We start from the raw sequence: 69,737 nt of genomic DNA on the forward strand, positions 1-69,737 counted from the left end.
AACACGCTGGACGAATCAGTCCTAGGCTGAGATCTGAATCTGAAGGGCTTGGCTGGGCATGAAGCAACCACATTCCGTTCTTATTCTGGTGAACAACTGAAATCAGAGCAAAAGAACAGGGGGAGGCAGTGCCCCCAAACCAACTTTGGACAGTTTTTTGCACTCGGGATTTCACAGCATCTCCTACCCAAAGTCAACAAACGTTTTAAAGCATATGAATGAGGAAGTGCCAACGCCACTTGGGTACCTGATATGTGCCCATATCAACAGTCTGGGGGGCTTATGCTAGAAATTCTGCTTTCTCCTGCTTTATTCAAACAGGGCAAGGACGCCCTCTGGTGAGCATGATGCACCTCAGCAGTGCTCTGAGGAGAACCAAGGGACCATTTGGGATGCTCTCGTGGACTTGCCCTACCTTTGCACAACACACAATAGGAATCACACAGAATTGTAGAGTTGTGAGGGACCAGCAGCCCTCCTGCTCCTGCGCACTCCCAAAATCTTCCCTGGGAGGTCTCTCAACCCTGCAGAGCTGATTTGGAGGGTGCAGAGAAGAGGAGGAGAAAGATCCACTCAGACGTGTAGCCTTCCTATATATCAGGTAGGAGACGCAGTGGGAACAGCCTCAGCCCGCGACGTCTTGCTTTACACCCCACGCTCACACCCCTCTGCCGGGTCCGCCCTGCCCACAATGGCGGCCTCCTCGCCGCCTTCAGCCCTTTCCCGGGGAGCCACGTGACTGCGGTTTCAGAGCCGTTGCATCAGCCCTCGCGCCTCGCCAGCGCCGCGCTTCGTGACGTTGACCGGCAGCTGCGTTGAGCAACCGCAGCCCGGCTATTGAGCCTCATTGGCCGACGGGTGGGCGGGATTAAGGGAAGGAAAAAAACCCTGCAGCAGGTTTGGGTGTGCAGTGGAAGAGCGTCGCTCCGGCTCCGCGTGGAAAGGTTGACTGGAGAGCGGCAGGAAAGGTGCGGAGGCATTTGGGCTGGAAGGGGGGCTGAAGAGGGAGAGGGCGCTGGCTGGGGGCTGAGGGGTCTTTTTCATCCTTCTCCACTTTTAGGAAGGCAGCGCTGCCCGCCGCCAGCTGGGGCTGTCTGAGGGCCACAGCCGCGGCGAATTCTGGGAGTCTGGTTCATGGTTCTGGCGTGGGGTGACAGCCCTGAGTTGAGGCACAGCTGTCTGGCTCGTGGGATGGGGTCTCTGAAGCCAGCAGTGACTTCATTCATTCTGTGGTGACAGGGTGGAGGGAGGGTGTGTGTGTGTGTTTATGTATGTATACACACACACACACACACACACACACACACACACGAACAGAGAGAGAAATTATGCATTTCTCTGGTTTTGCTAACTCTGACCCTCCAGATTTCTTTTTTTGGACTACAACTCCCATCAGCCCCAGCACCCGGTTGGCAAAGGCGGTCTTTGTCAAAAAGGCAAAAAGTCACCAGGGCATTGCCTCTGACACACCTACCCTTTGGCAAGCTGTCCCACTTCCCTTCTCCTGCCAACACAGCAATGAGAGTCTAGCTGCACTTGTGCACCTGGGTCAGATGTCTAGGGAAGCGGTGAGACATCAGGATCCACCTTGCTCTTGATGTGCCAATGGAGGCAACTAGGTTGCCGAGTTTTGACGTGGTGGTGCTGCGGTTAGATTTTGATGCGGGGCGCCTGGTCATCTGTATTCACCCGGTAAATTAAGGTTTTTTATTCTGGCATCTGTCTTGTGGTCGGGGCCATTTGTTTGCCTTGCGTAGGCTCTGGTCTCTCTTATTTTCCTTGAAGGATTCCCTGTAAGAATTTGAAGTATGGTAGTAGTTTTCCTCACAGAGATAGGGTAGTGCTAATGTGCTTCTGTAGAAGGATTTTATGGGTGAGTTTTGTTCATACCTGGTTTTAGTATTGGAAGGAATTTTCCAACTCTGTATTTAGCTGATAAGCCTGGCTATGAATTCACCTTCCCCTCCAAGCCCAGACCTTTATGTCAGTTCTGCAGGCACCTTGTGGGTGGTTCTGGGATAGCCTGGAGAGTTGTTTAGCTTTCCTTGTATTTGCCAGATTGTAGCAGAGATCAAGGGTGAGATCTGTTTTCTCTGTCCCTCTTCCAGATAGCTATTCCCTTCCCCATAGCTGCTTCTGGCTGGCCCTCTTGCTACACAGAAGTCAGATGTGTGGTGGCAGCATTATGAATGTGGCAAAAGGGCGCAAGGAGCAGCCAGGGGTGTCTGGGTAGAAGCGACTGCCTAACCAAGGCCTTGCAGCTGCCATAGGCCAATTGCTGTTTTTTGTTCTCTGGGCTGGATAACTGCTCTCCCATAGTGTTTTTTTCAAAGAAAATAGGGAACGGACAGTACTGTACGTTTATGTTTGAACTATATGTTTAAAGTAATGTCTTATCACTTTCAGCAGTCATGGCTTCCCCCCGAACGATCCTGGGAGCTGTAGTTTGTTAAGGGTGTTGAGAGATCTTAGACCACATTCCCCTCACAGAACTACATTTCCCAGAGTTCTCTGGGAAGAGGGGCTGATTGTTAAACTATTCCGGTGATTGTTGTGATGGGAAGATGGATCAAGCTACTCTTAGCAACCTTAACAAACTGCTGTTCCCAGAATTCTTTAGAAGTCATGTGTTGTTAATATGAGACTATTTTAAATGTATACTGCAGATGAGGCTTATGTATATTCATAAGCAGCACTGCCTAAGGCTGGACTAAGCTGTCCTGGTGTGGTGTGAGGGCCTTTAGTTGACCTTAGAGATCAACATGGGGAAAACCTCCCCTCTTCCAGTGTAGCTAGGAGCCAAGCTGTGGTGACTGATGGCCAGACTGCCTTGAATTGTGTCAGGGTTGCACTCTCAAGCCAGAAGCATTGGAGGGTGTCCTTGGCGGCAACTGCTGAGATCTGAATTCTAACTTGAGCTGCTCCAGCTAGTGTTTTATATAGGATTTGCAGCATTGCCTTGAAGTGCTTTCTTTCTCTCCCCGCCCCCTTTTTTTGTTCTCTCCAGTGTGAGTGGTGATCCCAAGATGGAGGTGACGTTAACAGCCAGTGAGATCCGCCAACGGTTCATCAACTTCTTTGTGGAGAACCAGCACACCTATGTGCACTCCTCAGCCACCATCCCCATGGATGATCCGACTCTGCTCTTTGCCAACGCCGGCATGAATCAGGTCAGACATGACAGACGTTTGCAGAATTACGAATGGTTTGGGGAAAGTTTCCTCCCCTGTCTTAGGTAAAGGTAAAAGACCCCTGGACAGTTAAGTCAAACTAGTCCAGTCAAACTAGACTATGGGGTACAGGCTGAGGGAACCAGCGTTTGTCTGCAGGCAGCCTTTCTGGGTCATGTTGCTGGCATGACGTCTGGTGCAATGGGACACTGAAGAGTGCCAGAGCGCACAGTAACGCTGTTTACCTCCCTGCTGCAGCGGTACCTATTTATCTACTCGCACTGATATGCTTTCAAACTGCTAGGTTGGTAGGAGCTGGGACAGAGCAATGGGAGTTCAATTGGTCGTACAGATTTGAACCGCTGACCTTCCAATCGACAAGCTCAAGAGGCTCAGTGGTTTAGACCACAGCGCCATACGTTCCCTTTTACATGCCTAGGACTAGTGGGTCGACCAATGGCACTGATCACCTGTAGGTTTGAAGCAGACAAAAGTGCCATTTGATCTCTTGGGTCCCTGTTGGCACGTTTGCCTGAAGTCCCTCTTCTGCCTAGAGGCTGAGCTGAAGGCAGTCTTCTTCTTCTTCCTTCTCTCCCAGTTCAAGCCCATCTTCCTCAACACAATCGACCCCTCTCACCCCATGGCAAAGCTGACCCGAGCGGCCAACACTCAGAAGTGCATCCGGGCTGGCGGGAAGCACAATGACCTGGACGACGTTGGCAAGGACGTCTACCACCACACTTTCTTTGAGATGCTGGGCTCCTGGTCTTTTGGAGATTATTTCAAGGTGAGGGCATTGCCGGTGGCCTTTCCCTGTACAAACACAGGTAACCAACTGGTAAAATGTTTGGCAAATGTGCATATTTTAAAATTAAAGCCATTCACACTCTGCTGCTGCTGGTGCTGCTGCTGGCAGATCATACATCTAGAGGTTATGCTGGTTGAAATGTTTGTTATGGCAGAATTAGGAATGGTTTGGTAACAGTTGGAGTAGCAGAGGGCAAAGAAAAAAGTGGGGCCTTAATGAGTGGGTGGTGGCCAGTGAGAGGAAGAAGGTAAGAGTTGGGGGTAGACAGGGAACTACAGTGCATAGATGCTGCCCTTCCAGTGGCCTCCTTCCCCTTAGAAATCCTGGGCAGCTCACCCTACCCAGCCTCAGCCTCCTGCACAGCAGCTGCAAGTTCTTCTCTCTGGTATGATCAATATCTGGGCTGTATTACTTCAGGATCTAGGTTTAGGCTTACATACATGGTTGAATACTTCCGCATAAAGGGGGGGAAACAATCCTTGTGCATAGAAAACTAGCACATCAGGAGGAACACTAGGCTAACAACTTGCCCCTTTAATAGAGAATATTTTCAGTGGAGGAATATTGCCATGTGTGTCGCCAACCTACAATCAGAAGTGGTGCCCGAAACCTGCTTGCTGGTTTCCTACAAGCATCTGATTGGCCACTGTAAGAAAACGAGCATCGCTGATTCAGTGTTCTGGCTGGCAGCGGCTGCTGTAGAATTTAAGGCTCATATCTGAAACTCGTCAAAGAAATTAGTATGTCATTCTCCATGTCAAGACCTTCCCATCCCTGTTTTCTTCTTCCACTCAGGAGCTGGCTTGCAAGTTTGCCCTGGACCTGCTCACAAAAGAATTCGGCATCCCCATTGAGAGGCTATATGTCACATACTTTGGTGGGAATGAAGCCGCTGGCCTGCAACCGGACTTGGATTGCAAGCAAATCTGGCTGGATCTAGGGTGAGTTTGGGACATCCAAAGGATACAGCAAGAGCTGCCTTTGTGTGCTTTGAAGACTGGGAATTGCACTCGACACCCACTCCCTGAATGGCAAGAGAAGGGGCCATCAGGATGATCCCAGGATTTCTTTGGTGTCTTCCACAAAAAAACCAAAGGGGGCAAAGAAAATGTATTGGGGCTTAAGCAGAAATCCAGAAATCCTATTTATAAGATGCTTTTTGATGTCTCCAAGCGTTGCCATGACCTGAATTTCAAGGGCAACCAATATGATACAGGGTTTGGAAAATGAGCCTTATGAGGAATGGTTGAGGGAGCTGGGTATGTTTAGCCTGAAGATGAGGAGCTTGAGAAGGGACATGACAGCCATCTTCAAATGTCTGAAGGGCTGTCACTTAGAAGATGGAGCAAGCTAGCTTTCTGTTACTCTAGAAAGGGGGGTGGGGAACCGAGCCAATGGAATCAAATCAAAGGTTAAGAATAACTTTCTGACAGTAAGAGCTGTTCAACAGGTTGGATGGCTATCTGTCAGGGATTCTTTAGCTGAGATACCTGCATTGCAGGGACTTGGACCAGATGACCCTTGGGTCTGCTTCCAACTCGACAGTTCCATGCATCTATGCTTCTCTCTTCTAGTCAATGGCTATGTTTGGACTTCATTCTTAACTTTGTTTGAGCAAGGTTGCGAATGAGCCTAATCTTTCCCCATGTGGCCTGGAGGTGGAGTTTGGAAGCTTTCACCTTCACTTCAGATTAGCTGCAGCTTAGCGTGTTGTCTGGACCTACAACTATGGGTTAATCTTAACTGTGATTAGTTTAAACAAGGCAACGTAATAAACCATGATTTTAAACTACAGTGGTACCTTGGGTTAAGTACTTAATTCGTTCCGGAGGTCCGTACTTGACCTGAAACTGTTCTTAACCTGAAGCACTACTTTAGCCGCGCCACCAGAGCACAATTTCTGTTCTCATCCTGAAGCAAAGTTCTTAACCTGAAGCACTATTTCTGGGTTAGCAGAGTCTGTAACCTGAAGCGTATGTAAGCTGAAGCGTATGTAAGCTGAAGCGTATGTAACCCGAGGTACCACTGTAATAGTTAAGATTAACCATAGTTTTTAAGGTTCAGATACAACAAACTGTGGTCAATCAAAAGTGATTTTTTCCTTTCTTCCTGACTGAGGAGCGGGGGCATGAGTCTTGGAGAAGGCTAGGCTTGTTTGCATCTTGCTAAGCCATAGTTTAGTGTGGCCTCTACATGCAGCCAGAGTTGTAGGTTCATTCACATGATGAAGCTGACAGTGATACTTTTTCAGATGATGTTACCTGGGCAAGTCAAAGAGTTCAAATGGCTCGTATGTTGCCTGTTCAAGGAACCTGTAACTTGTGGAATTCCTTGCATCACTGGCCATTTCCTTCTTTGCAGTTTGGCGGAGAGTAGGATTCTTCCGGGCAGCATGAAGGATAACTTCTGGGAAATGGGAGACACGGGGCCATGTGGACCTTGCAGCGAGATGCACTACGACCGAATCGGAGACAGGGATGCTGCACATCTCGTCAATCAAGATGATCCCAACGTGCTGGAGATCTGGAACCTGGTGTTCATACAGTACAACAGGTGCTTCAAGAATTGTTTTCCTTTCCTATAGCACGGTGGCAGTGCAGTAGCAGAGCAGGTGCTTTTCATACAAAAGGTCCCAGGTTCAATCCTTGGCATTACCAGGTGGGGTTGCAAAAGAAAACCCAGAGAGCCACCACCAGTCCCCAGAAAAAAGATGTTTCCGGGGACTGGCGGTGGACCAGTGGTCTGACTCTGTTCAAGGCAGCTTCCTCTTTCCCTTTTATGCCTTTCACCTGTGGTGTGTTACCTCTCCCCCTGCTTTGCATGGACTCCACATCCAGTGAGGAAACTTTCCTGTCTTCACAGATTTAGGTGTCCTGATTTAGTGGCCTGGATCATGGCTATTTATTCCTCACCCTTCATTCCTAAGAATTTTGTCCTGATCTTTGCAGCAGTACAGCAGATGCTAGGGACAGATTCCAAAATGATATAGAAATAATGTCTGAGAAAACAGCTTCTCCTCAATCAGTACAGTAGGACAACCATATACTGGTTGGTTGTGTGAGGGAGGGTTCTGTGTTGCTTTTTTCTGCAAAGGCTGTGACAGGATGCTTCGAAACCAGAGAAGCTCCCATTTGCGCTCTACTTTTTGTTACTTTAATTGGTTGTGGATCTCTTCATCCAAACCAGGAAAACTATGATGAGCGGCTTTAGAACAAGCCTGGATATGAAGACGTGGTTTGAGCTTGGGTTGATCTCCAGGTTTGTTCCAGCGCTGTTAAGAGTAAATTCCTGGTTTGGGTGAAATGGGAAACTGTCGTCAGGGGAGATGCTTTGATCCATTTCCATGCTTGAGCGAATGGTGTGAGAGTGCAGGCGAAATGCTCATTCACCTCTCTGCATCTGAACCAGCCCTCTGTTTGCATTATTCTGTGTGTATCATGGAGCGTTTTTCTTCCTCTCTCCTGTACCAGAGAGGCTGATGGGACCCTGAAACCTCTTCCCAAGAAGAGCATTGACACGGGCATGGGTCTGGAGAGGTTGGTGTCGGTGCTTCAGAACAAGATGTCCAACTACGACACAGATCTCTTCGTTCCCTACTTTGAAGCTATCCAGAAGGTACCTGCCCAGATGTGCTGCGAGCAAATTTGTCAGTATGTGGATTCTCTCTAGATGGAGTGCATCTCGCTGCCCTGAGGCCTCCCTGGCTCAGGGACAACAACACTCACCTTCCTCCCACTGAATTTCACAACTCGCAGCGTTTTCTTATCTGCCTCCTGGTAGCTTTCCTCTGCTCTCATGTGTGACTGACTGACCTTTGCTGCTGCTGTTTCTGCATCAGGTCTTGGCAGTTAAAGCAGTGAGGACAGGTAGAAGGAACTCCAGCACTAAACCTGCTTCCCTCTAGATGCTGGACTCCCAAGTCCCATCAGCCGTTTCAGGGTCCTTTCAGTGCTTTTTAATACATGCAGATCTTCTAAAATTTATACTAACACCTCAATTTCTCCAGTTCCTGGTGGCATTACATTGTATGCTTTACCTCTGTAACTGAAGTGGGGAGCTGGATCTGGCTGGTGGGCTGGAGCCTTACCTCCCCTGCCCCAAATGGGCCAACTTGACAGCTGGGCAGGGTCAGTCACCTGGCATCACAGTGGCAGCAGGTGACATGAGGCATTCAGCTGATCAGTGGGGCCTGCAAACCCGGCTCTTCGCAGGGATCCATGTCTTTACCTGCCTTCATTTGATGCCAGGTCTCAGGTGGGTGGATGTGGCTTGGCCGAAGCAGCCTCATGGGCCAACTCTAGCCTTGTAGGTTAGAGATCTCCCACTGCTGCTCAGAGAGGATGATTTTGTAGCTCTCTGTTAGATGATTGTGACTGCATTTGTCTTAATCTCTACCCTGATACTGGTGGTTTGGGGTTTTTAAAAAAGAATTTTTATGCTGCTATTTGACATGGGGTTCTGTCGGATGTGTAATTTTAATTTCATTGCCAATTGCCCAGAGAAGCTTGCTTATGAGGCGACTAACAGCAATAAGCAAAGGGTCAGAGAATCTTAGAAGAAAAACCTGTAATGCCTGTAATCTCCAAGACCTGCTCTGATTCCTTAACCATTTCATTTCTCTTTCATCTCTTGGACGTCACCTACATGCCTTCTTCCTTGCAGGGCACTGGCTGCAGGCCCTACACCGGGCAGGTCGGGGAGGATGATGCTGATGGCATAGACATGGCCTATCGTGTCCTGGCTGACCACGCCCGAACCATCACGGTGGCTCTTTCAGACGGTGGAAGGCCTGATAACACTGGCAGGGGGTGAGAGAGTGGGCTGTGTGGAGCTTTGTGGTGAGGGGCTGGGTAAGAAAGGATGTAGCACCTGTGGCTAAGCTGATTAGGGTTGAAAGTCACAGTCAGGACCAGCCCTGCCAATAGGCAGATTGGGGAAACTGCCTTGAGTGGCCAGCTGCCTTCCCTTTCCCCATCTTTAGCCCCCCAGCCATTCCCTTCTGTTGCCACATTGTCTGACCTGGGAACCCTAATCTGGCCTGTTGTCTTGTGGGAATGGGGTTACCCTGATATGAGTTGGTTGTCTGAAGATGACCAAAAAAATGTGTTAGGAGCCCTTGGTCTTGTCAGGAAGGACGGGAACCCAGTTTATGTGTGGATTCACATTGTGTTTCTCAAACTTGGGTCCCCTGGCTGTTGTTAGACTACAACTCCCATCATCCCTAGCTAACAGGGCCAGTGGCCATGGATGATGGGAGTTGTGATCCTACAACAGCTGGGACCCAGGTTTGAGAAACAAGGGTTAGAGGCCCAGAAAGAGTGGGAAGAGTCCTTTGTGCTGCGAAAAGTTGGGGGTCCCTGAGGTGTTTTCCAGAGTGTAGGGGCTCCAATAAGACCAGCCTCTGCCTTCTGCTCCCCTTGCCTAGGTATGTTCTGAGGCGCATCCTCCGACGTGCTGTGCGCTACGCCCATGAGAAACTCAGCGCCCCCAAGGGATTCTTTGCCAGCCTGGTGGACGTGGTGGTGCAGTCCCTGGTAAATCTGTAGTCCTGTCCCCTTTCCTTTGCCTTTGAAGCTTCCAGGTTTTGGGAGGGAGGGAGAGAGGCAGGGAGCTGCTTTCGCTTAGCTAACAGCTCCTGTTCCTCTCAGGGCGATGCCTTCCCTGAGCTGAAGAAAGACCCTGAGATGGTGAAAGACATCATCAACGAAGAGGAGGTGCAGTTCCTGAAGACACTAAACAGAGGGCGCCGCATCCTCGACAGGAAGATTCAGAGCTTGGGAGACTGCAAGACTATTCCTGGTATGGCCCAAGGCCAGCAACCCCTGTGTGGAAATGGCTTTGATGCTAGGAAGTGAGCCAAGCCGCCTGCTGCTTGGGAAATTCAACTCATTGACTGGGTGGGGCTGGAGGAGAATACCCATTTCTCACTGCAAGCATTGTGATGAATTAAGTAGAAGGTGGTGGTTTGAAGGAGGGAGAGAAACAGGTCCCACTTACAGTGCAGAGCTGGGCCAGGCCACAAGAGGACAACCCTCCTTTCCCTTCTGGGGCCCAGTGAGGGCAAGGCTTTGCCTGTTTCCCCCAGCCCTGTGTGTTTGCAATGAGCAGATTAATGGGAGAGAATCATTCCCCTCTTTCTCTCTTGCGCAGAACTTTGGAGGAGAGGAGACAGTGGCTGCTTCTCCCGCTCTTTGTTCCTTTCCTTATCCAAACCTCTTCCCGAGCGAAACAAGTTCCTTGCTCAAGTTGCCCTGGTCTACCTAAAGGCTCAAGGAGTCAGCAGTGAAGAGAAATGGGTGCTTGGCCAGGAAGGCAGGGCGGCTGTGGCTTGCTAGTAATGAGACCTGCAGAAACCCCACAAGAGGGAGCATGAGCTGATCAGAAGCTGTGCTGCAGGTTTAACTCTTCTGCAATCCTCTTCCTCCTCCAGGAGACACTGCGTGGTTGCTCTACGACACCTACGGTTTCCCTGTGGATCTGACCGGCCTCATTGCGGAAGAGAAAGGCTTGAAGGTGGACATGGAGGGTTTTGAGGAGGAGAGGAAGTCTGCCCAGGTAGGGCTTGGTCATCGCCAACTCTGAACACAGTATATGTATTGATGCAGATAAACATCATATGTAGACAGCTAGAGGCACAAGCAGAGCCAGGCAGGCATCCGTCCACTCAGTTGCATCGGGTTTTGGTTGTCCAGTTGGCCCTTTGATTTCCAAGTCGCTCCACACAAGGTACTTCTATTCCTGCTATTACCACATTCTACTGTAGCTTCATTAGTCAGCTTTGCACAGGAAAGGGCGAGTGATAGCAGCATTTGTATCAGGCAATTCATATCCTCAAAAGCCAGGAAGGGTGGCAGGGCATTGCCTGGATAAAAAGGCTGTGAGAGATCTTTGCCTGGGACCTTGAGGAAGGCTGCTGCCTGCCAAGGTAAGCAGCTTTGGGCTCAGCCTTCCCCAACTGTGTGCCCTTCAGTTCTTCAGTCCTGACGGCTGCCTATGCTGGCTGGGGCTGATGGGTTTTGGTGTTGAATAACATCTGGTGGCCCACAGGTTGCCTGTACCTGAGGTGGTTGCTTTTATGCCAAGGGCTTCTTGGCCTGCTTTGCTTACATTGGCCTCGATTTGCTTACATTCCCAGCTCAAGTCTCAGGGCAAGGGAGGTGGCGATGAAGATCTCATCATGCTGGACATCTACGCTATTGAAGAACTCCGGTCCAAGGGCTTGGAGGCCACAGATGACTCTCTAAAATACAACTACACATCAGACCCCAGTGGCAGTTATGGTGGGTTCTAAGTAGCTCCCTCTCGTCCAGCACATTGTTTTTTGATGCGTTAGAACATGTCAGAAGGAACTTGCTTGTCAATATTTTTTATACCTAAAACCCATTAATAATTGGGGAATGTGAACCAAAAAGCTTAATGTTGAAATGATAGGTTTTTTGGTTTTTAATTTTTTTGTGGGTAAGTTGACATTAGGAGATTTCGGTTCAGAATTTTCTTTTCTGTTTAATTTTGTGACTGTTTATAAGGGGAAGGGTCATGGTACAGGCAAGAGGCTCTTGCTTTGCTAACTCCCACTTTTCTTTTCTTATGTGCAGAGTTCAGTAGTGCGGTGGCCACTGTCAAAGCCCTCCGCCGGGATAAGGCCTTTGTGGAGGAGGTGTCCACGGGCCAAGAGTGCGGGGTTGTCTTGGACCACACCTGCTTCTACGCTGAGCAGGGCGGGCAGACGTACGACGAGGGCTACCTTGTCAAGGAGGATGAAGGCAGTGAGGATGTACGTTGGGCTTGCTGGCCTGCTTGGGATTCTTGGGGCTTGGAGTCTGGTGGCGGGAAGGGCTTTGGGGGCTTTTGAAATTGGTGGCATGTTGCCTTATTTTGCCCCAGAATAGTGGTGGAGGATTGCAGTGCGATCCGGAATATAGCATTCCAACTTTCCCTATATTTGTGTCCCTTGTTAAACCTGCCTGGTCTGGAAAGTCTGTGTCAGTTGTTCGAGATGGAGAGGTGGTGACTATTGTGAGATCCATGTATGTGTCGGCACCTCATGTGTTGAATGCACTCCAAGCGTGTGAGGTTGCCAGCACAGTCATCCTCTAGATGCTGAGGCAAGAGCATCTTCACCAGGATTTCTGATGCTTACAAGTGCAGCTTCTTCTCTTTCCCCTTTTGAAAACCATGTCCTGCTCTTTGGTTGATTGTTGCTTTCATTTTTACTTCTCCCTTCTTCTTTTTTTACGCTTTTGTAAGCATAGTAAGTTTTCGCATGATTTTTTAAAAATGTCACTGATGTTTTTTACTTTCGTAAGTCGGTTTGTGGATTTGTGATGGAGAAGCAGCACGAACATAAGCATTTAAAATCCAGTGCATCTCTGCTGGTGGTGCTTGGTGGGAAGAAAGAGCCACCCTGCCCTGGCCTTGGGCTCCCGTTCCTGCCTTTGCCAATCGTCAGCTCTTGTGTGCCTTTGGTTTTTTCAGAAGACAGAGTTCACGGTGAAGAACGTCCAAGTGCGCGGAGGTTATGTGTTGCACGTGGGCACCGTCTATGGGAGCCTGAAGGTGGGAGACACTGTGCGGTTGTACGTTGATGAGGTGAGTGGCTTGTGGATTTGATATTGAAGGCGTTTCAGACTAAAATCCCACCCTTTCTGTGCATTCAGTCATTCATTACATTCTTTTTGCTTCTTACACGCTGAGTTTTATTGCATTCCAAATTGTGGTGCAATAAAATAAAATATAAGAAACAAAAGAATCAAGAAAAATCATCCTGGATATTGAATGCAAATATTGAGTAGGCCACCTCCCATCTTCTTCCACAAATCCACAGCCCTCAACGAAGCTGGTGGGTGGGCCACAACCTGATCCCCGCGGCTTTTAGCCACTAGTGGAGGGGGAACAGCCTCCTCTTTCCTCCTCCCTTCTCTGCTCACCTTCGTCGCTTCCTCCCCCCACAGCCCAGGCGGCGGCCCATCATGAGCAACCACACAGCCACCCACATTCTCAACTTTGCCTTACGTGCTGTGCTGGGGGAGGCCGACCAGCGAGGCTCCTTGGTGGCTCCAGACAGGCTGCGCTTTGATTTCACAGCCAAGGGAGCCATGTCCACCCAGGAAATCAAGAAGGCGGAAGAAATTGCGAATCAGATGATTCAGGAAGCCAAGGTAGGAGGGGAACTTGGTATGGCTGATGCATGCATGCTCGTCTCTCTCATGGGTGGGAAATCTTGGGCCCAGTGACAAAATGCAGCCTTCTCAGCCTCCCTAGCTGGTCTTTGGGACCCTCCCCAGTCCTGCTTTGCCCCCTCTTGCGGTGTCTTCACCTGGCTGAAATGGTTCTCCGTGACCAAGACTCCTGCTTCCCTGGGTGGAGAGGAGCATGTGTAGAAACCAGCCTCCTGCACAGAGGTAAAAATTTGTGTTCACTGCACTGCCCATTCTTTCCTCTGGCCCCACCCATTGCTGCCTTGTGGCCTCTGGAAGATTGCTAGAAGGCAATGCAGCCCCTTGGGTGAAAAAGGTTCCCCACTCTGTTTTGAGGATGCTGAGAATTTCCAGGTCCTGTTCTTGGAGCCTCCAAATCTTTGACAAGAGGCCACAGTGACAGGCATTTCCAAAGAATGCTCCTTCTTTGAGCCAGAAACCCACTGGAAACCCACTTGTGGCATGGGCTTTTCCATTCCCTTTTATGCAACAGAACAAATGCCTGAATAATAAAATACTGCATTTATCTTCTGATTTTCCCATTATATTATCTCATTGATCCTTACAGCAATCCTATCAGGTATAACAGTATTATCCCCACATGCTTCATTTACTCTTCCCCTGCTTTTTACCTGTGCATATGTTTGTTTTAGACCAGCCTGCGGTCTGATCCAGCAAGACTCTACCTGTGATCTTGCTTGTCCTTAACTTCTGTTAACTTCTGTGGTCTGCTCCCCAGGTTGTGTATGCCAAAGACTGTCCCTTGGCAGCTGCCAAAGCCATCCAGGGCCTCCGTGCAGTGTTTGATGAGACGTACCCTGACCCCGTGCGTGTGGTCTCGATCGGCATCCCCATCGAGGATATGCTGGCTGACCCCTCCAGTGGTGCAGGTGCCATGACGTCGGTCGAGTTCTGCGGGGGAACGTAAGTCCAGCAGGAGGGCTTGGGACGAAGGAGGGCTCCAGATCCATAGCAAGAGAGCTGCCCTGCCAAATGGTGGACCCATGAGAATGCCTGTTGCTTGTTCTCCTTGGTGCTCCACACAGCAAAGGGTGGTCGAAGGGGGTCTTCACCTGTACCCAAAGCTCAGGCTGCCTCGCTCCTTCCCAGAACAAAATCATCATATCTATCTCCCTCTCTCTGAAGTCAAGCTCCCTCCGTTGCCAAGTCAGGAGATGCTTGTAAATGTCTGTGGCGTTTCTCAGTCACTGATATTTTCACAGGCACTTACAGAATTCTGCTCACGCTGGTCACTTTGTCATTGTGTCCGAGGAAGCAATTGCCAAGGGCATCCGGCGCATAGTGGCTGTCACCGGAGCAGAAGCACAGAAGGTGAGCAGGGGGTGGGCAGGTGCAGTAGGCAAGGATCAAGCCGTGGGTGAGATGGGGAAATAAAATATGGGGTGGGGACCTGCAGGCCTGGACACTAAGTACGGCTGGGCAGCCTTCTCTGTCTGGCCCCGAGAACACTTCCCAGGCCACACACCGCAGTGACCCTGCTACGCTTGTGGGAGAGTAAAAGTCACTGTTTCTTTCCAACGCCACCTCAAAATCCTGAACCCCCTTTCTCTTCCCAAGGCACTGAGGAAAGTGGACATCCTTAAAAAGCTACTCTCTGACCTGGAAGACAAGGTGAAGGTCCAGACTGCCCCCAACAAAGAAGTCCAGCGCGAGATCGCAGACCTTGGCGAGGTACGAGAGCAGGGGAAGGGGAGAAGTGGGATCAGCCCCTTTCCCCCAAATTCTCAAGTCGGTGGGGTCACTTGAGCACTGCTATCAGGATGCTGGTCTAGATAGGCCACTGGCCCATTCCAGCAGACTCTCCTTTTGTTCTTAAATGTGGAAGGCATCTGGACCCGCACTGAACATGCTGGAAATACAACAAATTATTTGTCGTTTGTGAAACATGGGCTGTGGCTTCAGTGCCGCCTTCTGGTTGCAGGTGCTGGCCACCTCCGTCATTCCCCAGTGGCAGAAAGATGAACTCCGAGAGGCCCTCAAAGCCCTGAAGAAGGTGATGGACGACCTCGACCGTGCCTGCAAAGCAGACATCCAGAAACGAGTGAGTTCTCCCATCCCACTGTCATAGGCAAAGGGAGTGGAAATGGGTAGAAATGGCAGGGTTCCCTTTTTGAAAGCACATGCAAGCAGTGATCAGGAAAGCGGGGCCCCTTCGCTCAGACCGTTTTAAAAGGGAAATGAGGCTGCTCCTATCTGTTGTGTGACTTCAGCCTCCAGCCACTGCTTAAGCCCAGCTCCAGCTTCTCCTCCCTCTCTCTGGAGGGAAGAGCCTGGACCACCAGAGCGAACTGTGAGCTCCACCCACCCACCCAACTTTCATACACCTGCTGCGTAGTCCAAACACAGCAGACCTTTTTGCCAGATTACAGTTGCTTCCAGCCACTCTTTGAGTGTTTGCCTTGGCCAAAGAGCAACGTGTGCATTTCCACACACCTGCATCCTTATGCCTGACATGCTGCTTGTGTTTTTATGTTCTCTGCACAAAAGAAGCATCTCTTTGCATTTGAGAGGAGCTTTCCCTTTCTTTCCCCACTCCCATCACCAGCGTTCCTGAGCCTGACCTCTCTTTGTTCCTTCAGGTTCTGGAGAAGACGAAGCAGCTCATCGAGGCTCACCCCAACCAGCCACTGGTCATTCTGGAAATGGAGAGCGGTGCTTCTGCAAAGGTATCCCCCAAATCTCTTCTCGTTGCTCTTTGCACAGGGGGCGGAGGTGCACCAGGCAAGGAGGGAACCTGTGCAACTTGCTGTGGCTGCAAGCAAGTTGCTCCTGTCAAACCACTGGGAATTACTGATCTACTGCAAATTGCCCAAAGATCTCAGAATTGGACGTGACTGTGCATAGCACGTGCTCTCTGTAACCACACCTGTGTCTTTCTGCAGGCACTTAATGAATCTCTGAAGCTGTTGAAGACTCATTCACCTCAGACAGCAGCCATGCTGTTCACCGTGGATAATGAAGCCGGAAAGATCACCTGCTTATGCCAAGTCCCTCAGGTAGGCCCAGGATGGGAGTGGGGATTTAGCACTCTTGGGGCACCAACTAACCAGGCAGAAGGTGGTATTTATCTAAGCTTTACTCAGAGTAGCCCCACTGAAATTAATTGGCTAAACTTGGTCATGTTCATTAATTTCAGCAGATGTAATTTGGGTAACTGGAGGAATAGGCTCTGCTTCAACTGTGAGGAGCCTCCAATCCCAGCCACTTCCCCCTGATGCCTTTAGAGGAGAAATAGAAAGGTTCCTCACATCTGGTCTCAACATTCTTTGTCCTTGGAGGGTGTTAAAGACAGAAGCTTTCCTACTCCTATAGAATCTGGCCTCTCGTCTGGAAGCTTTGTAGTAAGGAGTGTGCACCAACAGAAAATTCAGTTTGGACTCCCAAGTTGGCACTTCAGAAGACAGCTCACCTCGATCCAAAGTGCTTTGGAAGTTAGCAGATTTGGTACCAGTGTGAGGCAGATTGCATTTGGGGTGTGGGGAATCCCACTCACTATTTGGGAAGTCAAGGGAGGCCGTAACTTGGCAGAATTGAATAATAGTAATAATAATAAATTTTATTTATATCCCGCCCTCCCCAGCCGAAGCCGGGCTCAGGGCGGCTAACAACAATCAAATAATCAAACAATCAAATAGTCACACAATCTAAAAATATTTCATTATAAAAATTAATTAAATCAAATTGATGGCAACCAATTAAGCAAAATTCTGTGCAGGTTGCCAGAGGAGGGAGTCAGGCTGCGCCCTGACCAAAGGCCTGGCGGAACAACTCTGTCTTGCAGGCCCTGCGGAAAGATGTCAGGTCCCGCAGGGATGATATTTGCAGGCATACATGCCCCTTCTGAGAGAAGTTTATTGGGGGCTGGTGGGGGCAGTTGAAAGCAAGTCCCTTTCCTTCCTCAAAGCCTTGGCGTTGGAGAGTCCCCAACTGTTCTACTGTTCCCTTATAAGACTTGGTTTCTAGATCCCTCATTATCCTGGTTCACCCTTCTCTGGACACTCTGTTTAGTTGTTCAGTTCTGGGGGGCACATGACAACACCCTCCTCCATGCACAGCCTGAGCATCACAGGATCTTGTATATTCTTGGCAACTCTCAGAACTAAGGTGCAGAACTCTAACGCAGGCTGTCTCTATTCTTTCCCAGGAAGTCGTTGGCAAAGGGCTCAAGGCCAGCGAATGGGTGCAACAGGTATCTGGGCTGATGGACGGCAGGGGGGGCGGGAAAGACCTCTCTGCCCAGGCCACAGGCAAGAACACTGACTGCCTTGAAGAAGCCCTGAAGCTGGCAACAGACTTTGCCAAGCTCAAGCTGGGTGAGCTGAAGAACTGATCCCCAGCCTGTGGCGCAAACTCAGAAAGGGAACTGTCTGCTTGGCCAATAGGTTAGGAGTTCTACTTTAGCGTTATGTCTGTGGAGACAAAGACTGCACATTGCTGTCCTTCTAAATTCAGCCTGTCAGGCACTAACCAAACAAGGTGGCCCTGTAAGGCGATGACTTGATCACAGGACACCAGAGCCCATGACTGCACAAGTTCTGATCTCTTGTCGCGGTGATAACTGAGCTGCCTCAAGGGGCCTGCTGCCAACTGAGTGTCCTCCATTTTTTTTGCACACAGCCATTGGGACACATACACGCTTCCTAACATTCTAAAGTTTAATTCTGCAGTGTTGCTCCTATTGCACCGTTTGAAGGGGGCTCTGCACAGCCGCCTCCATCCATGCTCAAGCACTTGAAGCATTTGCTGTAACGTGAGCATGTGCAGGGGGTGAGCAATCAAGGCTGCTATAATGTCTTTCGTTGTAACGGGGAAACCCTTTCTTCGGTTCGTAGTGTTAACCTCTGTTGTAGCAAAGCCTTACCTGGGCAGACTTGCCTGGCATGAGGACTTCTGATCAGAATAGGTTCAGTGCTGAATAAATGAACAGACGTGTGTTTAAGTGCATTTGTTGCTGTGGAACCAAAGAACGGTTATGCTAAACCGGGCATAGGCAAACTCGGCCGTCCGGATGTTTTGGGAATTCTAGTCTCACAACACCTGGAGGGCAGAGTTTGCCTATGCCTGTGCTAAACCATGGTCTAGTGTGAAGTGCGTAAGCAGGAACATGCCTTAGCCAGCCTCACGCTCAGGTGCTCACCCCATCGCTTCCTCCCACATCGTTGCTGCTTGTTTCAGAAGCTGGCTTGGGGAAATCAAGCCCAGTTACTGCCAATTGCACTTGCTGGTTTGGATGACATGGGAGGCTATGGTTAACTAAAAGGGGTAGTGGAGACCTGCAGATTCCTTCCTTGTTCTGCCAGGGGGATATTTGAGCCAGTAGCTCAGAACAGGGGGCTTGGCCCATCCTGCCCCTCATCTCCTGGCTTATATCTTGCTTTCAGAGAACCTCAGCTCACCATTATGTGCAAAATGCAGGTTGTGGGTTACAGCAAACGATGGTTTGTTGCTAAAGAAGCCAACTTGCAAGCTTAACTATTGCTCGTCATAATTTACAATTCCCCCTTCATATATAATGCTAAGCCCAAGATCATTTCTGAAAGCAAACTTTAATGGAGCAGAGATCACCTGACCATGGGAGGAGGATGGGGTTCTGAGCGCCAGGCTTCATTTGGCCTCGTGGAAGCCAGATGAATGAATGCCATCCTGGCATTAATCATTTCCAGCCTTGTTGACATGACAAGAACAAATCCTCAGTGGCACAGCATATTACAGAGATATAATAAATTTTGGAAATAGTTGATGCATCCATACACACAGGAGCAGCAGGCTCACAGTGTAAAATTACTGTTTGCTAACTGGAACAAAGGCTAAATGTTCCATGGTAGCAGCTGGGATGTAGGGACAGCTTGGACGTTCCATAGCGAGACAGAGCTCCAAAATAAGATTGCCATTCACCTGTGCATTTACTAACAGAATGTGACAGAAGGCATGACTTCATAAAATAGCGCATAGCGCTAATCTAGTTTGATGTGGGCCAGAAGAGGGGAGCAGTGTGGCTGCCGGAGCAGTGGGCGACTCAGCCCAAACAGTTTGGGGACTTTGACCAGGACAGTGAGGTCAGCTGTGCCCACTTGCTCATGGGCTTCTGCGATGCCAATACCTTTCTCTGTCCTGGTTAAAGTTGCACAGAGCGGTGCTCTGGTACTTGCAATGTCATGTACATCTTGGAGGCTGAGCTGCAGGTTTGTGGCTTCTGCTAGTCCAGAACGTGAGGGCTCAGCCCAGATTGGAGGCTCCCCACCCACTACCTTCCTCTTCCCTGAAGAAAGGCAGAAAAAACATAGCTGCGCCTTGTTTTAAGCCTATATGCATCAAGCTCTGATATTTCCCTAATAGTGAGCGAGGCTGCTGAGTGCCAACAAATGAAGGCCAAAGCAGCCCCCTTTGAAAGAACCTAGGAAGCTTAAAAAGACAAGCTGTTAAAAGACTTAAAACAGATTTATTACTTGTGTAATTTTACAGTCCCACTTCTAAGATGTGCCTTTTTAAGCAGTGATACACAGTGAGGAGAGCTGTATGCAGCTGGTTGCTTTAAAAACTGTCTGTTGCCAGTTGGAGAGGGAGGGCACCGTGTGGGTGACACCCCAAAACCAAGACACAGGCTGCTTCCAACCCATCAGAAACTGCAGGAGCCCTGCATCTGCTCATTTCTTTGCCAAACAAAAAATGGATATAAAACGGCTCTTTAATCATGGATAGTATTGGGGCACAACTCCCTCCACCCTGGCCACCGGCTCTTCTGGCTGGAGCAGTGGCGTAGTGTGGGTTGTTAGCACCCAGGGCAAGGCAAGTAATTTGCGCCCCTAACCCGTGGATTTGCGCCCCCTAACCCTAACCCCCAGATGTTGCGGCCGGCCCCCCCTGCACCCCCCACGCTACGCCACTGGGCTGGAGCCAAGATGAGCTGGAATCCACCAGCGAGCCCGGAGGCTTCCTTCTCAGTGCAGGATCCGCAGCTGCTGGGATGCGGGAATCGAGGCGCTCTCCGTGCCTCGACGGGTGTCTGCGAGGCGGGGGCTGCAGGTCCCCTCTCCGCCACGGCGCTCTTTCGGCGCTAAACCGCCCGTGCGCCTCGGAAACGAAGCCGCTGCTCCCTCCCTCGAGCAGCTTCCTCTTCCCCTTCCGGAGCGCGGCGCGCCAGCAGCCGAAGAAGCCATGCCGCTGGACCACCGCCGGGTGCCGGGGCCGGAGGAGTCCCAGACGCCGCTGCTCTTCGCGCCCGTCGAGGCGCCGGAGGTTCCGCCCCGCGACCCGTCGGCGCTGCAGCCGCTCTTCGCCCGCGCGGGGCTGCTGAGCCAGGCCAAGGGCTCGGCCTACGTGGAGCTCCACGGCGGCACCAAAGTGCTGTGCTCCGTGGCCGGGCCTCGCGAAGCCGGCGGCGGGGCGGGCGCTGCGGCTCCGGGCGAGCCTCGCGGGCGGTTGGTGTGCGAGTTCCGGCGGGCGCCGTTCTCGGGGCGCGGGGCGCGCATCCGCCCCAGCGAGCGGGAGCCCGAGCTGGCGCTGGCGCTGCAGGAGGCACTGGAGCCGGCCGTGCGCCTGGCGCGCTATCCGCGGGCGCAGCTGGAGGTGAGCGCGCTGCTGCTGCAGGACGGCGGCTCGGCGCTGGCGGCCGCGCTGTGCGCCGCGGGGCTGGCCCTGGCCGACGCCGGCGTGGAGCTCTACGACCTGGTGGCGGCGTGCGCGCTGTGCCGGGCGCCGGGCGGAGAGTGGAGCCTGCAGCCCAGCGAGCCCGAGGAGCGCGCCGCCGACGCCCGCCTCACCGTGGCGCTCCTGCCCTCGCTCAACCAGGTGGCTGGGCTGCTGGGCAGCGGCGAGGGAGGGCCCCCCGACAGCTGGGCGCAAGCCGTGCGCCTCGGCCTCGACGGATGCCAGCGCCTCTACCCGCTGCTCCGACAGAGCCTCCTGCGCGCTGCCAAGCGCCGACCCGCGCCGGGCACCCAAACGCCGACCGACACAGACACAGTCCAGCCTCCCGCCGCCACCGCCTGAACTCCGGGAACTTCTCGGGCTGCGCCTCGCCGGACTCCTCTTCCGATGTCTCTTTGGGTTTCGGCTGCATCGTGGTTTTGGATACGGGATCTGAGCGTGGTTTACCCGACGTAGGTGAAGTTGCCTGGCTTCCTCCTTGGCGAGGAACCGCAACCACGGTGGGCCCCGTCGCGATCCAGGGAAGGCGAGCCGACCCCCTTATTCCTGGAGGGCAGGCCGCATCCACACGAGACAATCTCTGCAGCTCCGCACTCTTTGCGAATGATACTTCGACGGAGAGACACTTCCGAAAGTCTATCTACCGCACCACCTTTAGGCGCAGAAAGCTAGTTTATTAAACGTGCAGGGAATTATTGCTCTGTGTAGTTTTCACCCAGTTCCTGGGATTTGGGAGGGAAAAAATCTGCTTTAAATGTTGTAAATATATGTGTGTGTCCATGTGCGCACAGTCTGAGTCTCAAGCAAAACAAAAAAGGGTTATTTGCTGCTGGTTGAATCCAAAGTTCTACCATGGTCTGAGTTTTCAAATTGCTATGATTATCAGTTTGGGATAGGAATCTGCATTTGTTCATTAGTCCAGTTGTTGGTGGCTATGTTTGCTTTCAAAATTCCAAAGTTTAAAAATATTACACTTTGAAAATGTCAAGGAACAAAATGGGTTAATCCACACATCCTGCTTATTAACCTGCTTTCTTGGAAAGTTAGTCTCATTTCAAAGGAGTTTCCATCCAAATCAGTGTGCTTTGCATTGAGGCAATTGTCAATAAGGTGACATCATTCTCTGCACTTCTCCCCACTTCCCTGAAACTCCTTGCTTTAAAACAAAAAGAAAAAATTAAAAATCAGCATTTTCTCTCAGGAAATATGGCAAGTTTCTTTTTTTGTATTGGCTAAATGTTTGCTGCTGAAATTACTCTGGTGTTTTTCAACTTTGGGTCCTCAGATATTATTGGGACTACAAGTCCCATCATCTCATCTGTTAATCTGGATAGGGATGATGGGAAGTTTAGCTCAACATATGGGGGACTAAAGAAAGAACACTGTATCGGACTACTTCATTATGTGAACTCTCCTTTTGCAGACCCGTGGTGTAATAAATTGTGTGTGACCTCCCTTGTTAAAAGCTCAACCTCAAATGGGCATCCTAAAGACTGAAATGGTTTCTTTCTGCAGAGGTGATGGAAGTGAGCCAGTAACTGGTAATGGGGTCAAGGTGGATGTAGAGCGATTAGCTAATCTGGCAGCTAGTTGCAGGTTGACTATTCAGTGGCCACTTCCAGCACAATCTGCTTCTGTCATGGACTCATTACTACTTGGTCTGATTTACTAGGACCTACCGGTATCTTGTGATATGCAAGGCTTGAGAACTTGTTCTTCATGGAGAAAAGTTTATTAGATACTTGTAATAAAGTCTCTTTTTATAATTAAAATACACTATTTTGCATAACTTAAGGCTTTTTGATTTTCATGTCTTCTCCATCTTACTAGCACTGTGGAGTTGATGCAGTCATCGTCAACAGTTTCAAATTCGGGAACCACTTTCAAGCCAAACCAATATTTGGGAGCCCATGTCTTATTTTCTTGCCATGTATTTGCGCGGTGGGAATGCTGCTGTTGTGATCAGGTTTAGATCAGACCGTAACTCAGCATTGGGTCCCAGGCCACCAGTTGAATTCTACTAGTGTAGTGTGTATTTATGCTTAAGTAGGGAATCATCACGAAGAGTCGGACACGACTAAACGACTAAACAGCAACAACAAAGTGTGTATTTATAGACTCCAGCGTTTACTAGAGTGTCAACGAATGGAGTAAACTGGGAAAAGGAAGATTGAAAATGAGCTACTCTGTAAAATCTAGAATAGCACAAAAGGTGCCCACACAACTAGATTGGGGTTCAGGTTAGCATAGCCAGAAATAAACCCTGGCACTGACATAAGCACCAATATATTTAGGTTTAAAGCAAGGTCACATGCATATCTTTTGCTGGTCCGGAGCAAAAATGCCCTGAAAAAATGGTTACTGGGTTAAGTACCAGTACATTATAAAACCATGCATCTTGTGGATGGGTTTCCTAGACCATTCTAGGGACTTGCCATCTCTTAAGAAGATGGTCTGCACTCACAGGAGCTCCTGTACAAAGCTCACGGGCAACGCACATGCCCAGTGCTATTATAGAAGACTGAGAAGGCCGGCCAGTTGCCAGGTTTCAGACCAGTGGATTTTACAAGTTCAAAAACGGGTCAGCAAACTTTTTCAGCAGGGGGCCGGTCCACTGTCCCTCAGACCTTGTGGGGGGCCGGACTATATTTTTTTGGGGGGGAGAGGAATTCCCATGCCCCACAAATAACCCAAAGATGCATTGTAAATGAAAGGGCACATTCAACTCATGTAAAAACACGCTGATTCACTGGCCGGATTGAGAAGGCGAATGGGCCGCATCCAGCCCCCAGGCCTTAGTTTGCCTATCCATGTTCAAAAATATTTGCAAAATGTACTTGCAGTAATCACTCCTGTCTTTGTTGTCCGGTGGTGCAATAAATAAGCAGCTAGTAATCTACACAAGGGATACTTATGGTTTTGCAGAATATTTGTTCCCCCTCCCCACATCATCATAGTAATAGAAATCAGGGTCAGCTGATGACACTGACAGAAAGTGAAGCACTGCTGGGAGCCACAAACAGACACCTTTAGAAGGGATTAAGTCCTATATGGAGGAAAAGCCTGCCAGTGACGACTAGGCACAATGGCTGCATGCCACCTCCAAGGTCCAAGGCAGAACACAGATGCCTCTAAACATCAGTCCTTGCTGGGAAGCTCCTCAGGAGAAGGCTTTGGTTGTCACCTGGGCTTTCCAGAAGTACCCAACCAGCTTCTGTGGCAAACAGGATGCTGGATTAGACCTGCAATGGGAATTCTTTGGCCCTCCAGATGTTTGGCTGAAGTTCCCCATCATCCCTGATTATTAGGCATGTGGGTCCAGGCTGATGGAAGCTGGGAGAACAACATCTGGGGCGCTACAGATTTCCCATCCCTGGATTGGATGGGCTTTGTGTCTGATCCCACAGGGCTTCTCTTCTGAGTCTAGAGCAGCCTTTCCTAACCTGGTGGCCTCTGGATGTTTCAGACTGCCACTCCTCAGCCCTAAGCCAAATTGAGCAATGGTCGGGGATGATGGGAGTTGCAGTCCAGCAACATCTGGGGGGCTGGGGACTGCTTTGCCCACATACCTGGGAGGAAGCCCCACTGAAGCTCATGGGATGTACTTCTGAGCAGACACGTCAGGCTCAGAAATGATAAAAGGCAGCAATCAATCTGGTCTGGCACATGGTAAATCTGTAGCTAAGACAGGACAGCAAGCAACACATCATTATCAGTAGGAGATGGCAACTGCTTTATTTTTTGTTTAATGCTGAGCTGGGCAAGTGCGAAGTTGGCACTGCCTGCTTTGCCCACTCGTCTCCCACATCGGCATATTTTAATTTTCACAACAAAGAACACCAAGCTGCTTCTCCCTCGAACGCGCCACAGGGGTCTCTCTCTGCCAGGCCAGAAAAAGGTGCGAGGGAGACCGTGGTGGGCCTCTCGGCCTCTGCACCAGCCCTGACGGCAGGGAACTGATGCCGGACGCAGCACCGGCCAGAGGCATCGGAAGGAATACAAAACACAGGAAGGAAACGCCGGGCAAAGGGGTTGGGGGCACTCCAGGTCCTCTTACTGGCTGCCTTCCAGGTCCAACGTGTGATTCCTTGCCTGCAATGAAAGAAGAGGCTTTGTCAGCCTCGTCCCTGAGGCATAACTCTGCGTTTTCTCTGTTGAATCCTCAGCCCCAATCTGCACTGCATATTTAAAGCAGAGTCAAAGCACTTTAGACAGGCACAGCTCCCCCCACCAAATAATCCTGGGAACTGCAGTTTGATAAGGGTGCTGAGAGTCAATAGGAGGCACCACCTATTCATCTCGGGGAGCTACAATTCCCAGAGTTCCCTGAGAAAAGCGGGAATGGTTGCTAAACCCCGCTGAAGAATTTGGGCCCCTGGTGTTTGCTCCCCCTCCCCATGTCCCTCTGGCCTTCTTGCCTCTATGATAAACACAGTCCCTCCTAGTCACATGACAAACAACATTGATCAAACCAAAACCATTCAAATATTCAACATTTGATGATGGCCGTGACCTGACCTTTGTGCAACTTGTGGAGTTAGTGAGCTTTCAATAGCCTGAGAGAGCTCCTTGCAGCTCTCCCGCCCCAGAACTTGCAAGGGGTGTGTGTGTGTGTGTGTCTTGGGGCACATAATGAGATGCAAAGCTAGAGCCCTTGCTTAATGGCGCAGATGCAGGCAAGACAGGAAAGCTTAGGAAATGGTTCAGCCTTGCTTTGCACAAAACGGCAGAGGGGGAAGGCTCAGAGGGCTCTTGCAAGAGACAATCCTGAGAGACCTTGGTAGCTTTTTCTGCATAAGGTAACACCTTGACCATTGACGCTCTGGACAGGTGCAGCTTGCAATGTTGTAGCAATAAAATGCAGTACTGTATCTGCATGGTATCACAAAAAAAACCCGCATTGCCTTCCCAAATTTCCGCTGAAGAGGGAGGGAGAGACCTGCAGCTTCACTGTTGCTCCCCTTCCTGCTACTCCGCCCTCGGCGCTGCCACTCACCGCCTCTTCGGTGTCTGTGCTCTCCTCTGCACTGTCCACCTCCGGCAGAGCAGCCCGGCCATCCTGCACGGGGCTCTCCTTCCTCCGGGTGGTCTCTCCTGCTGAGTAGGAGGCCTCTGTGCTGGCGGCTGCTTTCTTCTTGACCTCCTTGGAGCCTGAGGGATCAGACAAAGCAGGCAAGCAGGCCACATTACACCACCTTACCCATTCATCACACTTTTCCGCACCACCTTTTTCCTGGCGCCAGGTACCGTTTGTGGTGCTCCCAGGCAGTCTCCCACCTAGGCACTGAGCCTAGGTTTACTATGCTCCGAGCACAATTCAAAGTGTTGGTGCTGACCTTGAAAGCCCTAAACGGCCTTGGTCCAGTATACCTGAAGGAGCGTCTCCACCCCCACTGTCCTGCCTGGACACTGAGGTCCAGTGCCGAGGGCCTTCTGGTGGTTCCCTCATTGCGAGAAGCAAAGCTACAGGGAACCAGGCAGAGGGCCTTCTCGGTAGTGGCACCCGCCCTGTGGAACGCCCTCCCACCAGATGTCAAAGAGAACAACAACTACCAGACTTTTAGAAGACATCTGAAGGCAGCCCTCTTTAGGGAAGCTTTTAATGTTTAGTAGGTTATTGTATTTTAATATTCTGTTGGGAACCGCCTAGAGTGGCTGGGGAAACCCAGCCAGATGGGTGGGGTATAAATAATAAAAATTATTATTATTATTAACATTATTATTATTATCATTATTATTATTGATTACGATGCTACAAGGCAGGTGCATCCTGCTCCACTGGGCCAGGTCCTGCACCTCAATGAGTTTACAGACAGGCAGGAATTCTAATGATGCTCCAGTCCACAAACCTGCTGTAGACAAGGAAGCTGGGATTTAGAATTTCTGGTCAGTTTTCTGATCAGAAAACCTGAACTCTGCTTTGTGTGCATGTGCCTAAGACCTGCAACAAAATGCTGCTGTTCATCCTCACGGCTCCTTGACTCTCATGCGCCTCCTCACCTGTGGGCTGCTCCCGTCGCTGGTCCATCCGGTCGAGGCTCTCCAGCAAGCTGTCCACCTGAGCTTTAATCTGACTTAGCTCTCCCTTGATGGAGTGCAGCTCCTCTGCTCGCACTGGAAGGGAAAGACAGCGTGAGCGGCCCAAACCACGTTACTGGCACCCCGCAGGAACCTACGCGGGTAGGGAGGGTTTCACACCAGCTGTTCACTGGTTTTGTCACTGGGAGGGTGTGAGGGGAGGCTACAAGTTGTGTCCAAGTGTGTGGATCAAAACCGCAGTCAGCTGGATGCTCTCTTTAGCTCATGGAAGCTGTGGTGGGCAAGGAGCTCATATTTAGAAATCAAAAGGGCCTTGGCACATGCATGGATACAAAGGTGCATATGAAATGTTGCTGTTTTTTGAACTCAGAGCCCAAACGAAGTATCGTATTGGCCCAAATATAAGCTACACCCACAAATAAACTGCTTCTTTAAAATTCGGGGGGGGGGCGAGAAAAAAAGACAATACCCGAATATAAGCTGTCCTAGGAGCTACACGCTGTAGCGGCGCCCGCCATCTTGCCTCACTTGCCTCGTAAAAGTCTATTTTTGTAAGGTCGCGAATTTAAGCCACACTTTAACTTTTCATGGTCGGAATTTGGAAAATTGGAATTTGGAAAAATTATATTCAGGCCAATATAGTAAAATGTTTCTGCGAGAAACACATCAGGACGAGATAAATGGAAACAAAACAATAGAACCTGTACCCAAAGACTGGCTGCTGAGTGCAAAACAACACATGAAATTCCTTTCGTTCCCCATCTTCCTGACTACTGTTTCCCAGTTGACTGCCTGCTTTACACCCTTCCATGAGACTCCCTGCTCTTCAGCTTTGCTCCCTTTTAGACCCTCTTCCTAGCCCACAGGCCACCCAGGTGCTCGCCAGTGTGGGGTTTTAGTCACATCCAAACAGACTGCTTTTCCGTCCCTCAGAGAGCCTGGACTGCAAACACTCTTTGACAGGCTCGTTCACTGTCGGCGCTAAGTGCTGAAAGAGTGCTCCTGGCACCTGGGACACTAGGCCCTCTCTGCCCCAAAGCGCTTACACTTCGTTCGGCCTGCTGTGGAGCCGCTGCTGCCCCTCAGCCCTGCGTGGGGACCTAAGCTGGCCTTGCCCCCGGCCCCCAAGTGGCTTCTCCTGGCCTTGACCGGGATGTGACTGATGAGCGGGGGAATCTTCTGGTACTCGTAGACCCTGCAGGAAACGAGAGCAAGAGGGTCAGTTGCAGAATCCCCTTGAAACCACAGCTCAAATGTGGGCGGGGGGGGGGTTGCTGAGGTCCAAGGATATGGTGGGGGAAACCCACTCCCACCCATTATGCTGATGGGCCGGCAATGAGGGAGGGAGAGCAAAGCCCCAAAACGCACCTGTAGGGCAAATCCTCTTTATAGAGCTCATAGTCCAGGTCGCAGGTGCTGCTGCAGACAAGGGAAGAAAAGGTAATTCGGCGCCATTTCATGCTTCTCAACATCCTCCGCTGCACCACGAGACAGGCGCATGGAAAACTGCCTTTGTATTTTTCATTGTTAAGTAAATCCCCAAATATTTTGCTTTTTTCACTCTTTGCAATCCGATTGCTTCTTCTAAATCCTTTTTGCTCTGATTATCCATATTTTTAACCATCATTTTTGTTTTTTCTTTATTTAATCTAAATCCTGCCACTTTCCAAATTCTTCCATTTTCTCTAAAAGTTTTTTTGTACTATTAATTGGATTTTCCACCATCACAATCATATCATCTGTAAATGCCCTGATTTTATAAACATTTTCCCCTAGTGTTATGCCTTTTATTTCCTCCACTCCTGGCCCAGAGATGGGAAGCCGGGGGGGGGGGGGGCGGCAATTATCCCTGGGCTCCAGCTCTTATCAGCCCCAGCCAACAAGGCCAATAGCTAAAAATGATGGGAGTTGGGAGTTCCTGTGCTGTCTGAAGGGCCAGACACCTCACCACCACCCCACTCTAACCACTGTATCACGCTGCCCCTCCATCTCTACAATGCCTTTCTGCTGTCAGCAAGGCGCCTTGCGAAAATTTTTGTTGGAAACAAGACTTGTGTCACCACACGCATCTCAAGGAGGCAGCCCTATCGACTCCTCTGATGCTTTGGCTTGAATAAAGGCTGCAAAACGGGAAGTAAATCTGGGTTTTGTAACAGGTCAGCATGACAGGAGTGTATATGCAGTAGCATATTTAGCATGCCAAATCATGCATGGTGCAAGCTCCCCTGTGCAGGTTTTAGGCATTCAAGTGCATATTCATTTCCCAGTTTATACTGGCCCTGGTGCACCTGAGACTAAAGAGGAGAGAGGTTAGTAATGCTTTAGTTGCAGAGGTGCCAGCAACCCCCCTCCCTTGACTTCAGTTATGATTGGGGGGTTGGACTAGATGAGCCTTGGGGGTCCCTTCCAACTCTACAGTCCTACGATTCTGTCCCTTTTGGCTGCTCCCTCAGCTACTGTTCCAGAGGAGTACTGCGGGAGCCATGATTTGGCTAAAACTGGAGGGATTGGGGCGGAAGAGGGGGTTGAGTTTGCAGATTTCTTTAAGCCACTCTGCCTTTTCTCCAATAATTTGAGCACTGGAGGAGGTAGCCAGAAGGGAGGGGGGGCAGGGAAATGAATGCAAAACAACCAGATCCTAAACAGTTATTGCAATATGTCAAATGTTACGTAATTATATTCTATATTAAAACGTATATTTATGCCACTTGAAAGCGAGTGCCTGCCACTTATCCTTTTTTCCCAGAGCATTTGTGGTCGCTGGAAGGTAGGGGCTGGTTTACTCCTTTTATCCCAGTAGAATCCAGCCTGCAGGATTTTCCTTCTGATCCCACAAGTAAAAGAACCAGGGGAGTTTCCTTTTCTTTTTAAAATGGAAGTGGAGAGTTGAAGGTAGGGCAACCTAAAGCACCCAGCACCTTCCTTTTGGCTATGAGCTCTGCTGGCCTATGGGGAGGAAACACTGGAAGGGGCAAGAACATCCTCCAGGACCCCTAACAAGGCGGCCCCAGCTCCCAAACCCCCTGACCGCTGATGGGAGCTGTAGTTTGACAACACCCGGCCTGCCCTTTGGCCAAAGTGTGGGGAGTGAGATTGGGCCAAGGCTTCTTTCAGGGAGAAACGCACTCTATCCGGAGTGGAAGAATCAGCCCGGACCCCCCACCCTCCACCCCCTGCTGATCTTCCATCAGAGATTCTTGATTTTACATTTCACGGATGGTGGTTTCTGTGTGCCAGCTGCCTACCCTTCAGGTCCAAATGGAAAGGGGCGGAGGGGGGGAGGCTGTCAGCAGGAACGCCTCCCTGAAGGAAGGCGCTGATGCGCCTGTAATAAATCTCATGCCACATGAGCAAGCGAAAAAACAGGAATGCTGCGGCGAAGCCCCTATGGGCTGATTTGGCCCACCCCAAAGTGGGGGGCTCTGGGCCCTTTCATCTCGTGCATGACATTTTTTTAACAGGGTGTGTGTGTGGCTTTTCTCTGCACTGCATGGCAAGCTGCACCTGCCAACATTCCCTCTTCCCGACGCGACTATTAAAAGGCACACGAGTCCCGAACGGTGTACGGCTGTGGCTTCGTTTCCCGGGAAACCAGCTAGGCCGTCCCCGTCCCCCCCGGACGGAGCGGGAATCTTCCATTTCCCTGCCATCATCTTGGCCCAGCATTCCTGCCCAGCTTCTCCCACGCAAGAGACTTTGTCCAAGTGGAAAGCCTGCACAAATCCGCTCATTTGATCCAGGAAGAGGGTCCAGAATCAAGGGGGCGGGTGTGGGTGAGAACCCCTTATTTCCAACTCCCTCTGGCATTCAGGGGTGTGTGTGTGTGTGTGTGTGTCAAATTCTATCTACAGAGCCAGAAAGTGATTGCCATCCTACAAGGGAGTGCGTGGGAGCCAAGTTGCCAGACATCGGCGGGAATGTTTTGCAGAATAATTGAAAAAAAAATCAGCTCCGCTTCCTCTCGGAAGCCTCCCCCTCGCTGTGCATCTGCACCGTCAATCGCTGTTGTGGCTGCCTCGATGCCAGGAGATTGTTTTGTGCAGCTTTTCTCTGCCAGACCACTCGGGAAATCTCCCTGCCACAGCAGCAACCATGTCCCAGGGGTGATGGCTTGTCCATCTCCTAAAGGAAGGGCTCTGGCATTGGCCAAACTGGCTCTGGAAGATGGCATGGGTGGGGTGAAGCCCCCCCTCCACCCTTTGGCCCAACCACACAAGGTGAATAGGACAGCCATCATTCCCCCTCACTGCAAGGAGCGAAGTTATAGGGAACCAGGCAGAGGGCCTTCTTGGCAGTGGCGCCCTCCCTGTGGAATGCCCTCCCTTCAGATGTCAAGGAGATAAAGAACTACACAACTTTTAAAAGACATCTGAAGGCAACCCTGTATCGGGAAGCTTTTAATGTGTGATGTTTTGTTATGTTTTTATATGCGCTGGAAACTGCACAGATGGGTGGGGTATAAATAAATAATAATAATAATAATAATAATAATAATTAAAGAATTCTGCAGCTACATGACCGGTGTGGCAAAAGGACTCTTTCTATCCTTTGATTCTGCACATACAGAGGTCTAAAAAAAAATGCCTAGGGGAATGTCAACCGCCAGTTGCGGCCACCATTATTTTCTTCTGGCGCTTCTCACTTGAAGAATGGGGCAGGGAATGGGGAGAAGTTCTCCTGGGTGCCTTGGTGGTCATCTTATTGTATAGCCAGCCCTGCAAGTCTCAAACACTGCTGTCCTCTGGTTGCTGTTACTTGACCCATGTTTTGCAGATTAATTTTTTTTATTGTTTTACAAGGAACCCAAATAAATTCCAGAGCAGAACCAGCAGGACTGCCACCAGTAGAAGGGGAAGTTGGTCATCCCTTCCCCATAACTAGCAGAATCATAAGAACTTGCACAAAATAAACCAGCACATTTGCACACCTAATTTCGCACAGGCCACAGAATGCCCAGAATGGGTGTGTCGTTATCTTTTGGGAGAATACACAGACCCTGGCTTATGGCACGGGGGTTTCTTTCTGCATCACAGCCCTTCTTCCTCTGGCTCCAGCAGACCAGATTTCTTGAAGAGCGTCGAAGAAAGGGCAGGAAAGTGTGTATCATACACAAGAGACACTTCGGATGAGCTCTGGTGGGCAAAAACCTGAGTGATGAAGGATGCCTGGTGAAGGCCTGCGAAGGGTCATGCCATAATAAAACCTATTGCTTTCCTGTGGTTGCTCCTCTCCTCTTTCACAGGCTCTTTGTATGCAATGGGGCAGATCCTGGAACTCAGCCAGCGCCAAACCCAGGCAGGGGCCAAATGGTGGAGGAGGAGAAGGCCTGCGAACCAGGGTGCTCAGCTCCCGGGCCTATTCCTCTGGGCTGCAGGACAAAGGGAGCTATAGGGTTTCAGAAGGACTGAAGAATGGCTCACGCCCGCCGGCAATAGCAACACCCCTCCTTTTAAAGGCACGGTGAGACGGCACATTGGCAGCCACAAGGGGAGCCGAAGCCAGGAATTTGGGGAAAGCTGTTGCGTAGCAGCTATTGTTTGCCCCTCCAAGTTATTTTGGGAGGCTTTGTTCAGTCCTTTTGTTTTCCAAGTTTCCATCTGTGGGTTCAGCAACGCTGGTTCTTACTCCTGTGACCACAGGCCTGCAAGGCCACAATCCTGGGGGGTGGGGGGTGGAATCGCCTCAGTCCCCTCCAGCATTCGCTCTCCTCCAGACCCCACTGATTGCCCCTAGGAACATCTTGAGGACACCTCTTGCCAGAGCAGTCTCACCCAGCACACACCAGGCGGCCACCATTTTAAAATTTCCAACCATGTCCCTAAGCAGCCTTATGACGGATGTTCTGTGGCATTGTGGGAAATTTAAGATGGCCACTTGCAGCCACCCTGTGCAAGGGCTCCAGGACAGGGGTCAGCATCAGTGAGGGGAGCTTGGGCTTACTAGGAAACTGTCCTTTACACCCTCAGTTAAATGACAATTCCCAGGATTTATAGCAGTTACATTTAACTGGAAAACCTCCTCCGTCAAAACAACTGACTGAGAGACAGGGGTGTTATGTATCCTGAATTTCTGAGTCCAAGAGATAGAGAGAAAAGCTGTCCTAGTGGGCTGCTCTCCACTAGAAGGAACAGGTCAATAGCTTGGGGGTTCTCCTGGATTTGGCCTTCTCACTCGAGGCTTGGGTGACTTCAGTGACTAGGATTGTATTTATAAAAATAAATAAATAGGAGTGCCTTTTACCAGCTCCATCCGGTTTGCTGGTTTTGGACAAAGACACCTTGACCACAGTAGTCCATGTTCTGGTAACTTCCTGACTGCCATACTACAAGGTGCTCTACATGGGGCTGCCCTTGAAGACAACTCAGAAGCTTCAAATGATCCAAAATGCAGTGGCAAAATTACTGGCTGGGGTTCCGCTTATAACAGACACAACTCCTGTTATAAATGCCAGTTCATTTCCATGGCCAATTCAAGGAGCTCACACTGGTGTTTAAAACCCTGAACGGATAAGGCCACAAATATATGAAAGCTTGCCTCCTTCCCTACAGATCCTCTCAGGTGTTAAGATCAGGCAGAAGGGTCTCTCTCTCTCTCTTTCTCTTTCAGGGCTAGGCTTCCTCAGCTTTGGCAATGCGTAAGTGGCCACCCAACCATTTCCCAAGTCTGCTTCCAGGCAGGTGTTTTTTGGATGTATTTTTGCAGCATCTGCACAACGGCGTTGGCATCAAAACGCCATCTCTTATCCCCCGCCCATTTACCCTTTCTGCAGGGGAAATCCAATCATCACAACAAATCCTGTTGCTAGCAACTCATCTGAGATATCTCAACAGCCCGCTCGCAATTTTTTTGCGCTAAGATGCACCGAGAGCCTCTCAGGGCTATGAAGCTGGATAACAATTGTTCTAAATTAATAATAAAACCAACCCCATCCCTGTCTGGGAGCACCACTAACCTCCTATTCTGTCTTGCCTTTGCCCTGGAGCACATTCTGTCCTACCTACAAGGTGTTCATGTCACAGCTCCTTCACACAGGGAGATCAGGCAAAGATTATGGCTGGATAACCAGTACCGGATCCCACCAGAATCTAAGAGGACAGGAACAGTGTCTTGCAGACACTGCCTACCCCCCCACCACCACCACCCAACAGCTTCCTCTTCTCAACAGCTACAACCAAACAATTTCCATTACCAGCCATATAAATAAATAAATGCAAAAAAAAAATCAACAAACCACCCTTCTGCCTAATCCCAGGGTTATAATCTGTTTTCTTGGCAGCAGAATACCCTCCACGTGAGGATCTAGATGAAGCAAAGCGGTGATAGAAGAGCACAGTGCTTGTCCCTCTCTCTCCAGCCCTGGAAAATAGGAAACTGAACGCAGCCCATGCATGTGAAAAGAAAGCAGAAAAGCAGCCAGAGCAGGTTAGTGGCTTTGGGTGGGTGGGTTCCACAACCGCAATGCTACCATAGAAAAAACTCTCCCCCTGGAGTCTACCTGAGAGAAAACTGGGAGTTGAAGCAAAGCTACAAGTACGTTTCCCGCATTTAAGTTCCGGCTAACCATTTGATTGTCCCATTCTGGAGCAGCGGACGCTTCCGAATAGCTTGCAAGAGCAGCCCCACTTATCACTTAGTGCAGTAGTCAAGCCTGCACCTATCCCTTGGCCTTCCATGCTCCCCCTTCCTAGCACTGCCTCCAGATTTGCGTGTCATGAGCTAATGAAGAAAAAAAACAATCCATCTGAGGGCAGCTGGAGTCTAGTTGCAAGAGGCACAGAAATATAGCAAGCAGCACATTTCTTGGCCAGAGGATAAGCGGTGGCTGGAAACTTTCAGTTACCAGAGCATGAGTAGCTGTGGCAAAAACCGTCTGCCAGCAACTCTGGGTGCAAAAAGCAGCAGCAACGCCTCCTGATTGGAGGCAAGCAGCCACTCTAGACCAAGCAGAGGCTTTTTTGAAATATCCACAACGTCCCAACATCATGTCTAGACACTGTGGGGAATTTTAAACGGCAGCTTGTCAGCACCCAGCAGAGGAGGCTTGAGAAGGGCATCAGTGCTCAAATCCCCACCCGATCATGACGCTCACCAGGTGACCGCTTCTCCGCTTAATCTACCTCACAGGGTTGTTGTGGGGGGGGGGGGTTAAAGGAGGTTGGGAGAACTATGTACACCATCTTCAACATCTTGGGACGGGGGAAGGTGGAACACGAAGGCAACAAGTGCAAATCAATAAAAATAAATAGTTCACCACCAGCAACCAGGAATTCCATGCCAGGGGGGGCCCTGGAACTCAACCCAGGCAGTGAATGGGTTGGAGAAGGAGATTCTAAGGGCCACTTCCGAGGGGGCGGGCACCAAGTAGGTCATAAGCAGCTGGTACAACTCCCATCACCCTGAGTGATGGCAGGGGCTTGCTGGCAGGGGCTGATGGGAGCTGGAGTCCAACGACTCCTGGAGGGCCACACAGATTGCCCTTCCCTGCCTAGACACAGTAAACGGGACATTGCACAGCCGGATCCAATCCGTGGTGACAAAAGACTCACGGGTACAGGCCTCCGCTGTGTTGCCTCTTCTGGCTTGGCCTGGCGTGGCTCAGTTTAGGCTCCCGGGCCATGTCGAGATCTAGAGAAAGAGGAAGACCATGAGAGAGAAGCCCCAGGGCAAGGAGGAGGCCAGAAGCCCAGGAGGGGGCAGGCTGGGTGGAGGCCACTGTCACTCCAGAAGGCACCCCCCAACAAAGTCCAAGGCTGAGCCCCTCCAGCAGATCCTTAGAACATCTCACAGGGATATAAACCAGCTTAGATTTTTCAGGTTCGTGTACAGACAAGAGTAGTCTCTATACTGTAGATACAAGGAACTGAAATGTGTTGTTATTATTATTATTAGGTGTTATTATTACTTACCCTAAGGGTAGGTTACAGCGATAAAAATTATACAGTATTAAAAACAATTAAAGCAACTTAATGGTGTCAGCAGAGGCAGTGTCCCAGCATGGGGGGGGTGACCAAAGAGATGCCCCCCCAGCCTCCCCATTCATCTACACAATCTGTCTACAAGGCAAATCAGAGCGGCATCTCATTATTGTCCTTTACTTGGCAGGACAGCAGGGAATAAAAAGACTTGCCTGCTGAACTGTATCTTAATACTATAACCAAGTTGAAAAATTAATTAGAACACCATGCTAAGTGTTTACATTTTTTGCCACTGGGCATGAGCCACAGAGGCAGAATTCCTGCCTGCCACTGTACCCTTGCCACACCTCTGAGGCTGGGCATGTGCTCCTTTGGGCCTGGGCCCCTCCATTTCCAGGGCACCATCAAAGGCCCAGCATCAGGGGACTTGAGCCGGAGCCCTTGGGCAACTGGCATGCTGGACCCAGGCATCCTGAGCCCCGTTTCCTGCAAGGCAGAGAGAGAAATGTGGGGAGGGGTCCCGACTTCCTCATCCCAGGGCAAGGATGCTTCCTCTTGGTCTGGCAAGGGAAAGTTTCCCAGAATCTGAAGAGGCCAGAGTCTCAGGATGGACATAGAGGCCAGCGAGGGTCTTCCTGAGCAAGGGCCGGGGAGGGGGCTCCAGTAACTCTTCTCCGTCCCACCCTCAACCAAGTGCATCAGCGCCCGGTCCCATGGCAGGTTCCTGCCTGGGGGTTCCCACCCCGAGACCCCTCCAAGTTGCCCTAGCCACCTCTTGCGCTGCAGGCCTCAAAATAAAAATAAAAATAAAAATGCCAATTTCTCTCTTTCTTTTTTTAAAGAGAGAGCTCTCGTCAATCCTCATCCAACTTTCTTCCCACCCAGAGTTGGGCCCAGTAAAGATGTCTCTGAAGAATTAGGAAGCGACACCCCCCTCCCTTGCTTCGTTCTGCAAGCAAGAGGCGCAAAGCAAATGGAAGGGCGCGCGCGTGCGCCCCTCCTGCGCAGCGAAATCAAAGGAGGCGGCATGGGGCTTTTGATGGGGACCCAGCGGATACACCCTCCTCTCTCCCCCCCCAACGCTTCCCCCTTCCTCTTTCATTGCTTCCGGGCGGTGGAGCCCCCGCTCCTAGTCCCCTTTTTGGGAGGAGGGCGACTCCCCCCCCCCACTCCCAAGTACGCAACCCGGGGGTGAGGCGGGGGTTATGGAAGTGGGACAAACACACACACACACGAGCGGTACTCACAGCGCCAGCCCCCTTCCCGGCTGCCGAAGAGGGTCATGCCACCCCCCAAGGGGGGGAGGGGAGGAAGAGGGGGGGAGCCCCACGCCCGGCCTGCCCAGCAGCGAGGAAGGGACGCCTTTCTCTCTCTCCTACGAGCCCCCAGCAAGGTGGTTGCAGCAGCAGCAGCAGCAGCCGCCTAAGCGCTCTTGGCTAAAGAAAGGAGGGTCTCTATCTGCCTCCCTCCCACCCCAGCCTGAATGTCGGCCGGAGGAACGTACCATCTGCCCTGGTGAAGGGGGGGGAGACGAAGCAGGAGGGAACGAACCATCTCCGCCACCCGGCGGGGGGGCGTTGTGGGAGGGGAGGGGCTGAGCTCCCACATAGACACACGCCTCTGCTTCTTGAGCTACCAGGGGGCTATTGCCTTGCAGAGGGGGCGCCTTGCATGCTCCAGTCCCCTCCCCTCCCCCCGCGCAAGGAAATGGTGGGAGAGGTGGGCGCCCCTGGTTCTTCCGCGGCGCATGCGCGAAGCTGCAAGACCCCCTTCCCACCGAAGAAGAGTAGCTGCCCAAGGTGGTGGTCGTGGGACTGCGTGGAATAACCTATTCGGGCGCCAAGGGAATAAGCAGGAGCCCCCCCCCCTTCTCTAGGCCGTGGGACTGCCCCTCCCCACTCTGCAGAGCAACCTCAGGCCATTCAGCCCAGGGACTGAGACTGCTTCTATTGAAAGCACTTTCTTTGGCCCCCATCTAAGAATCCTGGGAACTGTAGTTTATTAAGGGTGCTGAGAATTTTGGCTGGGGGATGACACAGCATCCTGGGTTCCCGCCCCCCCCCCCGGGAAACCATGTGCATTAAATGTATGGTGCCTGTGCAGCCTAACATGGGGGAGGAACCTTTTGCACTTTGAGGGCTGCATTTTACAGGCAGCCTTTCAGGGGCCACATCCCACTGTATATATATATTTAAGAATGTTCATAAATGTACCAAGGAAACACATATATAAATATAAATATATAAACCACATGTCCAAAACCCACAGGAAAAGTCCCAAAGCCTTTTTCACTCAGTCACCTCAAATATTTCTCTACAAGGTGGAAGGAAATGCAGAAACCTCCCCATTGTCTCTGTCCTCACAAATCCTGCACCATTTAAGGTGTGAATAGGCTCAGGAATTAAGTATTATCATTACAAAATAATGGCCAGGCTCCCCAGGTAATCCAGTCAAGTGACCATTAACAGGTAACCTGGCCGAAAGGGTAAAAACAACGCACTCAGATTTCTGTTGTAGACCGCCTTTTCTGTGATGTAGGTATTATGAATCTGGGGGTTGGTCTTGGGCTACACCCCTTCTGTGATGTATGTATGATGTTTCTGGGGGTGGTCTTGGACTCCGGGGGGGGGGCAGATTAAAAATGTCTATATAAGGGTTTGCACGCATGGCTCGGGGTCCTCCTCTCTCCTGTGTGTGGGGGAGCACCCTGTTGCAGCAGTTAATAAAGATCAGGCTTACTAGCTGCTTTGCGTCTCAATATTCTCTGGTTGGTCTGTTATTTTCTCCTACCGATAGAGAACCTACAAAAGGACTCTATATGGGCTCTTGGGTACCCTATAAGGGAAAAGGAGCAGGTTTTCTTTTACTTATATCATGCCCTAGTCAGGGAAAATAACACCAGAGGAAGGTGGAAAGCAAGGCCAGGGATGAGGTGTGGCTTAAGGAGAGTCACAGGGGCCAGGCCCAGAGACCTGGAGGGCTGCAATTGAGCCCTGGGTTTGAGGTTCCCCATCTCTGGTCTAAAATGTATCTAATTGGTGGAATATAAATGTAATAAATCAGTATTTTTAAATGCATAAATAACAGGTGTAGTTCCATGAGAAGGGGTTGGCGATCACAAAGAATATTTTCCCCCTCTCGCAACATCTTGCCAAACTACAGTTCTCATGATACTGGGGGCGGGGAGAGTTGTGACAATAAACCCTGGTATAGAAGCAGCAGAATCTGGAGGTGCTGGTATTCATGATTTATTTTAGGGGGGGCAGTACTGAGCTATCTGTGACGTGATTGGTCAGTTAAGTATTTTTAATCATTTACGGTACTTGAAATTGAGGGTGGGGGGCAACTGCCTGCCCCGCTACCCTATGACTATGCCTATAGAGCAAGTTTGTGGGTGGCCAAATTTTGCTCAAAATCTGCCACTCCTGGGCCCCTAAACTTCTTGCAGTGCTGGGGAAACAGTTCCAAGATGGTGCTGCTGGGAAGATTTCCTAACTAGGTGCTGACACCATCGAGATTTGTGTTGTTTAATAGTAACTTCATGTGGCCTGTGCAAGTTAATTGGGAACACAGAAAGTTGCAAGCACACCCTAAACTGTGGATGAGCTAAGTGCACTAGGAGAAAGGCAGGGAACAAATGTTGCTAAGTAAGCATGAATAACATTCGTTTTGAGGTTTTCTAATTCCCCCTCCTTCTCCTCCCCAAGCCTCTTCACATCCAGCTGTCTCTCCAGCACCCTCACAGGAGGCAATTTGCAACATGTCACACAGAAAGAGAGAGAGAGCTCCCAACCCCTTTGCAAATGGAGTGTGTGCTGCAGCCATGCTTTGCTTAGGAGGCAGAGGTGTCAAGCGAGAGGGGGGAGGAAAAGCAAAAGAGAGATAAGAGGGAAATTGAAAATCACTGGCAATTTGCAACTAGGGGGACAGGCAGTAGCTGGGCCGGTGCATCCATCTTCATAAGGAGTTCTCAGGATTAATGCAGGAAAGCATCAGTCACCCACACTAGGCTAGGCTCTGTGCTTTATTAGCAGGAAGAGAAAGCCTGGTAGGGGTTAGTAGGGATGGGGCACAGTATTCCCCCCTCTTAGCAGCAAAGGATGTGAATTCAGGCCCAGGTTATGAATCCGGCTGTGTACACTATACCTTTAGAGCACATTTAAAGCCCACAACGTCCCCAAAGAATCTTGGCTGTGGTAGCTTACCCCTCACAGAACTACAGTTCCCAGCCCCCCTTGACAAACTAAAGTTCCCAGGATTCTTTGAGGGAGGTCATTCGCTTTAAACCGGAGTTGTCTTCCAATAGAGGATTGCTTTAAGTACTACTAGTATATGGATACTGAGTTAAAAGATGCTGATCAAAATGTACACCATGTATATTATTAGATCAGACCTTTGTGGTTTCCAAGGGACTCCTTTTGGGAAAGCGCTAGGCAAGATTTAAACGCCTGATCTTCAGAATTAAAAAGTGGGATGTGGGGGCGAGAAGCATTGCTAAAGAAAGGATCTTTTTTTAAAGCATTTCCTTTGATTTCTTATTATACTTTATGGAGCCAGAGCTCAGACAGCACAGACAAGCAAGCAATTAAACAGGGATTTGTGCCTGTAGCGTGCACACTTAATATACCTGCGTACAACTCAGCATGTACAGCCACTTTGCTAGGTGGGGGAGGGATGGGTGCCCATGACACAGCAAGGTGCCTTATTGCAAGTCAGGCTCTTGGTCCATCTTTCCCAATCTCACCTGGAGATGCCAGGGATTGAACTCAGGAACTTCATAATGCAAAGGGCATGGCTTACCATGGAATCAGGCTTACTACCAACTTTTAAGCCAGGCCCTGTTGCTGTCCCTTTAACCCGCAGTTTGATCTGCAGAAGTTAGCAGGTGATCCCATTTAGCTCCAGGCCCTCAGAAGTTCCACCTGCTGATTTCTAAGGATCAAACTGCTTTTTTAAAAAATTGAATTTACTTAATAACATAACATTAGTATGTATGGTCTTTGGAGGGAAAAAGATTACAAAACAATGACAATTCAATTCTATACAATACTATTCACCATACATTCATTACAAATATACATAAGACTTCCCACCACCCCTTAATGCCTTTACTTTTTCTGTTTTTCTATTAAACATATAATTGTAACTTTAATTATACAATCTTATAGTTTCTTACTGCTTTTGAAACCTTTTACTTTATAATTCATACTGTATGTACAGAAATAATTCAAACGCTGTCATAGACACTGCACCGCTGTTGTATTTCATAGTTCTTAAACATGTTCCATTTTTGGACAAAGTCCTGATTTACATTACCTCTCAGCCTATTCGTCATTTGAGCCATTTCGGCAAATTCTACCAGTTTGTTCTGCCACTCAGTTTTTGAAGGAACCCTGTCCCCCTTCCAGTTTTGTGCAGTTAGAATTCTCGCTGTCGCGGTTGCATACAGAAAGATTTCTTTCACATTTTTGGGTATTTCTCTCCCTACAGTCCCAAGCTGGAAGGCCTCAGGTTTTTTTTTGGAAATGTTGTTCTTAGAATTTTTTTTCAGTTCGTCGTATATAATGTTCCAGAACTCTTTAATTTTGGGGCAGGTCCACCACATATGGATCAGACTGCTTTTAAAGAGACAGGCTTTTTCTCCCTGGTCAGTTGACTAAACCAACGACTTCCCCACTGGCTGCTGAAATGGCCACCTTCCTGTGGATGCTCCCACATAGGGGTAGGCAAGCGACTCTCCAAAAAAGAGTCATTTTCTAAGAACATAAGAAGATACCCTTTAGATGCCAAAGGGGACCCATCTAGTTCCAACATCCTGGTGTCACAGTGGTCCAATCAGAGGCCACCAAAGGGAAACCCACAAGAGCACTCTCTCCGCCTGTCGCTTCTATCAACTGTTACTCAGAAGCAATGCTGTCTCTGGCTGTGGAAACACAGCTGCTTCTGCGCTGGTGATCACTCGTAACTGAGTAAGATTGTCTTCCATAAACATGGTTTTAACAGTGAGTCCATAAGTGACTGTGGAGGCCAATTCTGGATCCACACATCCTCCCACAGTGGGGACATAGGTTTCCAGGTGGAAGTTGATCATGGTGAGGGTTTGCCAAGCATGCCTTCCTCTTTGCACATTTCTCCCTGTCGTCTTGAGTTTGAGGGTCTTCAAAGCCCGTGAAACCTTTGGTAAAGGCAGTTCTCCAACTGGAGCACTCGCAGGCCAGTGTTTCCAAGTTGACTGTGTTTAAAGGTAAAGGGACCCCTGACCGTTAGGTCCAGTCGCGGATGACCCTAGGGTTGTGGCGCTCATCTCGCTTTATTGGCCGAGGGAGCTGGCATACAGCTTCCGGGTCATGTGTCCAGCATGACTAAACCGCTTCTGGCGGACCAGAGCAGCGCACAGAAACGCCATTTACCTTCCCACCAAAGCAGTACCTATTTATCTACTTGCACTTTTGACGTGCTTTCAAACTGCTAGGTTGGCAGGAGCTGGGACCGAGCAACGGGAGCTCACCCCATTGCGGGGATTTGAACCACCGACCTTCTGATAGGCAAGCCCAAGAGGCTCAGTGGTTTAGACCACAGCGCTACCTGTGCCTCTGTTTACACTACATTTTTTTAGATTTGCCTTGAGAGAGTCTTTAAACCTCTTTTGTTATGCTTTCCATTTTTAAGTTCGGAATAGAGTACAGTAGTTGCTTTAGTAGTTGCTTTTGGAAATACTGTCATGGCTGGTGTGTGATGAGAGAGGGAGAAAAGCACCTCTATTTGTTTTTTGTGGGTGTAATATCGATTGTGGAATTATCCCTTCCTCCCTGTCCTGAGAAACATCCTGAGGGAAACCTTTCTCCAGCGGGCAGGCTAGATCCTGAGGTCGCTCAGACCCCACAGGCCATTTCAACCAGGTGACGAGTCTTCTCTTTGCAGTAAAGGTCTGAAAGCAGAGCACCTGGGCAAGGGAAGAGGGCTTGCCAGGGTCTGCCAATCAGCTGGTGGAGCCTCATCTTTACCTGATGCCAGGTGTAGGGCAGGAGGGGAATGGCTTGAGGAAAACAGCCCCATCATGCAAACGTTGTAGACATATGCAACCCCATCCGCCTTGATTCCCAGTGCCAGGAATCCAGTGCAGCCAAGCACTGAGCCGCCCTGCCCAGCTGCTGCTTTAAACCTCTCACCGCTACTTATTGCCATGGGGACGAGGAAGAATTAGTTTCTGAACAGCAGCATTATCATCCTGTCAGTATGGAGAGAGAAAGCTGGGAGAGTTTGGTTGGCAGATGGGGAGGACGAATGGGGTGAAGGAGGAAAGGCTGATGGACTGAAGGAGCTCAGCGATCTTAGGCTGGGTCTGTGAGAAACCCCAGACAGTCAGGGTAGAGACAATACTGAGCTAGATAGACGGATGGATTGACTTAGCATAAAACATCTCCCTGTGTTCCTGAGTAAGGACACATGACAGCCAGGCAAAAACTCTCAAGGAAGGTGTTAAGGGGTGGGGCCAGGGTGAGGGGTGGGGCCAGGGGAGTGTCCCAAGGGCCAGACAGAAAAGCATCGAGGGCCACATTTGATCCTTGGTCGTTAGGTTCCCTGCTTTAGTGGTGCGAGATATATTCCAAATTAAATTGCAAACAACCACAACAATATTGAGAGTAACTTGTTATGAAAATAAGTTCCTTCTAGCATGGGAGAGGTGATCTGAGGCTAGCTTTGCTGGATCCGTTTACAGATGACCATAATAATTCATTGTTTAAGGACCTACTGATCCTTTTCATGTCTGCCGCTAGATAAATAACAACACAGTATTGGAAAACAGCTTCTAACTGAACGCCACAGAGACCTGGTGGGAGAGGCTATGGAATGCAGCCCTTAAAGAGAAATTAATTAAGCATCTCAGAGCACTTGGGAACTAAAAAAATGATTTTGAAACTGTATGGCCCATGTTTATTCAGAACACCAGAAAGGACAATGTGGCCTTCTCACCACCAGCTACCCCCAGCTCACTCTGGGACAACCTGTTAAGACAGAGAGTAGAAGCTACTTAACCAATGTAATAAACTCTAAACTACAGCGGTACCTCGGGTTACATATGCTTCAGGTTACAGATGCTTCAGGTTACAGACTCCACTAACCCAGAAATAGTACCTTGGGTTAAGAACTTTGCTTCAGGCTGAGAACAGAAATTGTGCTTCGGCGGCGCGGCAGCAACAGGAGACCCCATTAGCTAAAGTGGTGCTTCAGGTTAAGAACAGTTTCAGGTTAAGTACAGACCTCCGGAACGAATTAAGTACTTAACCCGAGGTATCACTGTATTTACAAACTTGCTTCATGTTTGACTGCAGTATTTACATTGTATGTCCATGGAATGTTTCTTGCAGGGTGCGCGTTATATGGGGATTGTTAATTTTGTGTATTTTCAGAAACTGAAAACTAAAGTTAATAATAAGTTTTAAAAAGTCATGTGTTATCTGAAAGGCTGGCAGGTGGAGGATCTCCCCTGAGTTCAATTTAAATAATGCATTTTAAAAAATAAAAAAAGAGTGTTAGGAGATTTTGCATCTGACACTTCACTGATTCTACCACGAGGTGTCACTATGATGCCATGTATTAATTCTGCCAAGCTGCCTCTATAGCAGCAGGGCTATAACAGGAATTCTCAGGCTTGTTTTTCCCCCTTCTGGAAGCAAGTGGGACTGAGCACCTTGCTAAATAGAAAAGTTGGGGAGTGAACTGGACTGTGTTCCAGGGAGCTGGGAAACCACAGCTAGACCTCCCTATAGCTCAGACATGTGACTCTTAATCTCAAGAGTTGTGGGTTCAAGCCCCATGTTGGGTGAAATATTTCTGCATTGCAGGGGGTTGAACTAGATGGATCTCATGGTTTCTTCCAATTCTACATTTCTATGTCTCTATGAATACAGCTGCTGTGAGGTGGGTCGTGCTGAGATCCGCTGAGCAAACCCTGAGCATCTCGATTACATGGTACCACCTTCATCCTAATGGACCAGCCCCCAATGGGGAGAGGAATCTACTGGAAACAGTGTCTTTCCTGTGCTGGCACCCAGATTATGGAGCACCCTTCCCAGGCACAATGAATTAGACAGCCTACGTGGTTGCAGACCATACAAGGTTCCCTCTGGCTTTGCACTGATGCTTTCAAACTGTGCAAATTAATGATGTTCTTACCATTGCTTTTATTTCCACAAGTCACGTGGATTTATGTTTTATGAATCAGGTGAACAGAAATAAATTTACCCAAAATGAGGATAGTGTTGCCAACTGGCCATGAGATAATAACAAAAGCCGCTTTACTCCTCCTTGGTCATTCTGCTGCCACACCCAGCTAAACTGTAATTTGACTTAGTGTGTTCATGACTTAGAGGACACACCCTATTCTTCTGATTTGTAATTGTAAATTGTCTTAATTACATTGCACTTGTATATGGTTTATCACCACCAGCCCAGGGACCTTATTTATTTATTTGTTACATTCACATCCTGCCCTGCCTCTCAAAGGAGCAGCAAACAACAAGCAATGAAACAATAAAAAACACTTTTAAAACAACCCCCCATACAGGTGGGAAACAGCTTTTTCCTTTTCTTGGAAAAGGAAGAACTTGCTTGGTGCCAAAAAGAGAACAGAGACGGCACCTATATAATATTCAAGATTATAAATGCTGTTAAGTTGTGGGTGAACATATCAGACGACACAGCAATTCTTCAAACAGCTCTCGTTTATTCACAGGCCAGAACAGAACTGAACTGAAGGGTTCAGCCAGCCTGCTTATATAGAGCTCCACTACAACGCAACAGTAACCACTTTCTGTACCTATCCAATCACTGAACGTCACTTTCAATCCCTTATTTGCATATGTGGACCTGAGTGAAAACTATCTACAGTATCCCCCTGCTGGCCCAGGGTGAGAACTTCAGTACATAACAAATGCCATCTCCAACTCCTTGAAAGATTCCATCAACGGTGTCTCCGAAAAATTTTACACGTCACTTGGGAAGACAGGCAAACTAATGCCAGTGTACTGGAAGAAGCAAAGATCACCAGTGTTGAAGCAATTATTTTTCAACATCAACTTTGTTGGCCTGGTCATGTTATGCGGATGCCTGATTGTTGTCTTCCAAAGCGACTACTCTATTCCGAACTTAAAAATGCAAAGCATAATTCTGGTGGTCAACAAAAGAGGTTTAAAGACTCTCTCAAGGCAAATCTAAAGAAAAATGTAGCATAAACACTGACAACTGGGAAACATTGGCCTGCAAGCGCTCCAATTGGAGAACAGTCTCTTCCAGCTCGAACTCAGGACGAAAGGGAGAAACACACTAAGAGGAAAGTACGCTTGGCAAACTCTCACCGTGATCAACTCCCACCCAGAAATCTATGTCCCCACTTTGGAAGGACATGTGGATCCAGAAGTGGCTTCCACAGTCACTGTTAAGACCATGTTCATGGAAGACAATCTTACTCTGCTACAAGTGATCTCCAAAGAAGAAGAAGATTCAAGCAGAAGACATTCCAGAGGGCAGAGGTCTCACAACACTAAAAGCTCAATACCTGCACTGTGTGGAAGGAACCTCCTGATGAGAGGTGCCCGCAGGAGGCCCTCATCTGTGGAGTGTGGTATACAACTGGATATATAACAAGTGAGGCGATATTTCAGGTTCCCCAGCCCCAAGCTGTATAGAGCTTTATGCACTAAAACCAACACCTTAAACTTAGCCTGGTAGCTAACTGGCAGCCAGTGTCAATTATGCTGAAGGGCAGTTAAGAAATCCAAACAATTATAATAATTCCCCAGGGGAAATGGCAGGCCGTGAAATAGGGCTGGGGATCTCCCAGTCCTCAGATGTTGCTGGACTACAAATCCCATCAGCCCTGAGAATTGGGTGCACTGGCTGAGGCTGATGGGAGTTGGAGTCCAAGAACTTCTGGAAGGCAACACAGGAGCCCAGGTTGGGCAGTTCACACATGGCACAACAGCAAAGCAAACTGCCGAGGGGAAAAGAATCCACTATCCAAGGCCCCCTCTAGGAGCCACAGGTCCACACAGTCATGCAGCAGAGTTGCGGTTTGTCCGAGTGGGATGGCCAGGATGCGTCACGTGGCTTGTGCCCCGCTACCCTGACCTTGGCGGTTTCCAGAGATCTTTTGGTTTGAAGTGAGATTCGCCAGCAGGCCTTCTTCAGATTTATGGGCCGTGTGTTACGTTATCCTTCACCTTTGTTTGAAAACAAACAGCGACACAGAAACATGAGAAAATAAGATGTAGGAGAAGGCTGCAAAGGAGGAGGGTGGGGGAAAACAAGGGACTAAGAATGTGTTTGTCTTGCGTAACAGTCTGAGCAGAGAATCACAGAACTGTAGGGCTGGAAGGGATCCTCAAGGGTCATCAAGTCCCACCCATTGCATTATTATTATTATTATTATTATTATTATTATTATTATTATTATTACTATTACACTGCCCTACACCCACAAGTGGAGGAGACTCTTGAGAGTCCCATGGACTGCAAGAAGATCAAACCTATCCATTCTTAAGGGAATCAGCCCTGAGTGCTCACTGGAAGGACAGATCCTGAAGCTGAGGCTCCAATACTTTGGCCACCTCATGAGAAGAGAAGACTCCCTGGAAAAGACCCTGATGTTGGGAAAGATTGAGAGCACAAGAAGGGGATGACAGAGGACAAGATGGTTGGACAGTGTTCTCGAAGCTACCAGCATGAGTTTGACCAAACTGCGGGAGGCAGTGGAAGACAGGAGTGCCTGGTGTGCTCTGGTCCATGGGGTCACGAAGAGTCGGACACGACTAAACGACTAAACGACAACAAAATACCCGCAGGTCTCAGAGTGATTTGCAACATACAATCACCACAGCTAAATGTAGGAATAGGAGAAGAGCTTGAAATCAGGGGTGCAGAAGGGGATAAGGAAAGGCCGAAGCCATTGGCTATATTTAGAAGACACATTTATTATTCTTATGTGTCACCCCAATCTCTAAGCAGCGAGAGACTCCTGCACTTACTCAGCGTTCGCCTTCCTTGAAATGAGCGGCAGTGGAGACTGTGTTGTCTTGAGGCGATTTGGTTTTATTTACACACATATATATGACCTGATGGGTGGGCTCACAGTACAAGCTGATCTTGCTTCCCCCGTTAGAGTTCCAGGGGGTCTCCAAAGCTGTAGCACTGGATTCAGCACAGAGAGCAAATTCAGGCTCTCTGTCCCCTTCCAGCTCCCAGCCCAGACTCAGCCTCGACTAGCCCTGGCATGCAGAGGCTCGATCTAGGAATGGGTGAGAACCTGCCCTGGCTTCCTGGGGAGCTGCTGCCAGTCTGTGTAGGTAGTACTGACGTGGCCTGGATTGGAACAAAGGCAACTTCCTGCAACCCAGCAGAGTCCTTCCAATGTCGCTGAGAAACGGCAAACGACAAGGGGACTCAACTTAATAATTAAACAAGCAGGCCCCAAAAAGGCTGTTTATGTACATATATGCATTTCTGTACATTTCAATGCGTGAAAGAAAGCTAGGCTCAAAAGAGCAACCCCAGCAGCCTTTTTGGGAAAGGAGCCCTGGGCCAACCCCCTGCCCCCACCATTCTGTTCAGTTGCCATGGGGCTGTCCCCTCTCGGCAAAGAACTCTGGCTTTTTTGCTTACTAACATTTCGTCATTCAAGGGGAACACAGGCTGCCTGGACTTGGCTGCCCAGAGGAAGTCGTTGCTCTGGAGAGCTGACTTTGGAGAGCAGCTGCTCTCTCTCTCTCTCTCTCTCTCTCTCTCTCTCTCTCTCTCTCTCTCTGCCTTCTGAATGCTGGCCTTTCCCCCTACTTCTTTTTTTTTAAAAATAAAATGATTTAAAATATTAACTCAGCATGTGGCCTTGCTAAAGGCAGGATGGGAGGCTGTTCAGCCCAATCCAAGCAGGCACCAAGCCCTAGAATCATAGAACTGTTGAGTTGGAAGGGACCCCAAGGGTCATCTAGTCCAACCCCCTTGCAATGCAGGAATCACAACTAAAGCATCCATGGCAGATGCTTAAAAACCTCCAATGAAAGCGGGTCCACCACCTTCCGAGCCAGCCCCTTTCACAGTCAAACAGCTCTCACCATCAGAAAGTTAGTTGGAATCTTATTTCTTGCAACTTGAATCCATTTGTTAAGATACAGTTGTACATTTATCCACTCCATGTTTACAGTATCTCCAGGCTTTGTTTTGCACGTGGCACCTTAGTATGTTTGTTGCTTGAATGGTTACAAGTCTATCTCTATTCTAGTTATTATTCTAGTAAATTTGGTTTTATACTTATAAGCCAGTTTGTGGTGGTGTTGTTTTGTTGCATTATTGTCATTACTGTCACCACATTTGATACTTTGTGTATATACTTCCTACATTATTTAAACCACACTTGGCCCAGGGCGCTAATCAAACAGAGAACTGTTCTCTACACTTGCCCACCCTGATGCAGTGAGGTTGAATTTTGGAACTCCTTCCACACCTGGACCCTCTGCATGTAGATGTCAGGTCAAAATGCTCTCCCTTTTTGCCTGAGAATTCAGTAGTATTTAAGTGTTTGACGCTTAAATGGTTTGGATGGCTTTGAAAGAGGATTTGATCAATTCACAAAGTGGCTACTAGCCATGATGGCTATGCTCTGCCTCCAGAGACAGACATGTTTCTGATGGAAACCACAGGAAGGGGAGGAGAAGGCTCTTGTGCTTGAGTCCTCCTTGCTGGTTTCTCATAGTCATCTAGTTGGCTACTGTGAGAACAGGATGCTGGACTAGATGAGACATTGGCCTGATCCAGAGGCTCTTCTTATTTAAGTTTGCTGCCTTTGGGATGATGTGCAGCTTAGAGAGGGGTTGGGGCAGTGTGCTGTGAGATTCCTGTTCTACCATCCACCAGGATGCTCCATTCAGCTGTCCTGTTCTTCTACCACACACACACACACACACACACACCTGTCATGGACCAATCAGCCAGGATTATGTGGCCCCAGAGCATTCTCAGCCCTTATTGGTGGAAAGCATTGCTAAAGATAAAATAATCAAGCATACAGAAGAACAAGCCCTGCTGAAACAGAGTCAGCATGGCTTCTGCAAAGGAAAGCCCTGCCTCACGAAACTATTAGAATTTTTGGAGAGTGTCAACAAGCATATAGATAGAGATGATTCTACTGACATGGTGTCCTTGAAGTTCCAAAATGTTTTTGACAAAGTACCGCACCAAAGACTCCTGAGTAAACTTCACAGTCAAGGAATATGAGAAGAGGTCCTCTTGTGGATCAGGAATTGGTTAAGTGGTAGGAAGCAAAGGTTAGGAATAAATGGAGAGTCCTCTGAATGGAGAGAAGTAGAAAGCAGAGTCGCCAAAGAATCCAGAAGGTTCTTCTTACATTCTTAAAGGTTTTTGAAGGATTTTTCGAGATTTTTTGTGTGTTTGTACTTCTGCAAACATGCTAATATCTCCCACTTGGTTTTATTGGGGGTAGGGCATTTTTACTACCTGAGCCATCACATGAAGACCTGCCCATCAAAGGTAGAAGGGAACCTGGTGTTCCACAATGAGATGTTGCTATTGCGAACGTTTCTGTTTAGAGGGAGTACCATTCAGACACCCAAGCAAAACCATCATCCAGTGTTGAATCCTCCTGAGGTCTTTTTCCAAGGCACTCAAGACAAATTACAATCACACTCTCAGTACATAATCTCAGTAAAAAAAGAAAGATAAAACAATTTTTAAAATAACCCAATAATCTAAAACAGATTAAAAAACACCACAAATCCAGTCAGCAACAGCATCAGCAATTAAATCCTAAACTATTTCTCAACTGTGGAAAAGCCAGCAGAAATAAATTAAACCTCCTCTTTAACACGACCCTGTTGCTAGTCCACATGGAAGCTTGTTTCGGGTTGCCTACCAACATTGCTTAGTAATCAAGCTAAATCCCCTTAAGAGCTTATTTTTCTACAAATAATAGAGGAATTTACTGCTGGCAGAGGTGGGAGGGGGCAGGGGCAAGTTGCTTATTAAGCAAAGCAGCAGGCTAGGAGGGGAGGCTGACATTTCTCCCTTTCTTCTTGGCAAGTCGGTGGCAGCAGATACCTTTATTTATTTATCATTTCTTATACACCCTCCATTTAAAGCAAGCTGCTTCTCTCAAGGAGTCCCGAGAACTGTAGTTTACCCCTCATAGCACCTTTAACCAGCTACAATTCCCAGGGTTCTTTTTTTGGAGATGATTCAAATGTAGGGGGCCTACTCAGCCAGAACTGGCTGTGGGGACAATATTTTTTCTCTCCACAAAGCACTTCTCCCCATTGACAATCCTGACAAGACCATGTGCCAGTCCCCTGACCTTCCTCCTCCTCCTCCTCCCTGGGGCTCCCTGCCTTTTGAAGCTCCCCCATTCCAGCTGGGAGGCAAGGGGTGGGCAGTTGCAATGGGGCAAGGACGGGTGGGAAGGGGAATAAATTGGATTCAGTTTACAATCTTGCCTATCAAAACTGAACTTTGCAAAGCCAGAAGCTAACCAAAAAAAGCCGTCTGCCCCATTCCAAGCCGCCTTTCCCCTTCGCTGGGCCCACTTTTTTGGAAGGCTTCCTGCAATGCCCACCCTCTGGTTTGTTTTCTGAAAACTCCCGTGTAGAGAAAGCTGTCATCTGCGCCTGCGCAAGGGACGCTTCTCAAGCGGACACACCTCCGCAAAGGGACGGCGCCCGGCGGCTTTCAAGTTGGAGGGGAGCTGGTTGGAGGGGAAGCGCGTCAGAAGGGGAGAATTTCTCAAGCGGCCACTGGATCTGCATGGATAGCGACTAACCTCGCGGGCACTCGGCTTCAAGTACCGGCAGCAGGCAGAGGAAGCGGCCGGGTGTCCACAGCCCAAGTGAGGCAGCCCCATTGCACTCAGTGGGCCTCGCCTCTGTAGGACCAGACATCCTGGGATGGGGCTGTGATTTTCACCCATGGCAGAAGAGTGCGCTCATCCCCCAGGATGTTAGCGCTAAAGGTTGCCAGGAGAAATTTGCTCTTTTGTGACAAAAATCCCTTGCAGCTAAGAGAGAGAGAGAGAGAGAGTCTCATGACACCTTAAAAGACTAATAAACGTGTCGTGGCAGAAGTTAATCAATCACGCAATCAGTTAAGATCTAACGACCAGTATTCAAAAAAGAAACTTTGCCCATATATATTTTGGCCCCTGCTGAAAGCATTCGTGTTCAGACATGCCTACCCAAACACTTTGAAAGTAGATGTGAATTTCAACCTGTTTCAGCATTTTAACTTTTTGTATGTTTTAAACTATTGTTGCAAATCTTTATTTGATTTCTTTGTTTATTCCTTTTGCAAACCATTTTTTGAGGCTTGGGGGGTTTTTTTACACTCAAGCAGCGTATAAATTTTATGAAATAAATCAAAAGCATAAGTATCGTATAACACCAAACGAAACAAACCAGAGAAACCCGTAACAATAAAATGACTCGCGACAGTCTCCTGCTGCAGAACTCCAGGCACAGAAAGGAAAATGACAAGTATGTTGAGATTCGTCCCTGGAAGCAGCACAATGTTTAGCTCCCCACTCCCTCAAAAAAAAGAGGGAGGGAGGGTGGGAGGGGAACAGCATCAAATTGTCCCCGTGATCTAGGTAAATTTTTGCTAATAGGGTTCAAGAAAAAACTTTGGTATGGAGCAATGCAGAAGAACGTGAGTTGTCGAGTCAACCTCTCCTGATTCACAGGGACATTTTTTAACACCCCCCCCTCCGAACTGCAGACGCCCCCCAAGAAAAGGCTCTGCGAGGTTTGGGGGCAGGTGCAGGGGAAGATCTAGGGCTGACGCGCTCTGCAAGTGAGCCGGTTATCTGAGGTTAAGGCCGAATCCGGACCGCGTCCAGCGTCTGCGCTGCTTTGCGCGAAGGTTGCTCCGGCCAAGTCCCGTCCCGTCGGGACAAGGAGAACAGTATCTGAAGAAGTGTGCATGCACACGAAAGCTCTTACCAATAACAAACTTAGTTGGTCTCTAAGATGCTACTGGAAGGGATTTTTTTATTTTGTATAGAATATAAGAATGGTAGAGTTGGAAGCGACCCTGAGGATCATAAAGGTTCAGGTGGGTTTGAAGCAAGCGACAAAAGCGTGTCATTTGTTGGTCTTTGTTTTGGTGCCACGGGAGAAGACGCGTGCGTGGGTTTTCCTCGGGGATTTGTCTCTCTAATGAAACAAAATCTCATTTTCCGACAGCTCCCAAGATCAGCTTTTGAGGGTTTTTATTTTGCTCCTCAAGGAGTGCGTGCGAGAGAGATTTGATCAATATGATTCTATGCCCCTTTCCATTCAAATGAATCCCAGTGCGGCTTACAAACGAGAACAGAAACATTAGAACATAATAGAACATCACAAATACACCAGGAGTCCTATAGAATTATTATTATTATCAATTTATTTGTACCCCACCAGTCTGAATGGATTGCCACAATCATCAGCCAAACAATTGCAATCCATAAAGCACTGTTAACAAAGCAACAACTGAAAAAAATAAGCCAAAGATCCCGTTTAAAGCAATAGTGCATATTATTATATGTTTAATCAATCAACGCAGCATAATCTATGCAACAATATTAACAAAATAGCAACCGAAAGAGAAATTGTCAAGTTCCTACACCGTTTTCCCGACTCATAATCTTCCACTCGATTTAGCTCATTAAAATCTACATCCCCCTAATGCCCGTGGCAGCAACTCCCTTCTGGAGGTTCCTGGGGCTGCAGGTGGGGCAGCAAAGGAGAAACCAAGCACACCCCCTCCATGGCAAACAGAGTACCCCCGCCACACATAGAAAGTGACCCCCGCCAAGGGAGAAGCCCAACAGGCACGAGTCCAGTGCAACTTCCTCCAGCCCAAGGCCAGCAGGACCAATGGTTGGAGCTGAGGGGAGCCAGAGTCCCTAGGAGCCCTTTGCCTGGCTGATCCCGGGCTGGCGAGGGATGCCGAGGCCGGTGGAGGGAGGGGATCCAAGCGGAGCCGAGCGCCCCACCACCACCTGCTTCGCCTGCCCCTGCTGTTCGTACAGCCCCCCCCCCCCAAAAAAGCGTCTCTGCACCCAGACGCGACTGTATGGTCCGCGTGTGCGTGTGAATGTGTCTACACGCGTCTATCCTTTTCTCTCTCTTTCTCACTGGACGCGCAAACTTGGAAATCGGAGGGGGTGGGTGGGTTACAAACACCACGACCTCCCCCGCCCCCCGCCATCCCCGGGCCGAGCCACCTCGGGCGCCCCGGGCTCCTTTCCTCGCACGGCGCATGCGCCTCCCTCCCTCCCTCCCGCTCCCCGTTGCCCCCTCCCCCGCAGCTGGGCGGCAGAGCAGAGCGGAGGGCTCCGGCGGCGGCGGGGGAGGCGAGGCGATGGCCGGGGAGAACCAGCAGCGGAGCCTCCGCAAGAGCATCGCGGCGCAGCAGCAACAGCCGGCCCCTCCCGCCCGGCAGGAGCAGCCGCAGCCCCCCGGGAAGACCCCCCAGCAGGGCGGCGGCGGAGGGAGCGGCAGCCGGGCGGAGGGCGCCGCCCCCCCGAGCAGCCCCGCCGGCGCCGCCGAGAAGGTCGCGCTCAAGAAGGAGATCGGGCTGGTCAGCGCCTGTGCCATCATCATAGGTCAGAGTTGGGGTGGGGGGAGAGGGAGGGAGGGGGTCGCCTCCCGGGGAAGGGGGCGTCGGGCAGAAACTCCGAGGAAAGTCTGTGCGGGAGCGACGGGGGCTCCTCGAGACTCTGCCCCCCCCCCACCTTGAGATCTATCTTGGCTCAAAAAGTGGGGGTTTGGCTGTGGGGAGGGGGGAGTCGGAGGATCGCGCCCTGCAAAGTGCTCTCCCTGCCCTTGGCTTTCTCCTGCGTTGTGGGGTGGGAATGGGGACCGGATCCGAGCTTCTTGGAGTAACGTCGGTGGCAGTGCCAAGCTTCCGCGGATCCCGGGCACCTGCTTCGCGGCAAACGCCGGAGGCACCTGTAGCCTACCAAAGGACTTTGTTGGTGGGCACGTGTGAATCGCCGCTTTGCCGTCCGTATGGATTGTGGTTTTTGTCCGGCTTGCCTTCCCAAAAGTTCGGGGGGGGGGATCCTCGTTGCTGAAAGCTCTGGGCGGCATCCTCGTTTCTGTTTCTCTGCCACCCCCCCATGCTGTCCTCACAACAGCCCTTTCAGGTTGGCTTGAGAGGGAGGGAGAAGAAGACTTTAGGCTGAGTTTGGAAGAGTGAGCTTCCTTGTGATTTGAACCCGTGTCTCATTGGCAAGCCTGACACTCTAACTACTATGCCACACTGCCTCTTTGGAGATCCGGTTTTGAAAGTGTCCAAGTGACAAAGTGCATTGTCCTGTGCACTTTTATCACCTGTGAGCAAGTGTGCCCTACTAATGTGCATTACTGGTCCACCTGCATTAAGAAGAAATCCCCCATCCCATCCCAAAAGCAAATGCCACGTTCAGTATATATCCCCCACCCCGCAAGCCCAGGACCACAGCAGGGAAGAAAAGGGTTAAATCCTCCCTCATTGTGTGCCCTGATCCTATTAATTACCACACACCTCCAGCTATTTGCTTTTTTAAATATAAAAATAATCCTGAATTTTTGCATTCTCTTTAACCTGTGGTTTGGCCCTGAGGGATGCTGGCCGTCGTGGGAACTTTGGTGTCCCAGAGGAAGGAAAATCCAGCTGCTTTTGTTGAGATGCCAGACACCTCCCTCTACCAAATCCAAAAGATAGGACAGGGCTTCAAGAAATACACCAGGATCCCAAGCTGGCTTCTCTTCTAGTATGTGCATCAAAACAGATTTAAAAACAAAACACCACAGCTTATAATTTTAAATCTATTCAAATCCCTCCATTTTAATAGAATTCAATACTACTGGAGAAGTGGGCAGGGGTGCTAACTTGGATAAAATATTGGGGGGGGGGGCAGGTAAGTGTCCGAGTGACCTGCCCCGCATAATCGATCACAAGATGCAGCACACACAAACCCCATTTGAATGACAATGCTTATCAACTTTGGGGGACGCCTGGCCCCCTCAAATATTATATTGTGGGAAGCAGAAGGGACCTTGGTTCCTAGTGGGGGCTTTTGAGGAACGGGACGAGGAAGAGAGAGGTCTATCCCCCCCACTTTCCTCCCTGGCCCCCCTCAATACTTCATCCACTAGGTGCTGGGATCCAAGAGAGACCCAGTCCAAAGGGCTCTGGGGCCACCATGCCAGGCTCTCTGGTGAGTCCTCTCAGCTAGCTGCAAGCTCAGGTCTGAAGCCAAACACTAGACATCAGAAGCAGCATTGCCTTGAGCCCGGCTTTGGCTGGGGAGGGCGGGATATAAATAAAAAAATATTGTTATTATTAAGTCAGATTCCAGTACAGATTTTTTGCCCTCGTGAATATTATTTTTATTTTTATTTTAACAAAGTAATAATAATAAAAAATAAAAACGTGCACCCCAACCCCGAGACCGTTCCGTTGCAACTATCTAGCCTCCCAAAATTTCAACACCTCTTGCCAGGCATCCCCAAACTCGGCCCTCCAGATGTTTTGGGACTACAACTCCCATCATCCCTAGCTACCAGGACCAGTGGTCAGGGATGATGGGAATTGTAGTCCCAAAACATCTGGAGGGCCGAGTTTGGGGATGCCTACCTCTTGCGATGGTTTGACCCCTTTCTGTTTTAATGAGATTCCAGCACAGTAATGTCCACTCTGACTGGCAGTGACTTTCCAGGGTCTCAGTCACGGGCTTTTCTCTTTCCCCATCACTGGCCAGGGACCTTCTTCCCGCTGAGCAAAGGATAAAAGGGTCTGGAAACCAAGCCTTATGAGGGACAGTTGAGGATGTTGGATAGATTTAGCCTGGAAAAGAAGAGGCAGAGAGAGGTTGGCATGATTCAAATATCCAAAGGGCTGTCACATGGAAGATGGAGCAAGCTTGTTTTCTGCTGCTCCAGAGGGAAGGACCATGAATGGATTCAAACAACAAGAAAGGAGATTGTGACAAAACCTTAAGGAGAACTTTCTGAAAGTAAGAGCTGTTTGACAGTGGAACGGACTCCTTCATTGCAGGTTTTTGAATAGAGGTCGGGTGGGCCATCAGTCAGGGATGCATAAGTTGTGATTCCTGTATTTCAGGCCGTTGGACTAGATGATGCTCAGGGTCTCTTCCATCTCTACAATGCTATGATTCCATAATTCAACCATTGAGCTTGGTCCTTCCCACCTGTGGCCAAAGACTGGATGGGGATCAGTCTGTGTGGGTTTGTTTTCAACCCAGGAGCAGCTGCATCCAAGATGAAGCTGGTCTATTATGGGTGGAGAAGGGAGGAAGCCCCCCACCCTCTGATCCCAAACTCCTTGCAATGGCCTCCTTGCAATGGTCTCCTGAACTTGCAACAAGGACAGTGTGGTGTAATGGAGAAGAGTCATGCATTAGGAATGGGGAGACCCATGCTCAGAGCCCTGCTAGGCCACAAAGCTGACTGGGTGACATTGAGGGCCAGTCACACTCTCTCAGCCCAACCTGCCTCAAAGGGCTCTGTCAGAGGAAACGAGGGGGAATAGGAAGCTGCCTTACACTGAGTCAAGACCGTTGGTCCATCTAGTGCAGTATTGTCTACACTGGCTGGCAGCAGCTCTCCAGAGTTTCGGGCAAGGAGTCTCTCCCAGGCGTCCCTGGATCTATGCCCCAACCATATAGACTTGCATGCAGGACCATTGCCCTGGCTCCAGTACACTCCCACCGCTGCTGCATGAAGCTGAAGACCCATGGGTGCTAGCCACAATCCATAGACAATCTGTAGTTTCTTAAGGAATACTCCTGATGGATTTGTTTCCCCTCAAACCAGCTTCCGTCCAATTTGAAAACACACACACTGTGGTTAAGCTGAGGTGCGCACAGTTAGGACAGTTGTTGGGCATGTGCAGATGATGGCTTCCTTGAATCGGAGTTTGTGGGGGTTGTTGAAGGCATGGGGAAAGGAGTCAGGTAATGTGCATCGAAGGAAGATTCTCTGGTGCGCAAAGGAGACTTGAAGTTCAGGGCAGGGGGAGGGAAAAGGACTTTGCTGTGTTTTACGATGCCAGGGTGGAAATAACTTAACTGCTGGTTTGGAAAGGAGTTTGCAAAGTGATGGGTGATACTAGATTAAGGAGGGCCTACCGTTCCTGCGCGGTCAGAGCCTAAGGCGGGGGGAAGTAGAATTTAAACCAAACGCGTCCTCTAAAAGTTCAGGAGACCAAAGGAGTCTTTGCTGTGTGCTGGAAGCCTATCAGTGCTGTGGTCCCTTGTGCCTCCAAGGCGAGGGAGCTGCACAACTGGGGTGCTGCCACTGAAAAGGCCCTGCTCCAGAGTATATGGAAATTTTATGCAAGTTTTGCTCTCTGTTGTGGCAATGCCTTCCCGCTCTTTGAGGATGCATAAGTTCTGTGGGTGTGTTCTGAATTGAGCCCTCATAGGGCTTGTGTCGGAAGCAAAGCTCTGTTTTCTGATACATCGAAAGCAGACATTGCATGGTTTGTGGGGAAACTCATGTTTTCTGCAAACTATAGTTTTTCCAGATCACATGTGGCACGCTATAGTTCACCACACACTGAGAAGGAAAGATGTCAGAGAGTGTAAGGGAGAGTTGTGTAAATATAACGTTCATTCACATGCCACGAAACATCTGGAGTAAGCTGGTGTCTCCCTCTGTGCTGTGAGAAGTTCCAGTGTCTCATTTCTCAGATTATCCACTGATGATGATATACCATACTGTTAAAAGCAGAAGAGACCCAGGAACAGTCCAGGCCTTGGTCATTTGGGAACCCTACCTGTAACATGCAGACCCAGGAGAGTGTGGTCTGGGTCATGCGATTGCTTCACATGGGTTGACAGCTGAATTGTCCACTGTTGTGGACTGCATAGTCTGAGCTGTGGCTGGATGTGGTTCAGGGTCTGCCGAGTCTCTGAGTCTTTAGCATAACCTCTCGTCCTTAAAACGCCCTTTTTCTTAAAACGTCCTTTTTTGCTCCCATTAGGACCAAAAGCTTTTAAGCAGCAGCTTAGGGAAAGCAGGGCTTCTGCATCATCCGAGGGAGGGAAATTAACAACAGGACTGTGGCCTATCAGGAATAGTAATCATCACCATCACTGTCATCTCCTTGAGTGACAGGAGCTTCCCAGGGCTTCTAGCAGAGGTAGGGATGGGGCAGAGATTTTGATTCAGTTTGCTTTGAACAGCATATCTAGGAAACCCACATGAGAAGCAAAACACAGTCAGGCTGTGAAAATAAATTAGAAAGATGCATTCTAAGAGGGGGTGTTGCTTGCAAAAATGGTTACGTCAGTCAAAACTGCAGACCAGAATGTGTCTGTGCTGAGAAGTTGGAACTGAAATGCAGGTGGAGAGTCTTTCCTATCTCTTGCAAGGAGCTGCCGCTGCTCCCTTGAAAGACACCCTCGCGAAAACCTTCCTGACTAGCAGCTCACCTCTGAGGTCCCAAAACGAGCCACACAGAAAGGAAAAGAACAAGGAGCTCTAATTAAGAGTTTCCTGGCAAGGGGAAAGGGGGAAAACAAACCAACATACATCACCATTTTCCTAATTGAGTCCCCGGAGGACACAGAAAACCATTTTTCTTGTCCATCCATGTGCCTTCCTGCCACAGCTGATCTTCGTCCAACATCAAAGACCCTCATCCTGGGTACAAAACCAAGGGGAGGGAGGGAGAAAGGAGTAGCCACCAACATATTCAGGGGAAGAATGAAGTGGTTTCTGATGGCGAGGAACAGGTTGACCTGCCCATGTCACTTTCCTCTTCCTCTTTGTGGGACACAATGGCATTCAGTCCTGGGAATATTAATTATGACCCCCTTTTTTGTTGTTCATTCAAAATATAGTTAACACCGCTGTGTCAGGGTATGGAGATATTTTGCATGGGGGAAACCGAGGGCAACCCAAGGTGATGCGTGGAGATGTGTGTGATATTAGTATTATGATTAATAAAGATGGCTGCCTGCCACGGATGCTTTTGTTTTTCATTCCTGGATTGCAGCGGGTTGGGCTAGATGACCCTTGGGGTCCCTTCCAACACTACAATAGCTTTGATTCGAATAACAATATTATTAGCAGGCACGTCAGAAAAGAGGGAGGGAAATCCGACGAACCCTGCTTCCTGGCTTACTATTTAATGGAGGCAACCAAAGGAATAAATAAGAACACAATTTGTTACCTTTCTGTCGCAGGGAAGCCAGGCATCTTTTCTGACAGAGGCTTTTTTCTTGAGAGCTTGACAGAGCATAGTGGTTACAAGCGTAAGCTGTGTAGCCCAGCAAGGCTCTGAGCTAAATTGTGCCTCAAATATGGACTTAGGAGGTGACTCGGTGCATGCCAGAATCTCTCAGTTTCACCTCCCTCTCCAGAAACACAGCAAAATGGGAATACAGTAATAGTACTGACATACCCACCCCTTCATTTTAAGACTGTCTTATATTTTTTTTTCAAAAAAGGGAACCATTGAGACATGGATTTCTGCAGTTTTTAAAAAGTTTGTTGATAAAAGAAAACATCGACAACAAACAGTGTAACGATCCAGACGACTTTCAAGAGCATTTTTGTAGGACAACTTACAGCTGTGTGAACTCGCCATCACTTGTGCAACACAGTGAAAATCTAGCTCAGAACGAATATTTTAATGCAACATGTGACTCAGTTCATACATCACACTAAACCATAGTTTGCTCTAACCATAGTTTAGAACCCAAGCAAGCCATGACTTGAGGTTCCAAACATACATGGTTGAGAGCTTCTTGTCTGCTTTGATTCCTCATCCACTCAGCAATTTCATTCCTCTGACACAGGCAAGCCTCTTGGAGGGGAAACGACCACCATAATTTTGGTCTGCCAGTTCGCACATCTAATGAAGCTGAGTGTTGAGGACATTCGGTTTCTGGAAACCAAAGGAGGGGAGAGGCCTCTTGTTCTAGAATCTCGCTTGCTGGTTTCCCACAGTTCAGAGCAGGATGCTGGACTAGATGGGTCATTAGCACAACCCAGCAGGCTCTTCTTCTGTTTTTATGACATTAAGCTAAACCATCATTATCACAAACCATGGTTTAAAGACACACACACACTCCCACCAAGCCTAGTTGGTGATGCTGGTCTGCCGGCACACCGCAATTTGTCTGTACACCTCAGAGCATAAGTTCTTTTCGCTTGTTCAATGAATGTTCATAGGGATTGCGAGAGCAGTCCCTACCTCCAACCAAGCATGAGCCAAACCCCGTGGTATGCACATGGGCCTCTCTCCAAGTGACTGGCTCCCCCACTTTTCAGAATTCTTTGTTGTACAGGCCCCTGCGATCCTCTCCCCCCTGCTCTGCACGGTTCAGGTACCGTTTTACAATTTGATTGACGGCTGGGGCTGATGGGAGTTGTAGTCCAAAACATCTGGACATCACTAGATTGGCAAAGGCAGCCGTAGCTTGCTTTCCCCTGCTTTTGATTCCATACTTGATTCCATATTCAAAGTAGTTTTGCTTTGTGTACAGCAACCTCTTAACATGTCTTCCACATCCAAGACTTCTAATGGAGACGAAGCTATTTTGAAGTCCCTTTTCTTGTGTAAAAGGTAAAGGGACCCCTGACCATTAGGTCCAGTCGTGACCGACTCTGAGGTTGTGCCGCTCATCTTGCTTTACTGGCTGAGGGAGCCGGCATACAGCTTCCGGGTCATGTGGCCAGCATGACTAAGCCGCTTCTGGCGAACCAGAGCAGCGCACGGAAAGGCCGTTTACCTTCCTGCTGGAGCGGTACCTATTTATCTACTTGAACTTTGATGTACTTTTGAACTGCTAGGTTGGCAGGAGCAGGGACTGAGCAATGGGAGCTCACCCGTCGCGGGGATTCGAACCGCCAACCTTCTGATCGGCAAGTACTAGGCTCTGTGGTTTAACCCACAGCGCCACCTGCGTCCCTCTGTTCTTGTGTAGTGTCACTCTATTTTGGGGTGAAAGCGTCTCTATATGTTTCTTTCTTGGGGTAGAGCATGAAACATAGGAAGATGCCTTACACCGAGTCAGACCCTTGGTCCACCTAGCTCAGTATTGTCCACACTGACTGGCTGCAATGGCTCTCCAGGGTCTCAGCAGGGGCTGTCTCTGAGCCCCACCTGGTGATACTGCTATTGGGAATTGAATTTAGGTGAATAGCAGGTGCTCTGTCACTGAGTGACAGCCATTCCAACAAATGTCCTTAGCCATGTTTGTGTGTTGTGTTTAAATAGTACAAGAATATTAAACACGTGATGAAAAGATTACGGTATGTCCTAATGTTTTGGCTATAGAATCCAATAATGAAAACACGCATCAATATTGATTGGACAACTAATCAACGAGCTGACCTTTTCACTGGCCAGTTCTGACCTTTTATATGTGAGGCCTTCAGGATAACTTGTTTGCTTTGCATTCTGCTCATTTATTACTTTTATTTATTCATTGCATATATACACCACATTTTTTTCCAAGGAACTTATGGTTATTCCCTTCCTCCTTTAATCCCCAAAACAACGCCATGAGGGAGGTTAGGCTTGTAAATTATTCATAGCATGATAGCTCTGAGAAACTGGAAAGAAATTTGCTGCTCTTGTTGAGAGGATAAGACCAAAAATTATTTATTCATTTACATGTCATTACTTTTACTTAATACAGTGGTACCTCGGGTTTAGTACTTAATTCGTTCTGGAGCTCTGTTCTTAACCTAAAACTGTTCTTAACCTGAAGCACCACTTTAGCTAATGGGGCCTCCCGCTCCCGCCGCACCACCGCTGCACGATTTCTGTTCTCATCCTGAAGCAAAGTTCATAACCCGAGGTACTATTTCTGGGTTAGTGGAGTCTGTAACCTGAAGCGTATGTAACCTGAAGCTTATGTAACCTGAGGTACCATTGTAATTGCTTTTATAATCCACTAAGGAGCTCAAAGTGGCCCCTCTCCATAGTACATGCCAGTAACCCTGTGAAGTAGGTTAGGCTGAGAAAGAATGACTAGCCAAAGGGCACCTGTGGGGAGATTTGAACCCTAGTCTTCACCAGGTCCTTGCCCAATGCTCTAACCACTATACCACATTGTTTTTCAAGTTCAAACACCAGCTTGATCCCTGCAACTCCTTTTCAAGTTGGGGCTGGGCAGAAAACACAAATACAACCCAGTGTGCTCCCTGCCTTGAGCGCTGAGACATCAGGCTCAAAGTCAGTATACACGTTCAGGACCATGTTCTGTGCTTCAATCTTACTTGCCCATTTTTCAGGGATTCAGGAAAGGTGTAAGAGGCAACGCAGAGCAATATTCTCCTTTATAGATGCTGAAATGAAAGGGCCCCATTCTAACGCTGAATGCAAATGTGGTGTGGTGGTTAGAGTGTTGAACCCAAGAGACCAGGGTTCAAATCTCTCCACAGGTGTGAAGCTCACTTGATGTGTCCTCAGGGGCCAGTCACTGCCTCTCAGCCTAACCTAACCTAGCTTGCAGGTTTGTTGTGGAGATTAAATGAGGAGGAGGACAATCTACGCCATCATGAGCTCCTTGGAAGAAAAGGGAGGGTTTAAATGCAACAGATAAATAAATAAATTGTCATGGAGGTTAGGAAAGATGGGGAAATATATTATATTTGCTACAGTCGGACCACACCCTAGTTTTAGCACAACAAGCAAGCCTGATTCTGAGGCTCATATCCACCTGCCTGCCTCCTCCCCTTATCCAAACAGGCAAATGATGGTTTGCACTTGCCTGTCTCGCAACCATGGTTTGTTGTTACGTCTGAATGCAGCCGGTGTGGCCTTTGCCTTGAAGACTAACAAATTAGCATGAAAAGGACCAGTTTGACACTCACAACCCTCTGGTCCTAGTTTGTGGTCCTAGTTTAAAGGTATGCAGTGGCCTTAGCAAACCATTGTTTGCTGTGTTTGGATGCTAACTGCGAATGTTTCTCATTCCAACCCCTCGCATGTGACACTAGGGAGAAGCAATGAAGGGAACTGCAAATCTGAAAGAGTCATAGAATCATAGAACTGTAGAGTTGGAAGGGACCCCGAGGGTCATCTAGTCCAACCCCCCGCAAAGCAGGAATCCTGCCCATAGCCGTTCCTGAGTAGGAGCTGACTCTTTGTGTCACATGACCTCTATGCAAAGTTGCCCATGCATGGTTTGATATTAAATCTGAAGGTAGCTTCAGTCTCCTTGCATGTATGTACATGCGCACCAGATATAAGATGTAAACAACAAAACAGGTCAGGCATACAAAAACTGGTGCAAAGGCCGCTTTGTTCGTGCCAGGAAATTAAGAGATGAAGGCTAGCCATTTAGATCACGATTTTATGTTACAAATGTTCACAATTTCTGAACCTTGAGATTTTGGACCAGACTTTCCTGGGTGCAATGTGTAGGCATCTGAGCTGCTAAACTGTTGTTACCCAACATGGCTGCCCTTGCAAGTGTTACTTTCTGGCCTCCTCCTCTCCTCTGGAATACAAATTGTCACCACGTAGATACTGCAACATCCATGGGTGTTTTCAGGAACTGAGGGCTTATAGGTTCCATTTACTTGGTTACAATATAATCGTTGTACATTGTTTGCTCCTGCAAATTTCCCAGGGGGAAATCTATATACGCCAGAAGTTCAAGACAAGGCCAGATTATTGCATAAGGCTCACTGCTGGCTGAGGAAGGAGGCAGGGCTGTGTGTTTCCTGGGAGCACAGAAAACTTGTTGAATGCGGTTTTAGCTGCAGAATTGCATTTCTTAAAAACTCCAGGTTTCCCTTGAAGCAGTGTGGAAGCCCTCACTGGCTGCATTCACAGGTAACAGGAAGCCAGACTTTCCGGCAAATTGTGATTTATTATAAAGAAGCAGCAAGCTAGCCCCTGCTGCCAGATGGCGCCTGCTTTGCTCTTCCTTTGGCGTGAGTGGGATAAACCAACCATTGTGCCTTGGCTCCCCATTGAATCAAACCCAGGGACTGTGGTTTGTTTCTTCCTCACAGGCCACAATCGCTGGCCAACCTTGAGTAAAGGTTTGTTGCCAGCTGACGGAATGTGGCTTGCAAGGGAGCAACAAACTATGATCCCTGGTTTCGACATAGTAGGATGTTCCTCCTCACTCTTAACCTGGCAGAGCAGGGCACTTATACCACGTGTCCTGGGTGGAAATCAATCCAGCAAATGTGGCTGTTGTTTCTGTCCGTTTGCAAACAATACATTCCAGAGTGCGTTTCTTTCCTATTTGCATTGTGTTTCTTTTGTAATAAGAGGCATGGGGTAGACACATTTAATGATGATGCAGCTAACATCATATATGTAATAAATTGCATCAGTTACATAATTTTGCCACAGCAGACAGCGAGTAACACATTTTTTGTGTGGAAGACAAACTGTGTCAGAATGGAAGCAGTGCTGCCTGCAGTGAATAGGCAGTGAGGTAGAAAACGCCTTCTCCTTTCCTTCATCTGGAGGTATCACAACCGGAGGTGTCTTGTAATATTTGATTTACCGATATACTAGCAAGGCAGAGCACTCCAGAAACTAATCTCCCTGCAGCAAGCAACAAAACCAATGACCCTGAACAGGATTCTAAGGAAGCAACTGGGCGTTTGTGGATCTCCTTTCCATCTAAACTCAGAGCTCAAATCTTCCAGCTCTCTGACTCAATTTTGGACCTCACACCAAACCTTGATTAAGAAAGGTTTAGCTGTGGTTTAGTGTGCAGTCTTCATTGACAGGTGACAGTTTGCTTTGGCCATGAAACCACTTGTTGGCATGATGCTTAAATTGACAAACCACAGTTACAACCATTTCTCTGCACCTGAAGATGGGAATGCCGGGCAGATGAAAACTGAAAGCAGACAAGGGGCTCTAAATCATGGTTTGCCTCCGTTTGGAAACTCAAACCATGGTTTGGGCTCTAAATTGTGGGGCTAGTACAAACCATTGTTTGATATGATGTCTGAAATGAGCCACTGAAAAATTAGGGTGGAAACACACATAAATTATACAGGATTCAGCTTTCCTTCTTGCAGAATCCTTGTTATGATGCTCATGGGAATTCAGGAAACGAGAGTAGGAAGGAAGAAGCTTCTTAATGAATGCTGTGATTTCACTGCATAAAATGTATTGGGATTAGACCAGGTAGCTGCCAAATTTAAAAGAGTGGCCATGATCAAGATAAAGTTAAGAACTGCTGGTTTATTTCATTACTATCCTGCTTTTTCTTTAGAGAACTTGAGGGAGGTACACACAGCGTTTTTGAGACAAGTCTGCTATCCAGGCCATAGCTAGGCTCATACTGGCTGAGCTTGGCTGTCTCATGCTTTCAGTGGACAGACTCTGGGATCACTTCCATTATATTTTGGGCCTCATTCATTTCAATGGGGGATGAAACCCCTGCTTAAAGCTTTTCCACTGACATCAATGGGACTTACAGGTGCTTTGCTTTGGCTGGATCATGCCCAGCAAATTTTAAAAGGGGAATGAAACTGTGAGATGCCACTAGTTTCAATATGCTTTCTATAATTAAATATGTGCATTCGCAGTTGGGGCAGCTTTGCGAAGAGCCCGCAAGTTCCAAGAGGTTTAAGCGCTGCGCTTTGCTGCGAAAGGAACTCGCTACCTTAGCAACACATTAATATTGCAAAGGAAAATACTGCAAAAGGTTCAAAAATGCAGGGAACCCTGTGGGGAGAGATCAGCTTTGCTGTTGAGTCTGCACAGCTATTAGCCTGAAAGGTTTCTTCCTTACTCTTCCATAAAAGCCGCCACCATGTTTTGGAACAGGACTGCATACCCTCCAATATCTCTCCAATGAAAATAGGGACACCCTATTCCATGGGTAGGCAAACTAAGGCCTGGGGTCGGATCTGGCCCAGTCACCTTCTAAATCTGGCCCACGGATGGTCCAGGAATCAGTGTGTTTTTACATGAGTAGAATGTGTCCTTTTACAGTGGTACCTCGGGTTAAGTACTTAATTCGTTCCGGAGGTCCGTTCTTAACCTGAAACTGTTCTTAACCTGAAGCACCACTTTAGCTAATGGGGCCTCCTGCTGCTGCCGTGCCGCTGAAGCACAATTTCTGTTCTCATCCTGAAACAAAGTTCTTAACCTGAAGCACTATTTCTGGGTCAGTGGAGTCTGTAACCTGAAGCGTATGTAACCTGAAGCATATGTAACCCGAGGTACCACTGTATTTAAAATGCATCTCTGGGTTATTTGTGGGGCCTGCCTGGTGTTTTTACATGAGTAGAATGTGTGCTTTTATTTCAAATGCATCTCTGGGTTATTTGTGTGGCATAGGAATTCGTTCATCCCCCCCCCTCCCAATATGGTCCGGCCCCCCACAAAGTCTGAGGGACAGTGGACTGGCCCCCTGCTGAAAAAGTTTGCTGACCCCTGTGGCCTATTTCATACTAATACTAATAATAAATAATTTTATTATTTTTACCCATCTGAATGGGTTGCCCCAGCCACTCTGGGTGGCTTCCAGCCTATATAAAAACATATGGTAATAAAACATTAAACATTTTTAAAACTTCCCTATACACGACTGCCTTCAGGTGTCTTCTAAAGGCTGTAGTGTATAGTTACTTATCTCCTTGGCTCGGGGGGGTGGGGTGGCGTATAATTCCATACCCTCCAACATTTCTCCGATAAAAATAGGGACATTCTAAGGAAAAGGGATACATTCTGGGATCAAATCAGAAACCAGGACGACTTTTGCAAATCTGGGACTGTCCATGGAAAATAGGGACAATTTGGGGTTGTGTCATGATAGACATCTTTTTGTACACAGTTTTGACCAATGTATACCTTTTTGCAAGCAATTTCCTCTACTACAATACACCATAATGAGTTTTAACATTCATCAGCAGAGAAAGAACCTTTCGCAGTGCTGAGTGAGTGGCTAAGAACGTAGGAACAACAATAAGAAGAGCCCACTGGTTAATCAGGTCAATGGCCCATCTAGTCCAGCATCCTGTTCTCACAGTGGCCAACCAGAGGCCTCTTCTGGGAAGCCTGCAAGCAGGATTCGAGCACAAAGCCTTCTCTTCTTCTGGGGTTTCCAGCAACTGGTACACAGAAGCATTTCTGCCTTCTTCTGTGACCATTGTGGCTAGTAGCCATCAATTAACCTCTTGGAAGTGATGGCTGGCCTGAGAGTCGGGGTGAAGAGGACTGCCCCTCATTTCATCTGCGAAGTCTTTGGGGTCAGCTCCAGCTTTCGGAGGGCCTTTGGGCAAGTCGTTTTCCCTCAGTGAGTCCAGGGGACTCTTCTTGCCAGGGGGTTCTTCTTGGCAGACACCTGACGGGGGGGCTCTGCTGGTATTGTTTGTTTGAGCCCAGATTCCTTCTCCCGCTGCGCAGATTTGCTTTTGCCGATTGAGCTCCCTTGCATAACACCCCAGAGTGTGGCGAGGAGATTCTCCTCCGTCTGGCTGTGCGAGGCTTCGATTTCGCCTAATGAAATGCAAGCCGCATCACCTCACACTGGCAAGACAGAAGGAGCAGGATGTCAGGAAGGGAAGAAAGGCAGAGGACTGGGAGGAAGTTTTGTCTGAAGGGAGGAAAAAATCAGAACAGACAAGCATGGAACGGAACACTGAATAGGATGCCCAGCTGCCAAAGACAGCCATAGTTCCTGGGCCTTGTTGAAATAAATGGGTACAACAAGGTCAGGCAGAAGGTAAATTATGCTCTGCTAGGAGACCACCTAGCGCAATGGTTCTCAGACTTTTGGGGGGGTCCCGTCCTCCCCGTTCCATAAACTCATCCTCTGGGCCACCGACCTCATATTTTAAAAAAAGCATTATTCACAAGAATAGTTTGCATGACCCAATAAGGAACATAAAGACACAATTAATTCAAAACAGTAACGAATAATTGCACATTTGTTCCAAATCCATTTAAAACTCTTTAGTTTGATTAATTCAACGAAACTAAGGAACTTGATCCAGCAATACCAGCTTTTTGAAGTCTGATGGTGATTTGCCACTCGGCTGCTCCCAGTGCCCCCAGGGGGTGGGGCCACTGATTTTGGGAGCCAGTGACCTAGTGCTTGCTGGGATTCTTGCAAGGAATTCTGGGACTCGCCTCACTCAAGAAGGTGCATCTTCGCTTTGTAAGCAAAGCGCAGACCACAGGTCACTTAACGCAGGCGAGTTGTGCATCTTTTCACTGCTAAGAGATCCTCTGCTTGGCAAGCAGATCTAGTGGGTGCCTTTTCCATACCACTGCTAAATTCTCTGCCACCTCATTTTCCTTCTCTCAAGGGGCTCCTTCTTCATCTCTCCTCAGTTCCAATACAGACATTAGCTCTGGAAGAATGTTGACTCTTCTCCCCATTATAGGAGGGATTTGCTGATCTAGGGGGCTTTTACTGTGATTGCTTTCCCCTCCTCTTCCAGGCTTGTCAAACTTCTTTTCTTTTCCTCATCTCTTGTAATTTTTTCTCCCGTTCACAGCAAACTTCTAACTCCTCCCGCAATTGACGGTTTCTTTAATCCTTCCTTTTACTTGCACTTTCTCCCGTAACAGCTTCCCTGTTTTAGCCTGTTCCTTTCTATTCTCCTTTCACCATTTTAAAAAATATTAACCTTCTGCCTCTTTCTTAAAAAAAAAATATTTTTTTTTTATCAACAACCAAAACACAAACAGTGAAACCCCCCCCCCCAGGTGGCTGATACATTGCATATACGTAATCAATAATGACATATTCAAACCAACCATATGTACAATTCTGTATACCTTAACACTCCTCCCTCCACAAGGTTTATTTAACTTTTAACATTTTAATTGCCCCAGATTGTTCAAACCTACCCAAATAATTCAATATCTTCTCAAACCAATCCTCCTCCTCCTCACTGACCTTAAACCCTTTCATTTTATGTATCTTCACAGTTAGATA

At 48.9% G+C, this 69,737-nt stretch overlaps 4 protein-coding genes across 7 annotated transcripts in view; 3 read left to right on the forward strand and 1 right to left on the reverse strand.

Annotated features, from left to right (window-relative positions):
• The first annotated feature begins 808 nt into the window (after window positions 1–808).
• On the forward strand, window positions 809–18,135 carry AARS1 (alanyl-tRNA synthetase 1). Its single transcript, XM_083513885.1, has 21 exons — window positions 809–968; window positions 3,008–3,170; window positions 3,769–3,957; window positions 4,774–4,919; window positions 6,340–6,531; window positions 7,449–7,593; window positions 8,641–8,786; window positions 9,404–9,512; window positions 9,627–9,777; window positions 10,409–10,533; window positions 11,114–11,258; window positions 11,574–11,752; window positions 12,454–12,567; window positions 12,930–13,136; window positions 13,915–14,099; window positions 14,399–14,507; window positions 14,754–14,867; window positions 15,118–15,237; window positions 15,776–15,862; window positions 16,079–16,192; window positions 17,341–18,135. Exons 2-21 carry the CDS (start codon window positions 3,027–3,029, stop codon window positions 17,524–17,526), a joined length of 2,907 nt encoding a protein of 968 aa, XP_083370011.1. The 5' UTR covers window positions 809–968; window positions 3,008–3,026; the 3' UTR covers window positions 17,527–18,135.
• A 2,128-nt stretch (window positions 18,136–20,263) lies between these two features.
• Window positions 20,264–22,632, forward strand: EXOSC6 (exosome component 6). The gene has a single exon (XM_083513886.1). The coding sequence runs from the start codon at window positions 20,352–20,354 to the stop codon at window positions 21,183–21,185; it is 834 nt and encodes a 277-aa protein (XP_083370012.1). The 5' UTR covers window positions 20,264–20,351; the 3' UTR covers window positions 21,186–22,632.
• A 1,920-nt stretch (window positions 22,633–24,552) lies between these two features.
• Window positions 24,553–37,470, reverse strand: LOC310711719 (RNA-binding Raly-like protein). 4 transcript variants are annotated; one of them, XM_083513890.1, is made up of 7 exons: window positions 37,302–37,470; window positions 35,429–35,507; window positions 28,251–28,298; window positions 27,929–28,077; window positions 26,844–26,957; window positions 25,840–25,994; window positions 24,553–24,935 (listed from the first exon to the last, which is right to left on the reverse strand). In XM_083513890.1, exons 2-7 carry the CDS (start codon window positions 35,497–35,499, stop codon window positions 24,897–24,899), a joined length of 576 nt encoding a protein of 191 aa, XP_083370016.1. In that variant the 5' UTR covers window positions 35,500–35,507; window positions 37,302–37,470; the 3' UTR covers window positions 24,553–24,896. The 4 variants fall into 4 exon arrangements, with proteins under 4 accessions (XP_083370016.1, XP_083370015.1, XP_083370013.1 ...); XM_083513889.1 differs by having other exon boundaries at window positions 28,251–28,301; window positions 37,302–37,465; XM_083513887.1 differs by having other exon boundaries at window positions 28,251–28,301; window positions 37,045–37,310.
• A 16,688-nt stretch (window positions 37,471–54,158) lies between these two features.
• Window positions 54,159–69,737, forward strand: part of SLC7A10 (solute carrier family 7 member 10) — a 43,946-nt gene continuing 28,367 nt past the window's right edge. Inside the window, 1 exon segment of the mRNA XM_083512443.1 lies at window positions 54,159–54,440. Within this exon segment, the coding sequence (XP_083368569.1) occupies window positions 54,197–54,440 (244 nt within the window). The 5' untranslated portion in view covers window positions 54,159–54,196.

Source organism: Podarcis liolepis (assembly GCF_965112155.1).
Source record: "Podarcis liolepis genome assembly, chromosome: 7".
NCBI lineage: Eukaryota > Metazoa > Chordata > Lepidosauria > Squamata > Lacertidae > Podarcis > Podarcis liolepis.

Bases quoted from the DNA above. Each gene is read 5' to 3' on its own strand.
- AARS1 (XM_083513885.1), top strand. From the start codon at position 3,027: ATGGAGGTGACGTTAACAGCCAGTGAGATCCGCCAACGGTTCATCAAC. The intron at 4,920-6,339 runs GTGAGTTTGGGA...CCTTCTTTGCAG, and splicing joins CAAATCTGGCTGGATCTAGG to TTTGGCGGAGAGTAGGATTC. The intron at 7,594-8,640 runs GTACCTGCCCAG...TCTTCCTTGCAG, and splicing joins ACTTTGAAGCTATCCAGAAG to GGCACTGGCTGCAGGCCCTA.
- EXOSC6 (XM_083513886.1), top strand. From the start codon at position 20,352: ATGCCGCTGGACCACCGCCGGGTGCCGGGGCCGGAGGAGTCCCAGACG.
- LOC310711719 (XM_083513887.1), bottom strand. From the start codon at position 37,081: ATGACCCTCTTCGGCAGCCGGGAAGGGGGCTGGCGCT. The intron at 26,958-27,928 runs GTAAGCGCTTTG...TTTCCCTTCCAG, and splicing joins CACAGCAGGCCGAACGAAGT to TGCGAGCAGAGGAGCTGCAC. The intron at 24,936-25,839 runs GTGAGTGGCAGC...CTTTCATTGCAG, and splicing joins GCACAGACACCGAAGAGGCG to GCAAGGAATCACACGTTGGA.